Source organism: Lynx canadensis, chromosome D3 (assembly GCF_007474595.2).
Source record: "Lynx canadensis isolate LIC74 chromosome D3, mLynCan4.pri.v2, whole genome shotgun sequence".
Lineage (NCBI taxonomy): Eukaryota > Metazoa > Chordata > Mammalia > Carnivora > Felidae > Lynx > Lynx canadensis.
The window spans coordinates 81,886,718-81,958,215 of record NC_044314.2 but is presented as its reverse complement, the minus strand read 5'-3'; the positions used below and the strand labels follow the sequence as shown (position 1 = coordinate 81,958,215).

General features: G+C 49.6%; 1 pseudogene; it reads left to right on the top strand.

Moving 5' to 3' along the window:
• Positions 1-44,032: 44,032 nt before the first annotated feature.
• Positions 44,033-44,289, top strand: LOC115498884 (annotated as a pseudogene).
• Positions 44,290-71,498: the final 27,209 nt, after the last annotated feature.

Genomic DNA, 71,498 nt, shown 5'->3' with positions numbered 1-71,498 from the left:
AAAAACCAATTGCCCCTTAGCCAGAACGAAGGCTTACTGTTATTTCTTTTAGAGGGAAACTTATTGGAATATAATTCATATACAAGAAAATTTACCCTTCTTAGGATAAAGTTTGATGAATTTGATACGTATCCATCGCCACAACCAAGAGACAGAACATTTTCATCACCCAGAAGTGTTTCCTTGTGTCCCTTTCTTTAAAGTTTTTATTTATTTATTTTTGAGGGGGAGAGAGAGAGAGAGAGAGCGCGCACAAGCAGGGGAGGGGCAGAGAGGGGGGTGACAGAGGATCTGAAGTGGGCTCTGTGTATACTTTTATTTTTAAAAATAAATAAATAAATAATAAATAAATAAATAAATACTTTTATTTTTAAAAATATTTTTTAATCTTTATTTATTTTTGAGAGAGAGAGAGAGAGACAGAGTGCAAGTGGGGGAGGGGCAGAGAGAGAAGGAGACACAGGATCCTGAACAGGCTCCAGGCTCTGAGCTGTCAGCATGGAGCCCGACGTGGGGCCTGAACCCACGAACCGTGAGATCGTGACCCGAGCCGAAGTCGGGTGCTTAACTGACTGAGCCACCCAGGTGCCCCTGTCGAACTGTTTTTAAAGCGGTTTGTAGCGTTTTGCCTCCCCCCCCTTGGATTATTGGCTGGGGCTGCCGTAACAAAGTACCACGGGCGGGGGCCTTCGACAACGAAAGTGTGTTGTCTCACAGCTCTGGAGGCTACAAGTCCAAGTCCGAGATCAAGGTGTTGGCAGGGTTGATTTCTCCTGGGGCCTCCCTCCCTGGTTTGTAGATGACTGTCTTCTCCTTGGGGTTTTACATGGTCTTCCCTCTGCGGGTGTCTGTGTCCAAACCTCCTCCTCTTATGAGGACACCAGTCATTACAGCCCACCTCCCATGACCTCATTTCAACTCAACCACCTCTTCAGAATATATATATTATAAGTTTATTTATTTATTTTGAGAGAGAGAACAAGAGAGCGAGAGCGGGGAGGGGCAGAGGGAGAGGGAGAGCGAGAATTGCCGACGTGGGGCTTGAACTCAGGAAGCAACTGCGAGATCAGGACCTGAACCAAACCAAGAGTCAGACGCTTCAACTGACTGAGCCACCCAGGCGCCCTTCATCCACCTCCTTAAAGAACCTGTCACCAAATTCAGTCACATTCAGATTGCTGGGAGTTAGAACTTCAACCTTTGGGTGGCGGGTGCGGGGGGGGGGGGGGGGGGACGACGACACAACTCAGCCTGTGACGTCCATCATCAAGATGTGGGTCTTCTGGTCATCCGACACCTTCACCAACACCGGGTATCGTCAGTCCTTTTACCTTTTGTCATTCTGGGAGTGTGTCGGCCTCATTGCTTTTTTACTGTGCCCATTTTTATTTTCTTTGCAAGCCAAGAACAGCACCGGTGTCTGTAAGTTAGCTCAGTGCTGTTAGGGAGAAGGCCAGGGTCACTGTTGTATCCCCATAATGACCAGCCAGTGTGCCAGGCCGGGTCATTGTGTAGAGTCCAAGGACGTGTGGATGGTTCAGTGCAAACCTGGTGCCACTCCTTGAAAAGTGAGATTTGTCTGGCAGACGTTGGGAGGCTCTCACACATTCTTGGACTCAAGGAAAAATTGTGAAAGCATTAGAAGTCAGACGCGGTCAACGCTTGGCGGGGGCTGGTGGTTTCGGCTTTCTCAAGATAACACTCCAGAGGGCAGACTGGCAAGTGGGAGGTTCTAGAAAAATAGAATCCGATAAAATGAGGGAGAGATTTATTACCTGGGAGGGAGCTGCTTTGGCTGAGGGAGGGGGCGGGGCAGGGCAAGTCATAGCTTACTGGATTGATTGTGATCAAGGTTGCTTAACCGGACACAGTGTCATCCAAGGTGACGTTAGACATTATCCTTGGACACTGGGCTTCAACCGAGCAGAATGAACTGATAAGTGACATACTTCTTAATAATAACCCTTCCAAGTGGTAGGGGATATTTAGATACAGATATAATCTATCTATCTATCTATCTATCTATCTATCTATCGTCTAAGATGTCTATCTATTTATCTATTTATCTATCATCTAAGATATCTGTCAATCATCTAAGATATCTATCTATCTATCTATCTATCATCTATCTATCGTCTAAGATGTCTATCTATCTATCATCTAAGATATCTGTCAATCATCTAAGATATCTATCTATCTATCAATCATCTATCTATCATCTAAGATATCTGTCAATCATCTAAGATATCTATCTATCATCTATCTATCATCTAAGATATCTATCTATCTATCTATCTGTCTATCTATCATCTAAGATGTCTATCTGTCAATCATCTAAGATATCTATCTATCTATCTATCTATCTATCTATCATCTAAGATGTCTATCTATCTACCTATCATCTAAGATATCTATCTATCTATCTATCTATCATCTAAGATGTCTATTTATCTATCTATCTATCTATCTATCTATCTATCTATCTATCTATCATCTAAGATGTCTATCTATCTATCTATCTATCTATCATCTAAGGTATCTATCTATCATCTAAGATATCTATCTATCATCTATCTATCTATCTATCTACCTATCATCTAAGATATCTATCTATCTATCTATCATCTAAGATGTCTATCTATCTATCTATCTATCATCTAAGGTATCTATCTATCATCTAAGATATCTATCTATCATCTATCTATCTATCTATCTATCTATCATCTAAGATGTCTATCTATCTATCTATCTATCTATCTATCATCTAAGATGTCTATCTATCTATCTATCTATCTATCATCTACCTAATTATAGAGATAGATAGATAGATAGATAGATAGATAGATGAATTGATTATCTATGTGATGTGGGACAAGTGGCTTTACCTTGCTAAGTCTTAGTTTTCCCATATGTAAAAAGGGGGGAAATTTTGTATTTCTTTTTGGGTTATAGTTTTAACAGGTAGGTAGTTAGGTAGATAGATCGATGATAGATAGCTTAGATAGATCGATGATAGCTCGATGATAGCTCGATCGATAGATCGATAGATAGATATCTTTTGTAATACAATCTGTTCTTTTCTGTGTGTGTGGATGCTTCCATTTCAGAATCAATGCACAAAAATTCTCTTCCGCTCCTTCATCCCCCCATTGCTTCCCCCTGCCCCCGCCACGCCCAGACCCAAGCCCACAAAAGCGACTCGGAAAGATGTAGAGGGATATTACAATTGACTGGCCTCCCACGGATGGTGCGTACGTGTCTTGTCGTTAGTGGGGAGGCTGAAAGGGGGCCGAGTGATAGAATGATTCGGCCTACAAGACAGCTCCTCCTTGATGAACAATCAGACACAAATGTCAATAACAATTAGATTGTCTGCAAGCTACAGTCACTTAGGGCTCCCCGAGCCTGTCCACAGGGCCTGGATTGAAACCCTCAGCCTTGTGAACTCCAAATCAGGTTTGGCATCGGGAATGAAAAGCCATCAGCGGTAATAGTATTAGGAGGCTGTTGGTCGAAGACGTGCAAAGGGCTTCGAATCAGGCTCTGGTCCTCGTGGGTCGCAAGGGCAGAGAGCGACTGCCTGGAAGGAGGAGATGGGAGGGGAAGCCGGCGAGGGGTGGGGCAGGGGGCACCCAGGAGCACATGGGGGCTGGCGAGGAGCGATGCCGCTTACAAGCGAGGCGTCCAGAGGAGCCGAGTCCTGACTCCGCCATTTGTAAGTCGCGTGACCTCGGGCAAATGCGGTTTAGTGTCTGAGTTTCTTCATCTGGAATTAGGGATGTCACAGGACCTAAAAAGAGGCGGTGTCGTGTTACAGGGTTGTGTGCTAAGGAATCACCACAATGAATTATTATTATTGGCAGAACAGCAGGTGGTCGATAAAGTTAGCTTCTGCGTGTCTGGTGTGGCCCTGGTTTATGCGCCAGAGCTCAGAGTCCCCATGATGCCCCACAGCTCGTGTGTATCAGGCACTTAACTCCGGCCTGGCATTTAATAAATCATGATTATCTTCACAAAACCTCCCCCTAGGGTGGTGCAGGGGACGGCAGAAAAAAGAGAAAACCAGAGAGCGACATGGCCCGGCAGATTAAAAAACTCGATTTTCTCAGTCCCTAACCTGTCAAAGGGCCCCGTCGTTCGGGCAAGAGGGAGACGGACATGGAATGTCATGGGCAGCAAAGGGTTCTGCCCTCGTGTCTGCTTCCTCGGCGACTCACCTGTGTGATTCAGGCTCTGTGTGTTTGGAGGAGAAAATCTGGGAGCAGAGGAGAGGAGAGGAGGGGGGATCAGGGTTTCAAAGACAGGACCCCTTCCGGGTTGGAGGAAGAGGTGGGAAGGAAGAGATGAGATACTTCGCAGCCACCCAGACCTGGCTCTGGAGTGCTGAGCAGTGGGTTCCCTTCTGGTAATTGTAGGGCGGGGAGCACCCCTAGCTGACCCAGGTAGAGAGTTTGACCTTGAAGGATCTTAATTTCCATGGCGAATCTGCTTGTTTCTTTTGGCACGCCTGAAGCTCATCCCTTGGCCTATCTCTTCCACTGTGTTCCATTATTTCCCATCTCAACCTACACCCTTCGCCTTGACCTGCCGACCATCCCGTCCGCAAAGAACGTGGATTCTGAGGTTGGACAGACGTCGGTTCAAATTCCGGCTGCAGAATGGTTAGCTGTGTGATGTGGGACAAGTGGCTTAGTTTTCCCATAGGTACAAAGGGGGCAAGTTGCGTATTTCCTGGTGGGTTGTAGGACGTCCTTGGGCTCTTGTCGTCTACTGCTGCATAACAAACAGGCCTGCATTTTAGTGGGTTGAAACGGTGAGTCAGATTTGTTTTGCTCATCAGTGTGACGTCAGGTAGAGCTCACTGGGGACAACCCGTGGGCTCCACTTGGGGACCACTGCAGTAGTCACCTTGCTGAGAGGCTGGGGGCTGTCATCATTTGGGGGCTTGCCCCCCTTATGTCTGCTGATTGGTGAGGCCTCTGTTGGGTCGGATGGCCAGAACACCCACGTGGGTCTTCTCCGTGTGGCGACCTGGCTTCCTGACAAGATGAGGGCCAGGTCCCCATGATGGGCATGCACAGAGAGAAAGCCCGGTGGAAGACACATTTATTGCCTTTTATGAGCTCCCCTGGAGGTCACAGAAGGTCCCTTCTGCTGTTTTCTGTTCATCAAGGAAGTCACACAATTCTAGCCAGTTTTGAGGGGAGCAGAAAGACTTCATCGGTTGGTTGGGGCGGGGGGCGAGTGGCAAAGTTCTGGAAGGGCATATGGGCCCGGCAGTACGCTGTGGCCGTTGTTTTGAAAATCCACTGTGACAGTTAATATACGTATAGATCTCTGAGTAGTAGTTGGCACACAGGAAGTTGATTTTATCTCAAGTTCAAGTTCTTCCTGCCGCCAGAAATTGCAGGATCTTGGACGGCGGAGATTGTATAATTCCCAGTTACTCTGCACTGGGCAAGACCCAGGGGGGATACTTGGAAAGTGTTTGTTGGATGATTAATGAGTGATTTTTTTTTTTAATGAATAGCGTTTTTAAAAATTTTTTATTTTTTAGTGTTTATTATTTTGAGAGAGAGAGAGAGAGAGAGAGAGCAGGGGAGGGGCAGAGAGAGAGGGAGACACAGAATCCAAAGCAGGCTCCAGGCTCTGAGCCATCAGCACAGAGCCCGACGTGGGGCTCGAACCCATGAACCGTGAAATCATGACCTGAGCCGAAGTCGGACGCTTAACCGACTGAGCCACCCAGGTGCCCCAATGAGTGATTTTTAATACTTCGATGCAGTGATCCTCAGAACTTATGGCTGATCAAAATCACTGAAGAAGATGCTAAAAATATCTCCAGGTTCTACCCGTGACCTACTCAATCTGAATCTCTATGGCTGGGGTCTGGGGATAAGCATTTTTTGTGACCTCCTCCAGTGGTTCAGAGGTAGTGTGACGACGGGCATTTCCAAACCATTGGTTTCCCGCAGGAGAATCCAAGATTCCGAGGATGAAAGAGTCGACCCATTTTATAGATGGACAAACTGAGACTCTGTGGACAAAAGCACTTGCCCAAAGGCATACCGCGAGTCAGAGTCCCTTCTGAAAATCAGCGGTGAAAGCACTCCAAGGCGCTGTGGCTGGTTGGGGAGGGCAGTATTTTTGGATCTGGAGTTCAGTGGTGGTGGGGAGAAAACTTGGGGGTTTCTCTACGTTGGCAGTTCTCACATTTGACTTTTTCATTGGTTTCTCTCCCTTTTATTCTTTTGCCGCATTCGAGTAACATCTGGCAACTAATTCGCCTCCTGCTTTTTTTCTTTCAATGGGCTCACTTTTTTCCATAAACAAACTGAACCCCCTCCTAAGTAACAATGGCCTGAAAACCAGGGGGCTGTTGCCTTAATTCCACGCTTGTCCCTACACATATCGAAAGGGGCACGTAACTACTTACCTTAACGAAAGCTTTGCCTGTGTGGCACCTAAAAATCATCTCCCGCGCAGTGAGAGGCACGTGCCTCCGGCAGGATCGGCCACAGAATTGGTGGGCCCGGTGCAAAAGTGGAACGTGGAACGTGCAAAATGAAAACGCGGGCCCTCTCGTCCACCAATCACTTGGAATTTCAAGACCATGGGCAGGGCCTTCAAGCCAGCTCTGGGCCCTTCTGAGTGCACGGCCACTGCACGCCCACGAGGCCAGCCCCGGTCCGGGTTTGGGAAGCGCTGTTTCCAGTGGGACTGATTGTCTAGCTCAGCTCAGGTTCCTGGAGCAAAGGATGTTGGGCATCTGCCCCGCCCTCTCCCCCCGGTTAACATTTGAGGGGCACCCAGGAATCAAAAGCCTGGTGGCCAAGTGTGGGGTCTTTATGCGGCCAGGGCACCTGTTAAGCCTCTAGCCCGGCAGGAATCCTGAGCCCAGTAGGGCTGGGAGACCTGTTTCCTCGAGGGACCAGCAAAAACGGAAGAGGGATGTTCTCCAAAGTGGAGCTTGGAGGGATGTGTTTGTTCTCTGTGTGGCCAATGCTCACGTGCGGGGATAAATATTTTCCTCTCGTTGTCGTGGAAGGGGGTGGGACGGAGGAGCCAGAGGAACAGAATGAGCTGGAGGAGACGGGAGAGAAGGGATGGATAATAAACAACAAGAAAATTGAAAAAAAAAAAAAAAAAAGGAAAAAATTTTAGTGGATTTCTAGAGCCCTCAAAATAGTTTCGACATCCTTTCTGGCCCGGCTGTTGCCTTGTTACCTTTAGGTGCCTGCCAATATCTGGGAAAAACTCGGGTTCCTGGCTTCGGGGATCAAAATACTGGGCGTGTGTATCGCTTAGAGCAAAGCGTCAGGGGACCCGGAACGTTCTTGGGTTTGAGCTGTGGGACATCGGCAGCAATTTTAGAAGTGTTGCTATTTCAACAGGGTTGGTATTTCACACTCCTTTTAAGCTAGAGACAGCCAAGCCCAGAGCACCAAAATACCCCTGGCAGGGCCAGCTCTCCCTCGGAAGAGACACGAGGTCGGCCACAATCGTTTCTGCCGTTTGGAGGGAAATCAGTGAAAGCCGTTTCCAATTCACCATGGAGAGTCCGTAGGAAAATCGTGCTTTGTGGTAACGGATCCTAGCTCTTAACAAGAATCTTGGGCCTGATTCTCTTTTTTTCTTGCTCTCCAAGACTGGAGCTGAAACGGGGGAGTATGCGAAAGTGCTGTTTAATGAAGATTAAGCTTATATAGCCCGATGGGAAGGGAGTGGGACATTTTTATACAGGTGGACGGGCCAGTCATGGCACCCGACACCACCCTGGGTGCTTTGGGGAACTTAGTTCCATTCTCCACAGAAGGAGGTAGGTATGTTATTTCCCCTTCTAGAGGCTGAAACTGAGGTTCTTTTTTTTTTTTTTAAACGTTTATTCATTTTTTTTGAGAGAGAGAGAGAGAGAGAGAGAGAGAGAGAGAGAGGAAGGGGCAGAGAGAGAGGGAGACACAGAATGTGAAGCAGGCTCCAGGCTCTGAGCTGTCAGCACAGAGCCTGACGCGGGGCTCGAACCCATGAACCGTGAGATCATGACCTGAGTTGAAGTCTGATGCTTAGCTAATGAGCCCCCCCAGGTGCCTCTGAAACCGAGGTTCCGATGGACCGAGTGACTTCCCAAATTACACAACCTATCAGGTGCTCCCATCGAGATTTGAATTCGTGCTGGTCTGACTCTTGCGTCCCACAAAGAAGCAGGGACACGATGCTTTGCTCTCATTCACTAACGCCTGCCTCCAACAAGCATTTATTGAGCACCTGCTGTGTGCCAGGCCCTGTCTTGGGCACTGGTGACGCAGCGGCGAGCCAAGCCAGTCACAGCTGTGTCTGTTGCTGCTCCGTAGACCACCCTCCCTTTGCTCTCCTTCTCCCCTGCACGCAAACAGCGCTCTGCAAAGTTCCCTCAGAAACTAATTTGTTTTCCTCTTTCTCCTGTGGGAATAGCTGTGTACTGAATTGTAGCTGTGTGTTGACTCGTCCTTCTTCTCCATTGCACGAAGAACCCCAGAACAAGGCGCTGGACCCCCGCACGAGCGCAGGACCTGTGTTGTGAACCACAGGTGTTCCGCTCGGCTCAGCACCCCCTCTTCCAGAAACATTTCCAGGCAGGTCCTTTAGGGAAACCACTTCTCCCCAGCTCCAAATACGGGACTCTGGCAGGAGCAGCCAGTCCCAGCATTCTGTCGCTGGCCACGGTGATTGGTCGAGGCGCCAGCCCTGTGATTCGTGTTTGGCCAATCAGATTGCTTGCCTGGGATTTTTTTCTAAAGGGGCTGGTAAGGAAGCAGCAGCTATAATTCTGGCTTCCTGGTGGGATCTGGCTTTGAAAGAGAGAGGAGACCGAGGACTGCCAGGGCTGGATCTTTGATTCCGGGTTGATGTGTTTGAGCGAGGTGTCAGCCTTGGGCGGCTGGGTGGGTGCTCAGAGGTGCCAGGAGTGGGGGCGGCGGTCCTGCGGCCGGTGGCACTGCTAGGGCATTGGTGGGTTAAAAGTCTGGGCTTTTATTTTATTATTTTTTTATTTAAAACATTTTTTTTAAGTAGCTATTTTTGAGAGAGAGTGCGAGTTGGAGGAGAGGTGGCAGAGAGAGAGAGAGAGAGAGAGAGGGAGACACAGAATCTGAAGCAGGATCCAAGCTGTCAGCACAGAGCCCGACAGGGGGCTCGGACTCATGAACTATGAGATCGTGATCTGAGCCGAAGTCAGACGCTCAACGGACGGAGCCACCCAGGTGCCCCAAAAGTCTGGGCTTTCAGAGACTAAAGGTCTTAGATTCAAATCCCAGCTCTTGTCCCAGGCTAGCTGCGTGATCTTGGGAAAGTCGCTCAGTCTCTCTAAGCCCGTTACTACGAATACTGATAGAAATGGCGAGAGCACAGCAAGATGGGATGTGACTGAGTCCAAATCCGTGCAGTTGGTGAGTGCCTCAACCACCCCTGCCTTAGCCTTCGTGCTGGTGACTTTCCCCGGTCACCTTTCGGGTGACGTTCGCTCAGCAACACTGATGGAAAGTGCGAGGCACTGGGGATAGAGTGTCGAATGAAATGGACATCACCCCTGTTCCTTCGGAGCTTACGCCCTAGTGGCTGGACCCATAAGTGAGCAATTACAGAACGACCCAAAGACCGAAGATGCTCAGGGTGGGGTGGGGGCATTTGGGAGGGAACTGTGATCTAGAACCGATAGTTCAAGGAAGGCTTCCAAGGGAAAGGGAGGCACATAGGTGCAGGCATGAACCAGGCGCACACACCGGCCAGGTAAAAAGGGAACTGAGGTGAAGGGGTGCTCCTGGTAGAGAACTGAAGCAGATGAGAGAGCACCCCTTTGGGGAAAGGGGCAGTGACTTAGCATGGCTATGTACGCGCGGCACGAGTGATCACTAACGACAGAAAGAAACAGAGAGGGAAGATGAAGCTGAGTCTGGGGTGTCCTGCTGAGACGGTGGATCTTCACCTTTAGGACCAACCCATTTTCCAGATGGAAAAACCGAGTTCCCGAGGACAAACGTGACCTGCCCGGATACCACGAAGCGGGTGAGAGGAGGGCCTGAAACCAGAGCCCGGTTCTCCAGATCGGAAACCGGTGGGTTTTTTTTGGTTTTTTGTTTTTGTTTTTTTTTTTTTTTTCTGTCCCTGGAGTTCTCTACTCCAAAACCCCCACCTGGACCAAATCCTGCCCTCGCAGCTCTTCTGAATTCGGGAAAGCTCCGATTCCTCACGTCTGCACAGCCACGCTGTCTCAGGAAGGTCGCAATAAATTTTTTTTTTTTCTCAGCCAACGCCTTGCTCCCATCCCTGCAAAACAATGTATTTATTATTGCTAAGCCTTTTCCATCTCGGAGGAGAAAATGCATACCACATGACTCCCCAAAGCCGAGCGGTCCCGGTTTACAAATACAGTACGTTAATAGCTTTGTAAACATTTATTCAGGATGACAGCTGAGGGAAACATGTGGCATTAATTAGAAAGCTCAGCAATGCGGCCTATTAAGAGGGAGGTTAAATCTGAATTAGTTGGCTTTGCCCGAACAAGAGGCTCTGGGGTGCAAAAACTTCGCTCTAATACGTTCTGACTCTGTTGACGTGGGGTGCGTTGGGGCACACGGGGGTCTCGGTTCCCGGGGAGGAAGTCTGTGTCTTGGCAAGGTGGTCGCTGAGTCATGGGGCTGCGGCACTGTCTGGGTTGGCCTCCCCAAGGGCCTGTCCCCTGGGTGCTGTGACTTGTCATGGCGTCAGATGGTGGGCACGTCAAGCTGTGGGAAGCCAAGAGCTCGCAGCCCATCAGGGGAACGGAGTGAGCTTCCCCGAGACCCCTGGCTTGTTGGGGGGGGGGCAGGGGGGACCTTTCTGGGCCAGGAGTCGCCTCCTCCTTGCTTCGCCATTCTCCGTCCTCTGCGCTTGCCCGGTATGGTTCTTCGATGGTAATGCCCTGGGTTGTCTCTGCTGCGTGGTACCCAGGAGGCTCTCCAGTAGACTAGATGCTCTGGGAGCCCAGAAGCTCTCTACCCGCCCGGTCAGGCTTGACTTAGAGTAGATGCCCGAGGGGCTATTTCATCGAAGCGTCCCGTCCGTGAAAGCCTGCAGGTGGGGCTGCTCGAGGTGACCCCCGAAACCTATCCACACCCGGAAACGTTCCCCACCGCACTGAAAGGAGGTGACACCTGTCACGTGACTCTAAACTTCTGTCCTGTGCTTAAAAGGCATCCCTCGTCTACAGCTAGGCAGGAACGTCCTTTTACTTCTCAGAAGTCCTGTAATGACCTCGTGAATACCACGCTGGCATTGCCTTGTGGCTCTCCAGCTGTCTTCCGTGTGTGAACTTGTGACACGTGAACGTTAAACGGCACCCTGATTTGCTGGCAATCCTGTTTGGATCTCTCTGCATCTGAGAATATTCTCAAGAGCCTCTGAATGCAGAAGGGAACCCCCCCCCCCCTTCCCGGTCTCCCGCACGCTCCGAGAACCTGGCTGGTGCCCTGCGAACCTAGCTTGAGTAGAGGCAGGGAAGGATGAGGGTGAAAAGCCGTGTGTCTCCTCTGGGGCTCAGTTTTATCATCTGTGAAATGGGACGGTGGGCAGGGAAGGGGGGCTGGCTGGGTGAGGGCCCGAGGACGAGGTGAGCTGACCCGCAGCACCAGGCAGAGGTCTGGTTTGCAGTCTGTTGGCTCTGCCCGCAGGACCCTCTGGTCCCTCTGTCGTGATGCCACCACGTGCCTCCCTCCTCACCACCCCCTGGGTGAGCCGCATGCCCATCTTTCTGCTGCTCCGCACCAAGTCTCTGTTGGTGTCTCACATTGACCCAGGAACGGATCCGACCCTCCTGGATGGAGTGGAGGCCTCCCCCTCCCTCTCTAGATTCTGGGGGGTGGAGAAGCTGGTTGCAAAGCCCTGATGTCATTGTGACGTCCATTTAATGGCAGGAGGGCCTGTGGTCCCGGAGGGTCAGTGCTTAGCCTGGTGGGGCGGGGCGGGGCTAGAACCTGGCTCTTTCCGCCACATCTCATCTATGAGAGCGAGAGTTTAGAAAAGCCTTAGCAGTGACTCTGGTAGGGGGTGATCGGGGGTTGGTAGCACAGAGGTTCGAGGGTGGCCAGGAGCCAGACTGCCTAGATCCCCGTCCTGCCCTCACCACTTAGGTATGACGTGCCTGGGCAAGTTGCCTTGTCGCTCTGTGCCTCAGTTTCCCCATTCCCCCAACGGGGGTAAGACTAGCTGGGTTGTCGGGAGGTTCAAACGAGATGGGATACATGTATTGGAGCCCGGCCCATAGGAGGCGCTCAATAAATGTCGGCTGTCATTATGAATGGGACACGGTTTGGGGGACTGCCTCCAAGGAGGGACAGTGTGGTAGAGATCAGACCAATGGGGATGTGAGCTTTGCAGCTAAACATTTGGGTTCCAGTCCGGGTCTCCGTGATCAGCTGTGTGACCTGGGGTGGGTGTCTTCACCTCTTGGAGCCTCCTGCACCTCCCCGGGGACAATGAGAATCAGCTTCTCTGGGTTCTCACGAGGACCGATAGAAATGAAGCGGGAAAAGCCCTTAGTTCAGTGCCTGGCATTCAATTTGTCCCCAGATGAGGGTGGCTATTTTTCTCAAGGCTGTGTTTTTATTCTTTCATCTTGGTGGAGGATATAGGGCAGAAAGGTGCCCTCTTTCCAGTCCGTCTACGTCTTTCTCAGTGACAACAATGACCGCTGTCATTGTTACGACTATTACCAACTTACACACGGCTTGGGCTGAACCATCACTCTGAAACTTCAAAGCTTGCTCTCGTTGAACATCATTTTTCCCCGTCTGTAAAATGGGTTGATACTGTACCTTCTTGGGGTGGTGAGGATTAAATGGACGGTATGTGAAAAGTGCTGAGGCGTGAAACTTTCAGCGAGTACGAATTATGACAGTATTCTTATTATTGCTTACGGTTGAAAGCAATCCACGCCACCGCTGTGTTTCCTCTTTAGTGCGGCCTTGTGGAGGCGTCCGATGATGGTAATGGTTTGTACCTTTTAGCGACACAGGAAACCGAGTCTTAGATCGAGACACTTGTCTCAGCTCATCAGGCCTGTAGGAAGCTGTACTGGGGTTTCAGCTCAGTGGCGTGGCCCGTAGAGTATGGAGTCGGAGAGCCTGCGTTTCTCAAACGCTCCCAGATGATGCCAGTGCCCCAGCGCTGTTGGTCCGCGGACCGCTGTTTGAGTAACAACAGTTCAAGCTAGCGCTGTGCGCTAGAAATACGTGAGCCATATGTGCAGCTGTAACTTCTACCAACCACCTTGAAAACGTAAGAAGGAACTGGGGACTTTCATTTCAACATATCTTGTTTCACCCACGATAACGAAAATACCATTCTAACCCAGTATAAAAACACAAAACCAGTATGAAAAAGAAAATACGTAGAGAAGGTAGTTTACGTACTTTTTCAACGTACTAAGGCTTGAAAATCCAACGTGCGTTCTCCACTTACGGAAATCTCACTGCAGACTGGCCGCATTCCAAGCATTCCATCGCCACCCGTGGCTGGTGGCCACCATATTGGATCACATGGGTCTAGAAGACAGGATGTTGTTTAGGACTGCCTGGCTTACAATTCTGGCTCTGGCCGGGACGTTTGGGTAAGCTGCTCAGTTGCTCCAAACCTGAGTTCCCTCATCTCTAAAACAAGACTAAATCTGAGGTCACGGCACCTGGCTAGATCATATACTCTCTGGAACCATCCGGGTCTCCTAATCTGAAACTCAGCCGCAGTGGAAGATGGGGAACACTCCCAAGACTCTAAAGGCGTTTCCTGACCGTTCCATGAGCTACTCGCCCCTCCTTGGGTCTGGGTAAGAGGGGATCACCTGGACTCTTGTCTCTTGGTTCTCCGTTGGGTGGCCCACGAGTGGCATTTCGCAGCTTCTGGTCGGCTGGCTGGCTGCACGGAGGGCCAGGCGAGGGCTCCGGGGCTGGAGAGGGAGGAGCTGGGTGAAAAGGCAGCTCGGTCTCTTCCGTGCCAACAGTTGGTTGCAGGTGCGTTGAGTAACAAAGGCCCGAGTACTGGGCTGCTCCTGGCTTTTCGAGAAGATTCCAATAAACATTAGGTAAATGCATGGTGGATGAGCCAATTAATGGGAGACGAGGCCAACCCACTGTGGGAAAATAGCTAAGACTCATGGGCCATAGGGCCTGAAGGGCTGCCTTTATAAACCCGCCCGAGGAAGCACCATTTCTTTTCTTTTTTTTCTAATGCAGGAAGGAGGAGGTTGCTTTTGTTTAGTCTGAGTGTTTAGGCACTTCTGTGGGTCCCGATGGGTTCCAGTTCACAGTCCCGGGGCTGTGTCTCCCAGCCCCACCCTGATTCCCCACCGGTACCCCGTGGAATCCTGCAGATAAGGCTTAAAATCGACAAGCCCTCATCCTTTCCCCAGAGAAACAGGGATGCTTAGATCCCTGACGTCCGCCAGGCTCTTGATGTAGCCGGGGCATCAGAGGAGACGGAGCGGGGTGTGGGCAGCGTGGAGGCATCTCCTGGAGCCGGAACCGACCGTGACCCACTGCCGCACGCTCCCGTCTGCTGGGTCTGCGGCAGATGTGGGGAAGTCACCTTACATTTTCTTTCTCTTCCTCCCAAAAGTCAGAGGAAGAGCGTAGCCTCTCCACAGCGCATGGGGTTGGTAAAATGGCGGAAGGGATTTTCCTTCCGTTTACTCTGCCCGGGTCCCTAAGCAAGGATGTCACTAGCGTGTCGCTAGAAAATCCAGGTGTTGGCACTCTGCTTCCCCAGCTCCCTGATGCTAAAGAGAAGGGGTCACGTTGATGGGAACATTGTCGAGCAGGAGCGCAAGGGGAGTAAACGCGTTCATAGGATCCAGACTGGACGTTGGAAGCCTTGACTCCAGTTACAATTCCGCTGCTGACCACTGTGTGACCCGGGCCAAAGTCGCTCCTCTCCGGGCCGTTTCCTCATCTTGGAGCCGGGAAGGAGAATTTCTTCTGCCTGGAAAGATTGGAAAGAACACCCACAACCAAGCCCACATCTTTATGAGTATCGTCAACCCCCAATGTGCTTGTAGATGGGGCGTGCTTTGCCTTCAGTGTTTCTTTCCTCTGTAATTTGGGGGACCTTGAGGTTTTCCTCTTAGGAGGTTGGAGAGATAGAAGTTAATGACCGTGGGAAGGGGTCTTGGTTAACAGAAGGGAGGGATGTGTGAAGTGTTGTTAACCAGAGCTCAGGCCGGGTTCGTAACCGGATTCGTGGGTTCATGGCCAGGTTCATGACCAAGTTCACGGCCACGTTCTGAGAGCAGTCTCTAAGTCCTGTGCTTAAAAAGAAAAAAAGAAATCATTATTGGGGCTGCCAAACCAATATTAAAACCAGTGGCTTATGAAAGGGCCTGGCAGTCGGGGCTGAGAATCTTTTTGCAGAGAGCAGGAAGCGTCTCCTCTGGGGCAGGTCTTTCAGTAACACCAAAACCAGAAATGGAACCAAACCCAGTCACCTGGTCTCATTTCTTCAAGCCTGAGATGGTTCTCTTTGGAAAGGAGTAGGGAGGATCAGTTTCCCAGCTTGCGGGTGGGAGACGCTCACGGGACTGAGTCAAGGAAGATGACCTTTTCGAAACCCAACGGTGATCGATAAACAGCCTGGAAGCCTCTGTCTTACGCTTGTTTTTTTTTTGAGGATATCTTTCTTTTTTTTTTTTTAAATCATTGTCAGTGAAGGAAACCCAACACTCCTGAACACTGCCAGTGAGAGGGAAAATTGATAAATCTTTCTGGAGAGGAAGCTCCTTAAAAACACACAAACCGTCTCGGAAATTCCACTCCTGGGGGTTTATCCCAAGGACGTGATCAGAGAAACACACCCAGGACAAAGGTGGTCAGCACAGCATTGTTGATGGCAGTAAAATGCGGGAAACAGCTCGAACATTAGCAGTAGGAGTTTGGTTATGACGTTTAGCTGTATTCACACACTGGAAGATTCAGCAGCTGCTAAAATTATTTCCTCCTTCCTTCCTTTCTTCCTTCCTTCCTTCCTTCCCTCCCTCCTTCCCTTCCTTCCTTCCTTCCTTCCTTCCTTCCCTCCCTCATTCCCTCCTTCCCTCCCTTCCTCCCTCCCTCCCTCCCTTCCTTCCTTCCCTCCCTCATTCCCTCCTTCCCTCCCTTCCTCCCTTCCTCCCTGCTTTCCTTCCTTCCTTCCTTCCTTCCTTCCTTCCTTCCTTCCTTCCCTTCCTTCCTTCCTTCCCTCCCTCCTTCCCTCCCTCCCTCCTTCCCTCCCTTCCTTCCTCCCTTCCTTCCTTCCCTCCCTTTTTCCTTCCTTCCTTCCTTCCTTCCCTCCCTTTTCCCCTCCTTCCCTTCCTTCCCTCCTTCCTCCCTTCCTTCCTTCCCTCCCTTTTTCCCTTCCTTCCTTCCTTCCTTCCTTCCTTCCTTCCTTCCTTCGTTCCTTCCCTCCCTTTTCCCCTCCTTCCCTTCCTTCCTTCCTTCCTCCCTTCCTTCCTTCCCTCCCTTTTCCCCTCCTTTCCTTCCTTCCTTCCTTCCTTCCTTCCTTCCTTCCTTCCCTCCCTCCTTTCCTCCCTTCCTTCCTTCCCTCCCTTTTTCCCTCCTTCCCTCCCTTCCTTCCTCCCTTCCTTCCTTCCCTCCCTTTTTCCCTCCTTCCCTCCCTACCTCCCTTCCTCCCTTCCTTCCTTCCCTCCCTCCTTCCCTCCCTTCCTTCCTCCCTTCCTTCCCTCCTTCCTTCCTTCCTTCCTTCCTTCCTTCCTTCCTTCCTTCCACAAATGTTTTTTGAGTGCCTATGTCCCAGACACTGTATAGCTAAATGGGTTGAAATAGAACGATGTTTACGACACATCAAATAATAAATACATAATTAAACAAAATGAAGGGGTGCCTGGGTGGCTCAGTCGGCTAAGCATCAGACTTCAACTCAGGTCATGATCTCACCACTTGTGAGTTTGAGCCCCGCGTCGGGCCCTGTGCTGACAGCTCAGGGCCTAGAGCCTGCTTCGGATTCTGTGTCTCCGTGTCTCGCTGCCCCTCCCCTGCGCATGCCCTGTGTCTCTCTGTCTCTCAAAAATGAATAAAAACGTTAAAAAAATTTAAAAAATGAGTTAAATTAAAAAGCCAGTTTCATGGATGTATTATCTGATCTTATGCTTATAAATATATATATATGATAGGATATGAAATAAACTGTTTGGAAGGCCAAGCACCAAAATATCATGGGTCAGTTTTCTCTAGATGTTGGGATTATGGACGAGTTCTGTCTCTTTAGGTCCTTTACTTTATTGGCACTGTCTACCTCATGTATGGTGAGATTATTTCATAGTGTCATTCAAGGTCAATGATTTGGCCCCAAGTCACCCCTCCCTGCCTTCATCTCCCATCAGGGTTCAGCTGGCCTGCCCCACCCTAGACACAGCATCCCTGTTCTTCAAACATGTCAGACTTATTCTCACCTCAGGGCCTTTGCACATGCTATTCGTGCTGCCTGGAACACTCTTTCCCTAGACCTCTGCTGTTTGCTCCTGGTCTTTCTGTTCTCAACTCAGGCATCCCCTCCTCAGAGAGAATCTCCTTGCCTGCTTCATCAAAATTGGCTTACCCCTGCCCATTCTATCACATTTCTCTATTTTAGTGTCTTCTTAGTGTTTATAACTCTGCAATTCTTACGGTTTTTCTCCAACTTGTTAATTTCTGCTCTTTTCCATTCGACTGTAAGCTCTATGTGCACAGGGACCTTGTGTTCTTGGCCTCTGGAATGGAACCTGGCACACAACAGGAAATCAGTAAATATTTGTTGAATGAACAAATGCTGGGATCTATATTTTCAAAAAAAAAAAAGAGATCATTTTAAAAATGAAAACAGAAATCCCTCGTTTTCTTGCGTGCCAGTGACACGTAGGCAAACCGGTGACTTTCCTCTGGGGGACTCTCTCTGCTCTGCCGGTTCACTGCCTCGGACCTGGTAAGTAACCCCATGCGGGCCCCTGTCGCTAAGCGTACCGTGCCCATAGGGTCATTCGGGAGTTGGCAACCACCCAGCTGGAGGGGGGCATCTGCGTTCTCATCCATGGAGAGAGAGCCTCTTAGGAGCCTCAGACACCCACGTTGCTGTTCTTGATCCGTGACTGATGTGCTGTGTGACAAGTGTCAAGTTACTGACCCTCTCTGGACTGTGCTTTTGACGAAGCTCTGAATGGCCAGCTTGCTCCCCCTGTCTCTGTCAGAATTCTTTTTCTGGTACAGATTTAAGGGGGAAAGGTTGCAAAAACCCGAGCGTCTTGCAGGTACCTCCGATTAAAACCCACCGAGTTGGGGTATTCGTTAGTGGGGCCCACCCCACTTAGCCCCAAGGGGAAAAATGATCGTGCGCGGGAGGCCACCTCCAGGGAAACTTCAGCTAATGGCATTGAGCCGGAGGCCAGGATCTTGAAGGCGAGGTCAAGTGCTCGTGGTCCCGGCAGGTGGAGGGCGGGAAAATGAGCTCCAGTCTGTATTTTCTTAAGAAAGTTTTATTAAAATTCACATAACATGAACTCCAGCGATTTAAAGTGTGCAGTTCAGTGGCGTTTTGTGTATTTGCAGGATCGTGCAACCCCCACTCCCATCCAGTTCCACAGCGTTTTCATCACTCGCAGGGGAGACTCTGTTCCCTGTTAGCCCCACTCCCGTCCCCACCCCTTACCCCCAGCCCCTGACAACCACTAATTTGTTCACTGTCTCTATGGATTTGCTTGTTCTGGGTATTTCGTACGCATGGAATTCTACAAATACGTGACCCTCTGTGTCTGGCTTCTTTCATTTAGAATAATACTTCTCGGGGCCGTCCGTGATGTAGCAAGTGTCTGTCCTTCCTTCGTGCCTTTTTATGGCTGAGTAGTATTCCGTGGCGTGCATAGACCACACTTTTGATGAACATTGGGTTATTTCCACCTTTTGGCTACCGTGAACTTCTTTGCTCTGAACGTTTGCGTGCAAGTATTTGTTGGGATACGCATTTTCAACTCTATGGGGTCTGTCCCTAGGCGTGGCTTTGCCGGGTCACGTGGGGCCTCTGTGTGGAACTTTTTGGGGAACTGCCGAACCGTTTTCCAGGGTGGCCCTACCGGCAACGTACGACGGTTTCCGTTTCTCCGCATCCTCGCCGAGACTTGTGATTTTTCTTCTTTTCTCGATTGTGGCCATCCTGGCCGGTGGGAAGGGGTGTCTCATTGTCACTTTGATTTGCATTTCCCTGGTGACCAATGACGTTGAGCATCTTTGCATACGCTTGCTGCCCATTTGCATATCTGCTTCGGAGAAATGTCCATTCAGATCCCTTGCCCACCTGCCCAGATCCAGATAATCCCGGGACACAGCAGTCAGGAAGTCACTTTTCAAGTTTGGCCAAACTCGCGGGGAAGTTTAGGAGTCTCCCTATAGGATGCTAGAAAGACCTCTGTACTTCTTGCTGGAAAGTACTCCAGTTTTGGGACACGAGCCGTTCGTCTCATTATGAGAACATTCCACACCCTTAAGTTTCTTTAATCACTTAAAACACTCTTTATCTCTCATATGGAAGCAATATGTCCTCTTTTCCATATGCGGTAATTATCCCCCCTTTGATAAAACCATGTGCAAAGCCATGCACGACAAGCCAAGTATTATCCACCTGGCCAATTTACATACATTTCATTTATTTTTTTTCGACCTTGGATTTCGCTTCATGTATTTTTACAGCCACGTTACACGGCATCCGTCAGAGAGACTGTAAATGGAAAATGTAGAGTGTTTCCAAATGTCCCTCCCTCTTTTCCTCTTCAGTTTCTTCCCTGTAATTCCCTTAACCCGGCACAGCAAGAAAACAAAACTTTGGAGTCAGGGATATCTCTCAACACCTCCGATGGAGGGTGTGGGGCCAGTTCTGTCTTGGCATCGGGAAGTCCTTGGAAGTTCTGGAAAAGGGCCCTTCTTAGCCCCCCTCCAGCCACCTGCATGCAGCTGGAGGGAGGCCCTCAGTACCAGCCTTCTTGGGAAGTTAATGCCAGGTCTCTGGAGTTTGACCAGTTCTGTCGGACTCTTGACTCCTTTGGGGGGAAGTAGAGGGAGTGAAGCAGAGGGTCCCTGGGCCGTGGGATCGTAAGACTCGAAGTCAAAATAACGGGTCTACTCCTCTGACGGATGTGGGACCCGGCGTGCATCTCTGAATCATTCTTGGACTCAGTTTCTTGGCCTTTAAAATGGGGACAGCAAGCATGCTCCTTCCTCAGAGTTTGCTTACGATTATGAGGGCGAGTCTTGACCAAGTACTTACCATGTGCCAAGGACTGGATACGAGGTTTCACAACCATTTTCCAATTTTAGCCATTGCCACAATGCTACCGTTGAGCTCTCCCGTGTAGCTCCATTTTACAGATGGGGAAACTGAGGCCTGGGGACATTAGCTTGGCCACCTTCACAAAACCGGTCCTTGGGGGAGCTAGGATTAGCACCCCATCTCCTGGACGTGACTGTCTTCCGTACCCTCCCACCTCTTGGATGATATGAAGTGAGTGCCCCTCCTGGAAGGGCTCCCGCGGAATGGTACCTGTGACGTGCAAAGGTCCCAGCACGTAGTAAATGTACTGTGTTTATCCCTATGCTTCCCTTTATCGCTCAGAATGAATCGGGCAGCGGGGGCCCCTCTGGGAGACTGAAGTTCAGGAGGGCAAAGCGGAGTTCTGGACGGGACGCGCCTAACCTTGCCAACGGCTTTCAAAGGTTTCGGGGGTCTACAAAGCCCCTGAAGAATTTGGCTTTGAGAAGTTTCCCCTTCGTTTCTAAATCCGTGGGCAGATTAGGCAAAATGGAATCCGTATGTTTCTGATTCATTTACACTTAACTCATCAAAATGTTCCTTTTTATGAGCTATTTGATGTCCAGAAAGCCTTTTGAGTAGATTTTATAAGCCTTTTAAAGACTTTTCTCTTAGAAACAGGCGGTTGCATTTTGCCAAGAATAAACAAACTTGAACCTCAAAAGTGCGGAGCTTGCCAAGGATCTCGATGCCAGAGGGCAAGTCACCCCTTCCTCACTCCTGACACCTTCTTCCATTTCTTCTCCCCCCCTCCCACCCCCCCCACCCCTTGCCCCCAATTTCGGCCCCTCTGGTTTCTTTGCAGGAACTTGTTAACCCCAGTTCCAAACATTTGCACCTCTTCCCAAATGTTGTTTTGTAGCCGCTCATCTTAGCGGGGGCAGAGCCCCAACCGTCCTGTCTCTTGCTGCCCTAGTACATGCGTGGGGGCAACCAAGAACACATGAAAAGGTAGAGTTCCAGTCGCTCCGAAATCAATACCAATGTGTGCATTCCTCACCTGGCCATTTACAAAGAAGTCTCATTATTCCTTGTGAGGGCAGGGGGGATAGCTTTTCTGATTTCCATGTTAGAGTCAAGGAAACAGAGGTTCAGCGGTCCTAAGTGATTGGCTAAGACCATCTAGCTCAAAAGATGCTGAGTTCTTTTCTTGTTCCTAATTTTTTAAAAAAGTTTACTTATTCATTTCGAGAGAGAGAGAGAGTGGGGCAAGGGCAGAGAGTGAGGGAGAATCCCAAGCAGGCTCCGCACTGTCAGCGTGGAGCCCGATGCGGGGCTTGAAGCCACAAAACGCGAGATGGTGACCTGAGCTGAAATCAGGAGCGGGAAGCTTAACCGACCGAGCCACCCAAAGGTGCTGCATTCTTGTCTTAGTCCATTCAGGGTGGCTTATAAGCAAGAGAAATTTATTTCTTACCGTTCTGGAGGCTGGGAAGTCCAAGATCAAGGTGCTGGCAGACCGGGTGCCCGGTGAGGTTTCCAGGTACGTAGATGGCCATCTTCTCGCTGCGTTCTCACCTGGTGCAAAGGTCAAGGCAGCTCTGCAGGGTCTCTTCTGCGAGGCTCTAATTCCATTCGTGAAGGTTCCACTCTCCTGATCCCTTATCCCTGCCTCCCCGATGCCATCAACGTATGGATTTTGGGGGGACACATTCAGTCTGTAGCAACTCCAAAGGCTTTTCGTTTGGCTTTGTTTGGTGGTTGTACCACCGCGGAGAATGGCTTGAAAGGTCATCTCCAGAGACTCTCGAAGGTCTTGTTTCCTCCAGGGAGCCCAGTCTAAAGAAGGATGTTGGGGGAAAAAAAAAAGGACCTTGGAAATCAAAGCAAGGTTAAATATGTTTGCTATTAATTCCTCGTAGCAGTTTTGTGTGTGTGTGTGTGAGAAAGGGTACAAGCGAGCGAGGGGCAGAGAGAGAGAGAGAGAGAGAGAGGGAGAGGGAGAGAGAAAAAGAACGGGGCTCACCCAGGGCTCGTGTTTTACGCGAAGCGGGGCTCGAGATCACCCGGTGTCGGACTCAAACTCAAGAACTGTGCAGTCGTGACCGGAGTCAATGTCAGATGCTTAATGACCGAGCCACTCAGGTGCCCTGTTTCCTCATAACCACCTTAAGGGTTGGTTGTGTTCTTTCCATTCCACAGATGAGGCAACTGAGGTTCCTTCTCTAGATGAGAAGATGATATCAAATATTTCTGCGAACCTCAGTTTAGAAGTCATGTGAGTCATTTCTATGATGTCACGCGCTAGTCCCGTGGAAGAAGGCACTGGGGAGTTAGGTGCCCTGGTCTGGTTTGCAAAGGATGGAGTGGATACCACTGATGGGTGCGACTCACCCAAGGTCACCCCGAAGCATGAAAATAAATGACGCTGAGCCTCACCGTAAGAGTGTTTCCCTTGCAGGGGCGGCCCCGTGGGTTAAGCGTGTGACTTGCGCGACTCGGCTCAGGTCACGCTCTCGAGGTCCGTGGGTTCGAGCCCCGTGTCTGGCTCTGTGCTGACAGCCGGGAGCCTGGAGCCCGCTTCGGATCCTGCGTCTCCCTCTCTTTCTCTGCCCCTCCCCTGCTCACGCTCTGTCTCTCTCTCTGTCACTCAAGAGTGAATAAACATTACAAAAAATTTTTTTTCAAGGAAAGGAAAACATACAGGGAGTACATGAGTGTACAGGCGATGAGTAGGGCAGAAATGTTGGAGGTATTGCTGAAACGACCGATGTTTAGGAAAAGCACATCAAGTCCATTTTTATTTATTATTATTATTATTTTAAGTGTTTTTTGAATGTTTATTTATTTTTCAGAGAGAGAGAGACTCACGGAGTGCGAGCGGGGGAGGGGCAGAGAGAGAGGGAGACACAGAATCCGAAGCAGGCTCCTGGCTCTGAGCCATCAGCACAGAGCCTGACGCGGGGCTCGAACCCACGAACTTTGAGATCATGACCTGAGCCGAAGTCGTAAGCTTCACTGACTGAGCCACTCAGGTGCCCCTCGAGTTCATTTTTAGTTGACGAGGCCGAGTCCTAGGGAACACGTGGCTGGCTCCGGAGCCAGCGGGAGGGTCACTGAATGAACTCAAGAGTTCTGGTCAACGTTGGGAGGGCAGAGTGTGTCCTAGCCGGTATCTGCTTGGGCGTCTTTCGTTTTTCAATTTTTATTAAAACCATTTTTTAAGTTTATTTACTTATTTCGAGAGAGAGAGGGAGAGAGAGAAAGAGACAGAGAGACAGAGAGAATCCCAAACAGATTTCATGCGGGACCGGGCCAGGCCTGGGTGGATCCCAAGTTATCTTCAGTACCTCCCAAATATGAAAGTGCTTCTTTAGCCTAAGACCGGTGGTTCTTAACTGAGCGTGATTTCGGTCTCCTCCTCCCCTGGGGACATTTGGCAATGTCTGGAGACATTATCGACTGTCGTGATGGCGGGAGGGGTCTATGTTTTTGGCGTCTAGTAGATACTGGTCGCGGATGCTTCTAAACATTCTGCAAGGCGCAGCACAGCCCCCACAACACAGAATCATCTGGCCCGAGAACCGCGATAGTGGCCAGCTTGAGAAACTCTGCTTTTAAGGACCTCGCGGAGTCACGGACTCTTGAAGGCAGACAGGATCTGAGGATATCTTGAAGAGTACCGTCTTGCGGAGTGCTTCAAAGTACATTTTTCTGGGGCAGCTGGGTGGCTCAGTCGATTAAGCTCCCAACTCCTGATCACGGCTCGGGCCGTGATCTCACCGTTCGTGAGATCGAACTGTGGTTTGGGCTCCGCACCCGACCGCGCGAACCCTGCTTGGGATTCTCTCTCTCTCCCGCTCTCTCTACGCTTCACCCTCTCTCTGTGTCTCTCTTTCCCTCAAAATGAATAAATACACCTTTCAAAAATACATGTTTTCCTTTCTGGCCGTCTGTCATTTAGCAAGGCTTCCCCACATCTCGCTTTTGCTGATTGGGGCATAGACTGCAGGTGCGTATTTATAATAAACAAAGGTATCGATCAACACAAGTAGTAACTGGTTGCCGTGATCATCTTCGATCACTTGCTGCGGTAGTCCAAAAGCGGGTTCGATTCCTGTATCCACCATTTATGCCTGGAACGGCCTGGCAGGAGCTCTGCGGATTTCTGCAAGTTCTTTGTTTTGCTCTGCGTCGGAGGGGAGTATTTATGGTGGGATCTTGTCTAGATCACTCTGAAATTATTTTGTCTGTTAGTCAGGTGATGGTCAGGATCTGAAGCCTACCGTACGTGACCGACGTCAAAGAACAAACCACAGTCCGTTGTACCGATCTGTTTGTGTGCCGACCCCTTGCACCAGACGGCGTGCTCCGTGAGTGCGCGCCCCGTGTCATTCTCGTGGCTGTTCCCTCAGCGCCTAGCGTCTTGCCAGCCACCTGACAAGGCATTAGTAAATATTATTTACTAATTAGTTAATGAATTGTAACGAAAATATTATTTACACGAATGAATCCTACTTCTTACGGGGTGGTACGGAACTACGATCTTCCCTTTTATAGATGAGAAAATGGATATTCAGGTGGGTTAAGTTACTTACGCAAGGTCACACGGCTCAGGAGTTATTTTCTGGGCACTGGCTTTGAGGGACCAGAGTCCTAGATCATCCTGAGCGTCTTTGTTACTCTCTAAGGATCTCAGTCCCTTGATCCCACCGATGGGCACAGAATACCGGCTTTGTCAACCTGCCATGAAGGGAAGTTGCACTGCTCTGTGCCAAACCCGGGTCCTGGTTAAGAACTCGGGAAAAATGTGAGCTATTAGTAACGTGTGCATGTGTGTAACATTTCCCTTTAAGGAAAAAGAATAACATTTTGCCTCTGTGGGGATTAGTAGGAAAATAGCAATCGAGAGGCAGAAAGAGAGCCAACCTCTCGTCCCTTGTAACACTGTGAAAAATTAGCTCTTTTGCTTAAGAGCACACAGACCCTTGAGAAAAGTAAGACGTAAAACATAAGCAGAGAACAGATGCTGGGAAGATGCCATCTTTTATTGGCACTATTAGAGGGAAATATATGAACTGTATAATACCGTCATAAATACACTTATTTGTAACGTCAAAGTAACAATGCCAGCCACAGCGCGCGCCTCTTTCATTTTCTCCTCTCGAAATGCTTCCTATCCAAGCATAAAATCACAGGAAAATGTGAATAATATTTTCATTCATTAGGGATTCATAATGATACACTGGCGATGTTACCCTGCATTCTTCCGTATGAGGTTCTCTGCCTCTCTGCGAAAATATTTGTTCCTCTTTCTAAGTGGCAAAGCTTTTTCATTTAAAAACATTTTAAAAAGAATGAGGTCCTGGAGTGCGTATTTGACAAACCATCAGGTGGCTCTCAAACCTCCCCCCGCCTTCCCTATTCCAGTTGGCATGGGAACCTACTGTTCCCACCGAGGAAGCAGGTTGGGAGGAAATAATAACGTAGTAGAACAGAGAGTTAGCAAAGTTGCTTTGAAAAGACAAAATTGTGAACGTACTTGGCCCTTTTTAGTTCTTCTTTTTCTCTGCTACACACACACACACACACACACACACACACACACCCAACCATCTCACCAAACAACACAGTGAGGGGTGTCTGGGCTCCTGGAAGATGTTGACCATGTAATCATTTCTAGAAAAAAGGGACAGCACTCCCAAATTCTGGGATTAACGTGGCTTGTTTCCCTCTGGTTTTCTGAACGTAACATGCGTTTGCCCCCTGCGACTGAATCTGTTTTGGATTTTATTCTAACATGGAGCAGATTGTAATTTTTTCCCCCCTCGCGTTAAGATTTCTTTTATCCTAGGACAGGGAGCCTGACAAATTAATTTAGCTCGTGGAGGGGAATTGGTTTTTCTTCAAGTTTTCAGCTCAGTTGTTTAAGACCAGAAGTGAAATATTTTTATGGACAGAGGAGAGAGGGAGAAGGGGGGCAGTTGTATGTATGTGTGGATGGGGAGTAGGTTTGGATGAAATTAACTAGAAATTAACTAAATTTGAAACAAGAAAGAGGCTGGTTTTTCTGTCTGTTTGCCTTCTGTTTCTCCCAATCTTTCCCCAAGTCCCCGTTACGAAAAGCACAATGCTGACTCTATAGAATTTCGAAAATAGGCAGAACGTGAAGAAGAAAAAAATCACCTGTAATCTAACAGTAAGAGATAATCACTCTTAAACATGTTGATTTATTTCCTTCAGGTCGAGATGATGCTGCAGATAAATACAATTTCAAGTCATTTTTCATGTACCGTTATCTCATGAGCATTTTCTCCTAACGTCAGATATCCTTTAGGGTCCTAATGTAACATGTTTTTGCAGTTCTTGATTATGCCATGATTTTACCTGACCATTTTTAGTTGCCGAATATTTAGCTTTAAACGTTTTTATTATTGTGAACATCAGTGCGACGATCGTCTCGAGGCACAAATCAGTGCCCCGATCTGAATTCAAAGACCGTGGGCGTTCGGCCCGGGTGTTGCATAGAACGTCAGTGGCGAGGCGAGGTTGAATAGGTAGGTGAGAAATACATCTTGCCAGCCCCGGGATCCCACGCTAGGGACTTTGGATTTTATTCAAACAGTAACAATAGTAATCATGGTGAAAATGATAGCTAGGTAGTATTTAGTAAGTCCTTGCTTCTCACTAGACACTTTTCCAAGTAATTGTTATTTATTGCGTCATTTAATCCTTGCAGTGACACTGAGCCATAGGTAGGGGTTGCAAAACCGACGTATGAGAAGTCAGGCCATGTGGCCAAGATCCTAAGGCTACTGGGAACCCAGACTGCAGAGCTGACCTAGTTTGCCACTTTGACCCATTCCCTCGTAGCACTAGGGAACCACTGAGAGATTTGGGTGGCAGCGGGGGCCACGGTGAGTGGACTCGCATATTTAAAAGTCTGGTCTCTCTGTAGTGGGAGGAGGGTTGGAGGACGGAAGCCTAGAAGGAGGTAAGGCCAAATCCGAGAGAGGGACGGAGATCGTGAAAGCTGGTGTCAGCGGGGACAGATGGAAGTGGATGGATATGAGGAATGTTTGGGAGGTAGGGTTGCTAGGTTTGGATCTAGAAACAGAGGCAAGGAAACTTGAAGATGCCTTGCAGAGTTTGGCAGCTGGGTGGAGGGTGGGGCACGTGTTGAGCAGAAGGGACAACTGGATGGCCCGCCCAAGATCACTTAGCTTCTAAGCCAAGGGGGTGGCATTTTGACAGCTGAAGCCAGGGGTCTATGGTTCTGGAGATGGTCTGGGAGAAGCAGGTTGTGCTGAATGAGAGTCTTTTCAATAAATGGAGGAGAGGAGAACAGAGCCAGAATTTACACAACACAGACTGGAGCATTATCATGCCATGAAGGTCATCCCTTATCTAGAGGGACTGGAGGACAGAGCCTAGGGACAGCGAGGGGTGCCCTGTGCCCTCAGACTGCCGTGGGACACGCAGACACGTCTCTGTGCGCGGGGAAGGGTCAGGAGCCAGGAGGAGACGGGAGGTCAGGAGGGGGTCACTTCTTTCGTTGCCTGGCTCTAGGAAGCCACCCAGACAGAGACAACCAACTCCATTTAAGGACTCCTGTAAATTCTGTGGCTGAGAATCGGGGCCTGTTGATTTTGAGGAGAGGGGTCCTTACCACAGGTTCGGCCTTTCAATGTAAACCCAGTTGAATAAGGTTTCTTTTAGGGAGTTCTTCTGGCGAGTGAGGTGACAAAATGGGGGGAAGGTATGGGTTTTGGAGAGTGGCCATTCTAAATTCGAATCCCGGTGGTTCCATTTTTTGGTCTGGTTTGACTTCCTTGGCCACTTAATTATTGCAGCATAAAACAGGGATAATATGGTTACCCCAAAATGTAATACACAGCTGGCCCTTGAACAACGTGGGGGTGAGGGGTGCCCACCTTCCCCCCCACCTCAGAAGTTGAATGTCCGAGTATGACTTTTGATTCCCGAGAAATTTAACTGCTGGTAGCCTACTGTTGAGCAGATGTCTTACTGATAATACAGTTGATTCACACATATTTTGCATGTTACATGTATTGTGTGTTGTATTCTTACAATAAAGTAAGCTAGAGAGAATAATCTCTTTCTCTCTCTATCCGTATAAACCCCAGGGCTTGTGATAAGTAAACTATGTCAACATGAACTCCATTTTCTTTCCCCTACTGTCTTTTTCTTTTTAAGGTTTTAAAAATTAATTTACTATTATTAGTTTTTAAAGTTTCTTTGCTTTGAAAGAGAGAGAGAGAGGGGCGCCTGGGTGGCTCAGTCGGTTAAGGGTCCGACTTCAGCTCAGGTCATGATCTCGCGGTCCGTGAGTTCGAGCCCCGCGTCGGGCTCTGTGCTGACAGCTCGGAGCCTGGAGCCTGTTTCCGATTCTGTGTCTCCCTCTCTCTCTGCCCCTCCCCCGTTCATGTTCTGTCTTTCTCTGTCTCAAAAATAAACGTTAAAAAAAAATTAAAAAAAAAAAAAAGAGAGAGAGAGAGAGAGAGAGAGTTGGGGAGGGGAAGAGAGAGAGAGAATCCCAAGCAGGCTCCGAGCTGTCGGTGCAGATCCAGACACAGGGCTCGAACTCGTGAACTGTGAGATTGTGACCTGAACAGAAATCCAGAGTCCGACACTTAACTGACTGAGCCACCCAGGCGCTCCTCTTTTCCCTCCTATCTTGACCTTCTTCTCCACTGTGAAGGCCTTGACTGTCCCGCCAGTGTTCCCGGGCTTGTAGTTTTGTCGTTCCTAATGTGACGGCCGGTCCCTGCCAGGCTGGTGGATTATCTGACGCTTGGGAAGCTCTTTATAATATTCTCACGCAGCACTCTCTAGTACAGCTCTCACACGTAGGTGTTAAGAACATTTCCATTTAACTGATGAGGAAACGGAGTCTCAGAGAGGCAGAATGACCAGCCCCGGCTCCGGAAAAGGTGCAATGGAAAGTTAGACCCGGGTCGTGTAAGCTTGGATTCCTTGTTCTTTATATAACTCATCCTACTCGTCTGCAGTCCCAGGGGGGAGGGGAGGGAAGCCCTGACCTCCAATGCAAACTGTCCCTAAGTTTAAAAATAAAGGACTGCATTTTCCATTACAGCAGTCCTCTCTGGCCTGGGAACGGATTGCACTAGCCAGGATCTCGCCCTTGTTCCTTCTCGCATGCTGGCAATGGCCCTCAGAGCTCAGAGATACCAGCTGTAATCCAGCTAGCCGTTGAACTTCGACCCCTTCCTTTCCATCAGCCCTCTCTTTCAGGACTCAACAACCCCATCCCGCCATGCACACACGCGAGCCTACAGAGGTTACACACTGGTATTTGTGTTTCCATCAAACGGACGATGGCCAGACAACAGGCATCCTGAGATGGTAGTTGACATCGGAAGCAAAAGCAAAACCCAGGAAACCAGGGTAAGTCAGCGCGTCCTGAGAGGGCGAATTATGACTTTCCTGAAGGTAGGGTATACGGAGTCGGCACAACCACGGCTTGGGGTTTAAGACGGTTTCGGGGTCCGTGTCTGAGCTTCGCCACTCACAGCTGGGTGGCTTTGTGCAACAGTCTCCACTTCTCTGAGACTCAGTGTCTCCGTTCCCTAGATCGGGATGTGTGTCGGCTAGTGGAGATTTCCATCCGTTTTGCTCACGACTGCAACTCCGGTGCTGAGAGCGGTACCCGGGACGTTTGGCCAGCGGCCTGTGGCGTGGACCTGTCACACAGAGCTGATCATCCTTCCCTCCCAGGGAGGTGTCGTGGGGATGCGAGGGGAAGAGGCACGCACGGTGCCGAGTGCAGCGTCTGGCCCATTGTGAGCGCTCCAGTAAGGCAGCAAGGATTGTTGTGATTGCCGAGGCCGAGAGCGGTGTTCTCGTAAAAGAAGGGAGAGGTCTCGTTCTGTCGTCTCCAGCTCTCGGGGCGGGACCCCCTCCGCCCCACGTCCTAGCGAGCTGGAAGAAGTGTTTTTGAAGTGCACAAGGGGAGCGGCAGGACTTGAGATTTGGCGAGGAGCTCCGTGTATTTAGAGGGGAGGCTGTCGCAATGAAGGAAACCAGAGAATTCGGTAATTAAAGACCCTCCTGCATCTGCAGAAGAGCGCCAAGGATTTGGATTTGGTGTCCAGCCAGCTGTCAGCTTGGGTGATTGTGCTCTGATGACCTCGAGGTCTCTCTGGGGATTTCAGGGGACGTAGTTCTGTCTCACGTCTCCCGCCAGCCCATAGCTTCTGTGTTGGAAGGGCCGTGTGGCAACAGTGGGAGGAGAGGTTGGGTTTGTCTTTGGGAGAGTCGGCCAACACCGGAGGGTCTCACTACACGGCTGTCCCAACACAACACCACCCTCCAGTGCTACATCACAGTCCGACTCAACAACACCCCTGATCAGACCCAGCATGGTGTGTGCCATTCTGAAATGGTTCCATAGCCCAACATGGCACCCGGGGGCAAAATAACGTAAGACGACGCAGGAGGACATGCTAATACTCCACCGCGAGAGTCGCGCAAACCCAGCAATGTCTTCGACGCAGCATGCCTCGACAGAAACCAGTCTTCGACCCGGTGTGGCTGCCCGAGACAACGAGCAGAGCCCCAAGCATTGGGGCTGGATCCCAAGCCGGATCAGCGCTGATACAGCGAAGCATAATTGGCCCAAGGCGATGGAAAGAGGACACCAAGTGGAAGGAGCTAGTGCTTTGGAAAACCCGGTCTCTCTCCCAACCACGCTTTGTGGCCGTGTATGACTGGGGTTTTCCCAGCCTTGGGAAATGAAGAAAGCCAAACTCCCTGGGGTTCGCCAGTGCGCAATAATTCCTCTGACCTTGACTCTTGTCTTTCTTTCTGCTTGTCCCCTTGGCCGCCATTCGGCTTGGCTAACCGTGATGGGGACGTCGGTGCCCGTTGGGGCCTTGGAGATAGCTCGGAGAGAACGTGGAGGGAAGGCGCCAGGCCTGGGGGGCGCGGCGGATGGGAATTCGCAGCATCGCCGGCAAGGGGGCGGGGGGCTGTCCACTGGCACCTCTGTGTGGTCTCCTGGCCCATCCAAGACAAACCCCAAACCCAACACTTGATTTGGCAGACGGGGAAAAATAGAATAAAGTTTGTTCTCTTTTCCAAGACGTGGGTGCAGGGATCCCAGGCTCTAGACTTCCACTCTTGGTCATTTTCCTTTTTAAACAAACCGCCTGGCTTTTAAGATCTTCAAAATCCCATTAAAGGCTTTTACCCCTTCATATATGGGAGGCGTCTGATGAAAGGGGGTAAAGGGAAGGGGAAAGATAATGGGGCCTCAGAGAACAGAGACCAGAGGCCTTAATTTCGCCTGTCTCCCCTGCCGGTAATGGTGTTGGATGTAAACAGTGCTCTGGTGAACGCTGGAGCGTGATTACAGGATGGCTGGGGAAAGAGGAAGTGTTTGCAAACCGCAAGGAGGAATGTCGCCCTTTGAAGGAGTTTGGCATTTATTTTTTGCCCCCCTCCGCTGTCCCCCCACAACCCCAACCCTACTGCTTCCCTGCACCGCTTGCTTCTCTGGGTTCTTGGTACTGTAAACACAGTGACAGAAATTAGATGTGGGCAAATCTGTTAAACATTTCAAGTCAGAGTGGGGCTGGTGGTTGTCTCCCTCCACGGGACATGCGAGACGAAACTAATAACTTCGTAATGGGTCTTTTGTTTTTGTCTGGGGACGGGAGGGAGGGGAGCGGAGGGCAGGGGCCAGGGCCGCGGAGGGGGCTGCCGGCTGGAAATTGGGGCCAGGCTGCTGTTATGGAAGCGACCCAAGCTTCCAGGGTTGTGGGGCCGAGAGGCCACGGCCGGTCCGGAACCCTCAGTGCCGTCGGGTGGGGGCGGCCAGTGACCGCCTCCCCCACCCCCTCCCCAGTCTGAAGGCTTCTCACCCACCACGTTGTGGGGCAGGCACCCTCTCTGGTCTCCCAGGCACGAAAGCACCCCTTCTTGACAGCTTCACGCCACGATCTTCTGCGGCTGCGTCTTTATTCGTTTCAGCCGTGAAATTCCCAGTGACGTCAGTGGGGTTCCCATGTGCAAGACACGTGCAGTCCGTGGGACCGCGGGGCGACACCGCGGAGCGGAGCGTTGGCCCTGTGGATTTTATGCCTGCATGTTTGGCTGTCTGGAAACGTCTGCCTGGGATCAAGTTCATGTTCTTAATTCTGCTCAGATGGTCGGGGTGGGAGCCTGCAAACCCGCGGCTCGAAGCTCCGTCCGGCCATCCTCTAATTAATTCAACTGATACACATACGGAGGGCGCGCCCTGTGGCCGGTGGGACTAGGTGTTGGGGATACGGTGGGGAGTGAGAGGTGCTTGGCCTTCGCCTTCAGGGGAGTGTTGTGCGTGAAACCAACAAATTCACGAATGATGATGAAATATTCACAGCGTATTAGGAGCCACAAGGAAAGCGGGAGCTAGGTGGTATAGAATGAGGTGCCAAATCTAGTCTGGGGGAGGAGGTAGGTCCAGTGGCCCATTCTCTATCTTTAATGGAAGCTTGCAACAGGCACTTGTAACCCGGGGTCTAAGGACACTTGGTTTTCAGGAGTCTTACGAACTCCAGGGCACCGGGGCGCCTCGGTGGCGCAGTCGGTTAAGCCTCCGACTTCAGCCAGGTCACGATCTCGCGGTCCATGAGTTCGAGCCCCGCGTCGGGCTCTGGGCTGATGGCTCAGAGCCTGGAGCCTGTTTCCGATTCTATGTCTCCCTCTCTCTCTGCCCCTCCCCCGTTCATGCTCTGTCTCTCTCTGTCCCAAGAAAAATAAATAAACGTTGAAAAAAAAAATTAAAAAAAAAAACAACAACTAACTCCAGGGCACCAACTGTCCTCAAAGGTATCCAGAGTGGATGTTTCCCATCTTGTCCTGGACTTTTCCAAGGATCGAGGTACCGCAACCCCCCTTACCAGAGCCCGTTCTGGTGTTTTAGCCCTCCTGGCTGCGTGCCTCGCGTCATTTTGGTGCTTTATTAATTATAACTACAGTTAACAAGAGGGGAGGCATTTGATGTCTACTTAAATAAGGCACTGTGCTTAACGAGGCATGCTGCCGAACATGATTGGATGTCATTTTCACGGAAGCCTTCAATGCAGAAACCGCAGCTCAGAGAGGGGGTCCGTTCCCCGAGGTTACACAGCTATTAAAGGAACGAACCAGGGTTCCGACCCAAAACTTCAAACTCCTAGTCCGCAGTCTTCCCTAGCAATACCCTGCCCTCCGTAGCCTCTTAGGTCTTCTGTTTGTGTCTTTTCCATCAGATTTTAGATCCCTAAGGGCAAGGAACATACATTTTAGCCTCACTGCTATCAACATCCTCAAAAATACACATGGAATTGACTATCTGTTATTAACACCCTCAGAAATACACACGGATCACTGGGGATACGTGATACCTCAAGTCCAATTACTGCCTCTCCTCTGTTGCTGTCAAAGTTCCATTTATGCGGGTGATGCAGTTTTTTTTTTTTTTTAACGTTTATTTATTTGTGAGACAGAGACAGAGCGTGAACGGGGGAGGGGCAGAGAGAGAGGGAGACACAGAATCCGGAGCAGGCTCCAGGCTCCGAGCCATCAGCCCAGAGCCCGACGCGGGGCTTGAACTCACGGACCGCGAGATGGTGACCTGAGTTGAAGTCGGACGCTTAACCGACTGAGCCACCCAGGCGCCCCCGGGCGATGCAGTTTCTCTCCCTCAGATTCCATGTGCACATTCCCTTTCGTTTCTTCTCAGGACCGTCACCTCGTTGCCCATTTCTGCCACTCCCGTACTCTCCTTGGATTCTCTGGTTACTGCTTGCACGCATGGAACTTCCCAGAGGGACCCATGTCAAAAGGAGATCTTTACAAGTATTAGCACAGTTGAGGTGCAGGCTGCTTGTGGGCTCCAGGGGCTCTCGGGGTCTCCGGCTTTGTCCAGTCACCCAGAGAACATGGGGTAGATATGTGATTGCCACTCTTTCTTTGCTACTCTTACGCTGAGAAGTGGACCCTCATGGCCCTCTTCTTGAACCGGACCTGACGGTACTGACTTGCTTGGCCGATAGAATGTGCTGGAATGCTATTTTAGGACTTCTAGGCCTAGGTCAGAAGAACCTTGCAGCTCCCTCCTGAGCCTCTTGGAATACTTGTTCTGGGAACCGGCAGCCAGGCAGTGAGGGAGCACAAGCAGTCCACGAAGAGGTGTATCTGGACGAGACCCAAGGTCCCAGGCTGCCATGACAACCTTGCCATGTGAATGAGTCATCCTGGAGGGGAGTCCTCTCCCCCCAAATGAACCGTTCCATCTAACTGATGACCACGGAACAGAGATGAGCCGTGTCCGCTGAGACCTGCGTTACTGGATCGTTCGTTACACAGGAGTTGATAACTGGCGTGGAAGTTTTCTTCTCCTCCAAGACTGGTTGTCGGTCTTCCTGAAGCAGGGTAGGGTCGGAGGAGAAACAGGAAACCTTGGGCTAGTGTGAGAAATTTTCAAGATTCCCTTCGCTGGACCTTGTTTTTCAAGCATGCCTCTATCCTTAAGAGCTTTTTCTTTGGGGGAGGGGGGTGGATTGATATAGCAGATCAATTCCACAATTGGAGCTCTGAGTGTGCCCTTTCTTCCTTTACTTTAACTTTTATGTACTGAGATCATCATCAGAGCCAATAGCTGGTCATTTATAAAGCGCTTTTATATATGAAACACACCATCCCAGGCACATTCCACACATTAACTCTTTTATTTTTCACAGCAACCCTCAAGGAAGGCGCTATTATCTTTCCCATTTTACGGATGAGAAAATGGAGGCATAACGAGATTAAATAACTTTCCCCAAATTATTTCCTCCTACTAAGTGGCGGAAGCAAGAATCAAACCCCGAATCAGTGCTCTTAAAACGGCTCTCTGTATTCTTTTCCAGGGCCTGTCACAGTGCTAAACGTAGGGTTTAGAAACACACTGGTGATAATCACAGTTAGGCATCGTGCTAAATGCTTTGCTAAAATAACATTCTCTCATTTGAGCTTCACAACAATCATGCAAGTCAAGGGCTATTATTTTCCCCATTTTACCGCTGAGAAAAATCAAGGCTTAGCGACATTAAGGGACTGGTTTGAGGCCACATGGTGGGCCGACCATAGAGGCTGTGTCCTTGGCCGCACTGTGCTTGATTGTTGCCCTCTGATTTTTCAGTCGGCCGGGGGAGGACAGACCAATGAGCAGGTACAGTATGAAGCCACATAAACTCTATATGAGAGATGTATCAGACGCTGGGGCAAGAGAAAGAGAAGAGCAGGTACCCTCCTTTGCCCAGGGAAATAGGAGAAGGTTTTTTTTTGTTTTTTTGTTTTTTTTTGTTTTTAACAGGTGGCAGGAACTCAGCGACCCCCCGAGTCATGGGATTCTGCCAGTCACACGGAAGACAGAGAGTTCGTTCCAGGTGCAGGTGGAGGTGAGGCAGGGAGAGGGTACAGCAAGAAAAAAAGGTGAAGAAACTATGAAGAAATGCACAGAAGGAAACTTGCAGTGGATTCCTATTGCTGGGGAAACCACCGGACAAGGAGGCTGGATTGAGAAGGGAGTTTTGTGCCGTACCATGTACTTTGGGCACATCTCTGCCAAGGACAGTGCTTTTAAGGGGGTGGGCACTGACTCAAAACTAAGGGGATGTCGACGGGAGCCTACCTCTGATCCAGCCACCTTGGCTCCAGCCCCTCCCCAGCTGTATAAGAGCAGCATTTGCAGAAAGCAGAGTTCTCTGCGATTCGTATAAGCCTGTCTCACGCCCCAAGAACACATCATTTATTTCCTATAAGTGCCTGTCTCCCTCTTCCTCCAATATGCTCAGGGTTACAACTTTCTCCGCTTCCTGGGGGAGTTGCCCACCCCACGCAGTCATTACTCACTTCATAAAGGCTGTCTCCAACCCTCCTTCTCAGCCTTTTTTTCCTGACCCTTTGCAATGACCAGTTAAAGGGCAAGCATGCTGCCTCTTTACTTGTGAAAAACAGCCGCCATTTTGGATCTCACCTGGAAATGGACGCCCCTAGGGGAAAGCATCCTTTTCCTGCCCCTTCCTTTTCTTAGTTTGAAGTCGGCGTAATTTATTTTGTGCCTGCCCACTTCTTTTCTACACATCCAACCAGGAAAATGGAGATTTATTTCCTTATAACTTAATTATAAAATTGATCTCATGCTCATGCTCATGTGATGTCGAGATGGATTAGGGGTGGTGAATACAGGCTCCCAAGTCAGGACTATGGCTGTGAATACAACTTCATTTCATCTCTTTGGGTGTCATTCTTCTGGTGAGATGAAGACGTGATTCCTGCTCAGTTCGTCTCTATCGCGGCCGGTGAGGTGGACGGAACAGATAGGCAAATGTGGTTCATCTCACACACCTACAGGTAACAGAGTATCCGTACTCATGATGTTGGCCGTAGCCGAATCAGGGATAACGATGGCGGTTGGAAATGAAAAAGAATAGATATGAGCCCGATTGCATGAGTTTGAATGCCACCCCCTCTATTTGATAGCCGTTTGACTTTGGGCAAGGTGTTTGGCCTCTGTGTGCCTCAGTTTCCCCAACTTTAAAAAAGATAACAGTATCTGCCTCCAAAGGTTGTCGTAAGAGTTAAATCAAGGAATACGGAAGGGCTTGGAGTAGTGCCTGGTGCATATTAAGCACTATTGGATGTATGTAACTGTTATTATCATGATTTACAACTTGTTTCTACATTTGATTACGGAAACATTGACTTCCTCTTTTGATGGAAATACGTCTTCAGTTTCAGAAGCTCGCATTCTGTAATTCATTCCCGTGAACAACAAAAACCAGCAATACTAAGAACTTGGTGGTAAATGGACCCCTCCATCCTCAGAAGAGCGTATTATTTACAAAAAGGGAGTTTTGGGGCGCCTGGGTGGCTCAGTCGGTTGAGCGTCCAACTTCGGCTCAGGTCAAGATCTCGCGGTCCGTGAGTTCGAGCCCCGCGTCTGGCTCTGTGCTGACAGTTCAGAGCCAGGAGCCTGTTTCTGATTCTGTGTCTCCCTCTCTCTCTGCCCCTCCCCCCCCCTCTGTCAACAATAAATAAACATTAAAAAATAAAATTAAAAAAAAGGGAGTTTTGCCATCAAGGTCCTAACCGCACCAGGCTCTTCCTAGATTCTTTGTTGCACAACTTGAAGGGACAAAGCAGTGGAAATTGAAGGAGTTCATCCTAATACAGTTCACCGATTTGGTCTTAGTAGGGGGTTAGCTGATAGGCACTGCACACGCAGTTGTAGCGAGAAGCCCCTTTGTGGTTTTTGTGAGTGTGCCTTTTTTTTTTTCTTCATGAGAACCTCGCTGGTCACAGCTCTGATAAAACTACCTGATGCCGTCCGGGCTTCGACTCCCGAGGAACCACAACTAACGCTTTGAGAACGCCGGCGTTTTTGGAGGAGGGAGGCATGTTCTGCTTAGCCATTCAAGGGATGGTGAAACTTGAAAAAAAGAGAAAAACAAAGAAGCAAAAAATGTATGAAAGAGATTAAGGCCTGGTATGAAAACTATTTTTATAGGCAGTTTGGTCTCAGCTTTGAAGTTCAATAGGGAGTGATGTATTGCTATCAGCATGGATTTCACACCTATTCAATTCTGTAGCCAGGTAATGATGAACGCGTCCTTCGGGTATAAAATAATGGAACAAAATTAAGGCAAGCTGTGAAATGGCTCCCTTGCTTCAAGTGCATCTCCGGGAGAGAGGTGCATTTGCCCAGAGTGTGTTTAAACGTTTCCCCCTCTTTGAATTAGAAAGGTAGTGTGACAGCATTCATTTCTTTCTTCTTTTCTTTCTTTCTTTTTTTTTTTTCCAAAGAGGAAAAAAAAAAAAAAGATCGCTCAAACCCTAACACCCAAGACCAACATATTTTCGTTTCTCTTTAAAAAAAAAAAAACTTTTTTTAAATGTTTATTTCTTTTTGAGACAGAGAGAGGCAGGGCACGAACGGGGGAGGGGCAGAGAGAGGAGACACAGAACCGGAAGCAGGCTCCAGGCTCCGAGGCATCAGCACAGAGCCCGACGCGGGGTTCGAACTCACAAACCGCGAGATCGTGACCTGAGCCGAAGTCCGAGGCTCAACCGACTGAGCCCTCCCCCCCCCCCCCCCCCCCAGGCGCCCCGACATATTTTCGTTTCTGCGCGATGCTTCTTAGCCTTGGTCCACACCACGTGATTACAGCATTGCAGACGGAATTTACTCTCCAAGCGGTTTTCATTCTGAACCGGGTATTTTATCACCCCGCCTCCCTTTTCCCTGGTGAACAGGCAAACCTAGAGCCCCGACATCGCGGCCTGGCTTGCGAGGCGAGAATTGTCGCATCTTTGCTGCCAAGTGTCCTGTCTGAAATGGTACCCAGCTTACCGGGTTCCCGCTTTGCTTTTTGTTGTGAAAGGTTTTAAAAGGGAATGCGTGAGGCGCGCCCCCGGCCCCGTCTCTGCAATAAGCAAGGTTCATTTACACGGTTTGCCCACACGGAAAGCCACTGCGTCCAAGTTTGGACGCATAATCACTGGCCTTCAGGGTTTATCGCTAGGCCACCCCCCCCCCCCCCCCCCCCCCCCCCGCAGATCTGCCTCTTGGACCTGAGTCCCGGCAGAGGACCCAGCCTGCTTCTCAGGGGGCCATGGGTAGCTACCACCAGCACCTGACTCTGGAATTACTCGGGGGTCCCCTCCCCTCAGCCTGCCAAGCTTGTCTGGTCTTAGGGTTTCCGTCTCTGTCACCCCCACTGCCTGAGACCCCCCCTTTCCACACCCTTCCTGTCACTTAGGTCTCTGCTCCAATGCCACCTTTTCAGAGGCCCTCCCCGGCCACCCTAGCCACCATTCGGTCCCCCATCGCCCTATGATTTCCTCTCTTGCACTTGCCCCTCTCCAAAATGACCCTGCCGGTTTATCTGTGCATGTGGGCGAGTGTCTGGCTGTCCCCTAGCCCCGACATTTGTTTCCTTCATGTACATCCACACCTGACATCATACTTGGCACACATCGGTTTTCAATTAACAAATTGGTTTTCAATTCAGAAATGCTCAGTGAACGAACGGCAGCCTAGCTCACTTACTCAGATCCCCGCCTGTTCCATTTCAAGCCCCCACTTTAAAAAAATTATTAAAGTCATGGCGCCTGGGTGGCCCGGTCGGTTAAGCGTCCCACTTCGGTTCCGGTCACAATCTCGCGTTCTGTGTGTTCGAGCCCCGCGTCGGGCTCTGGGCTGATGGCTCGGAACCTGGAGCCTGCTTCCGATTCTGTGTCTCCGTCCCTCTCTGCCCCTCCCCCGTTCGTGCTCTGTCTGTCTCAAAAATAAATAAGTAAAGACATTAAAGACATGAAACAATTAATAAACTAAATTTTAGAGCAGTTTGAGTTTCACAGCAAAATTGAGTAGAAACTTCAGAGACTTCCCATATATCCCTCCCCCCCCCATCTACGTTCCCACCGGAGGGGCACATTGGTTGCAATCGATGAGCCTGCATTAACAGGTTGTTATCACCCAGAGTCCGTAGTTCCCATCCGGGCCCCCTCTCGGTGTTGCACATTCTGTGGGTTTGGACTGACGTACATTGACACGTATCCATTGTTGTGGTATCATTACGGGTTAGTTTCGCTGCCCTGACACTCGGACTTCCCGATGTTAACAGTGATTAGCATTTATGTGGCACCAACGGGTGGCGAGCGGGCCCTGTGTGCGAGCGGGCCGTGCTAAGGGGCTTGCGTGCACGGTCGTGTTTTGTTCTAACAACCCCGAGTTGTAGGGGTCCTCCCCATATGCTTCTCCTTCTTTCCAGTTTTCTCCCAACCGGCTCCCTCCTTCGTGGTCCCCACCGGCCCTGCCGTCCAGCTCCTCCTCCGCTACTCCCTCCAGCCTTGACTTAGCTTTTCTGCTTTCACCCTCGGGACGTCAGGGTCTGCGGACCATTTGGCCAGATCTCGCTTTGGAGATCTACCGGGCCAGCCCCTGAAGACGGAGGAAGGAAGCGTCTTTTAGAAATTCAGTGAAGCGTTTATTCAAGTCTCTGCCAGGTGTTGGTGACAGGGAGGACTCCACCGTGGTCTCTTCTGAAACCTGTACAGGGTTTCCCTCCCTCCCGCCTTCCCCCCTTCCCTCTGTGCTCCTCCGAGCCTGCGAACTCCCTTTCTGCAGGCTTCACCAGAAACAGGGTGAGGGAGGTGGGAGGCAGCTGCCGTGATGGCCAGAGAAAGGCCACTCAGATGCACAGACAGATGGCAGAGAGATGGGCCCTGGGACTGAGTGGAAAGCTCAAGGCCCTAGGTGGTCAGGGGGAGCGTGTCCCTGCCCACCACGCGCCTCCCTGATCTTGGAGCTTGTCCCCGCCCACGACGCACCTCCCTGACCATCGGGTGGGAAACATGGCACCAGGCCCTGGGTACCACCGTTTGTCCATTCTGGAGAAAGGCTCCCCATGTGCTCTTATTTTTGGATGCTCAGAAGTTGCTAGAGCACCCACAGATCCTTGCATTAGAGGTGTGTGTGTGTGTGTGTGTGTGTGAGATAGAGAGAGAGAGAGAGAATTGGTACAGAATGAAGAACTTCTTCATCTCCAAGAGCTTTCTCCTCCCAACAAGCTGCCCGTCTTGGGACACCATCATTCCCAGACTCGCCCTGTCTACCAACGGCTGGAGACTTGATCAAAACTTACCTGACGTCCTCCTTACCACCCCCCAACTCTGTTCCTCATGTTTACCGCTTTGCTCCCCACCCCGCAGATCTTGTATCAGCAACAGTGTATCTCCCTGCCCCTCAGCTGCACCCTTTAGGCTCAAGTGAGGCTCCCAGACATTGAAATCCAGCAGGAATCTCACTTCCCTCTTGTCCCCAGTTGGCTGTACTTATGCTATCCGCTAACTGCGCCCCCCCCACCCCCGCCCCGCCCCGGTGCCCCAGAAGGTTAATTTCTACTCTTTGTTTCACATCTGGGGAAACTGAGGCACACAGTCATTCTATAGCTTCCCCATGGTCACACAGTACATGAGCAGCCCAGCCTCAGACCCAAAACCCAAATCTGTGTGCCTCCAAAGCCCCTTTGTTACCCTGTGGCCTTTTATTATATATATAGTATATACAGTATATACTATATATATTATATATCATGTATATAATATATATTATATATGCTATAGTATATATTATATATATAATATATATACGTATGCATATATAGCATATAATATATGTATACATAGTATATATTAGTATAGTATATATATTATATAGTATATAATATACAGTATATTATATGTATATATAGTATATAATATATTATATATAATGTATATACTATATACTATATATGCTCTATATACTATAGTATATATTATATATAATGTATATAATATACACTATATATATACTATAGCATATAGTATATATAGTATATATTATATACACTATATATAGTATACTATATATAGTATATAGTATATATATATATATAGTATATATAGTATACTAGAGTATATTATAGTATAGTATATATAGTATACTATATATAGCATATATAGTATATAGTATAGTATATATTATATATAGTATATATATAATATACTATTACACTCTCCAGATGGCTAGGAAATTAGAAGCAAAAACGATTGATTACTGAGTGCACAGATGCCCCCCTCATGGGCCTCAGTTCCTCCCAGAGCCTGCCATTGAGTTGGAGATGGGGCCACCAACTCATAGCTCACCTGGCTTCACTACACGCCTGTTTCTACATCTGTTAAATGGGCTTAATAATAGCCAGGGTGTTGTGGGCCAGATGAGGTAACGTTTGGACAAGTTCTTTGAGACGCCTTGGATGAAAGGTGCCAGAAAAGTGCCAAGGGTTATTAAGGCGGAGACATATGCTGTGCCTAATTTAGGATTCCCCGTATTTTCCCACTTGGCAGAGTCGGCGGTGATCACGGACTCAGAAAATATTTGCCAGGGCGGGCAATACCCCAACGTCAGGCTTGAGCCGTGACAGCAGAGGGGATGGGTTGCGGTGGCTTTACCCGGGAACGTCGCCTCATTTCTTGCTGGTGGTCTGTCCTCCCACGTGATCCCGCAGATGCACGGCCCTTGGCTGGGGCTGAAGGCTGTACGTGGAAGGGAATACGGGATGTGTGGAGGCTCTGCGGAATGGCTTGACCCCAATACGGTTCAGCCCCTGTGGGGAAAGATGGTGACGGTTGTGTCTTTAGCCGTCCCACGAGCCTGGAAGTCAAGCAAGTGGGGAGCAGGTGAATTTAATAGCTACCTCTGAGTGGAATAGATGGGTGATGAATAGGTTTTACACAGTTGTGCCCGCCCCATCTCAGAAAGGTGCAACCTCGGTGGGAGAAGAACTAAAAAAGCCAAAAAAGAAAATAATAAAAGATCCCTGTCATCGTTCTGCTTCTCTTTTCATCATGCTGTCCAGTTACACAGATGATTATGTTTTTTTAACGTTTATTTATTTATTTATTACAAAAATTTTTTTCAGTGTTTATTTATTTTTGAGAGACAGAGACAGAGCATGAGCAGGGGAGGAGCAGAGAGAGGGAGACACAGAATCCAAAGCAAGTTCCAGGCTCTGAGCCATCAGCACAGAGCCTGATGCGGGGCTCGAACTCATGAACGGTGAGATCATGACCTGAGCCGAAGTCAGACACTTAACTGACTGAGCTGCCCAGCTGTCCTGATGATTATTTTTATTTATTTATTTTTTTTTAATTTTTTTTTCAACGTTTTTAATTTATTTTTGGGACAGAGAGAGACAGAGCATGAACGGGCGAGGGGCAGAGAGAGAGGGAGACACAGAATCGGAAACAGGCTCCAGGCTCCGAGCCATCAGCCCAGAGCCTGACGCGGGGCTCGAACTCACGGACCGCGAGATCGTGACCTGGCTGAAGTCAGACGCTTAACCGACTGCGCCACCCAGGCGCCCCCTGATGATTATTTTTAAATAGACTTTTAATTTTAGAACAGTTTTATTTATTTATTTTTTAAAGTTGTGTATCTTGAGAGAGGGAGAGAGAGCGCACGAGTGGGGGGAGGGGCAGAAAGAGAGAGAGAGAGAGAGGGGGGGAGAGTGAGAATCTCAAGCAGGCTCCGAGCTGTCAGCACAGAGCCCCATGTGGGGCTTGAACTCACAAACCATGAGATCATGATCTGAGCCGAAGTTGGACACTCAACCGACTGAGACACCCAGGCGCCCCAATTTACTTACTGTTTTTAAAGTTTATTTACTTTGAGAGAGACAGAGCATGAGTAGGGAGGGGCAGAGAGAGAGGGAAACAAACAGAGAATCCCAAGCAGGCTCCGTGCTGGTCAGTGCACAGAGCCCGATGTGGGGCTCGAACCCATGAACTGTGAGATCATGACCGGAGCCGAAATCAAGCGTCAGACGCTCAACCGACTGAGCCACCCAGGCGTCCCTAGACTAGTTTTAGATTAACAGATAATTGTGAATGGAGGGTTGCCATATATCCCATGCCCGCTTTCTCATAATATTCCATCATGTTGACATAGTACCTTTCTTGTAGTCCGTGAACCATTACGGGTGTATCATCATCACTGAGGTCCACACTTTATTCAGATTCACTGATTTTTCTTAACGCCCATTTCCTGTCCCAGGGTCAACTCCGGGGCAACACATTACGTTTAGTTGTCAAGTCTCCCTAGGCCCATTGACAGTCTTCCACACTTCTCTTCTTTTGGATGACCTTGATGGTTTTAAAGGAGGGCTAGTCCATCGTTTCTCGGCCTTTTGGCCAAGATCAAATGTAGTATCTGTTCTTATCAGTTTAAGGGATCGCTAGTCAGGGATTTTGTAGACTCTCCCTCAGTTGGGGTTTGGAGAATATCTCTCAGTTGAGAATCTCAAATGATTTTCTTATGATTAGACTGAGGTTATGGGTTTGGGGCAGAAAGGCCACATAAGAGGCTAGTTGCCGTGCTCATTACACCTCATCAAGGGTATGTATTTATTGCTGTTGATGTTAACTCTTGTCCCGTGACTTTGGTAGTGTTTTTCAGGAGCCGATTATCTCTCTGCATTTATTTTTCTATCATGACACAGTCTAGCCCCATAGAAAATGCTGCGCTTTAGTTGCTCTGTTGATGCGTGTTTTAAACTTCATGAGGATTTGTTCGGAATGTTTCTCTTCTGCCCATAGTTCTATGCTCACTGAGTACCTAGAAAAGTAGGACATGGATCTTGTTTTTTTTTTTTTTTTTTAAACTTGAATGAAGATAGATGGTCCATATTAACATAGGAAACGTGGTATCTGAGGAGGAGTGTATGTATCAGTGTTGGATGGATGGAGGAATAAATGAATGGTGTCTCCAGCATGCCTAGAGGAATGACAAGCCAACTGGCTGGGTCATTCAAGTTCACGTAGCGTATTTCTCCCTGTAGTGGAGGGAGCTGCCAAGTGCCATCGATTTTCACCCAACCTGCACCTCCTTGCTTTATCTCCTGTGCACCAGGTGCCTTCCTGGTTATAATTCCTTAAGGGAAGGGAATGGGTTGATTGGTTAGCATAAGCCTGCTAGTTTTCTTGGATGCTCTACTCCTTACATTAATGAAGACACTGACACTAGACGCGTTCCTTTTTCCCCGGAGAATTTGGACTTTGCATGCATGACTCTAATTCCCCTCAACAAATATTGGTGGAGTGCCTCCACCAATGTGACAGGCACCGTACTCGAACCTGTTTGCTTAGGGGTGCCTGGGTGGCTCAGTCGGCGAAGCGTTCAATTTCGTCTCAGATCACGTTCTTGTGGTTCGTGAGTTCAAGCCCCATGTCGGCTCGGTGATGACGGCTCGGAGCCTGGAGCCTGCTTCGGATTCTGTGTCTCTTCCTCTCCATCCCCTCTCCCCCCACCCCAACTCATGCGCTGTCTCTCTTCTCTCTGTCTCTGAAAAATAAACATTGACAAAAATGAAAAAATATTGAAAAAAAGAACGTGTTTGCTAAGTAAGACCGAGATGGCCGCATCCCCAGGGAGCTCACAGTCTCCCCAGAGAAGGTTGTCATGGCCGCCTTTGGATGCACGATTTGCTGAACAGTTGAAATGTCATCAGGAGACGCCTTCCCTGCTCTTCACTGGCACGCAGTGCTGGAGTGAACAGGAAGCCCCTTGTGTCATTTACAGTCTTGGGGTCCTTTAATAGTGACAGAGGAAAAGAGGCCCACCTATGAAAGATGGTAGGCATCTTAGATAAAGGGGCCATCATCACTGACTCCTATCGGAGGAGAGACAAAATTAGAAACAAGACTAGTTTCCGATTCAGCTCGTGACTTCATCTGCCCTCCTGCCTTACTTGACAGTGTAACACACGCCTCTGTCTACCTCGGTTCTCTCCATCAGACTTGCTGTCTTTCTGGTATAACTGAAGTTTTACTTTCATGCTCCCATGAAAACCCACTCCGGTATCTTCATCCGTCCGGCTATTTCATGAGCCAGCTCAGAGGTCATTGATGGAGATGCTTTGCTGCTGGATGAGGATTTGCAAAGCCTTTCACCCGATCAGGACGCTGGAGGGATTTTCCCTGGAGCTCGGAAGACCGGCTCAGGAAGGATGCTGCAAAGTGGATCCAGACCTTAGTTCTGTGATGTGGCCTGGTGCCCAAGTCTTTCTTCAGCTATCAGAGAGGAATAACCCCCCTCCATTTCATGGAATCTATAAAAGATGATGTATTTGTAAACTGCAAAGTCCTCCAGTAATGGAGAAGAAAGTGGTTTGGAGAGTCACCAGATGGGTGGCGAGGACCTTGTCTTGGTCGTGGTTTGAATCCCCAGCACTTTGCGCAGTGCCTGTGCCTGGCAGGATGTCAATTAATGCATGCTAAATGAATAAATAAATGAACGGAGATGGATGGATGGAGGAGTGAATGGATGGATAGAAGGATGGATGGATGGATGGATGAATGAATGAATGGAGATGGATGGATGAATGGATGAGTGAATGGATGGATAGAAGGATGGATGGATGGATGAATGAATGAATGGAGATGGATGGATGGATGAGTGAATGGATGGATAGAAGGATGGATGGATGGATGAATGAATGAATGAATGGAGATGGATGGATGGATGGATGGATGAATGAATGGATGGATAGAAGGATGGATGGATGGATGGATGAATGAATGAATGAATGGAGATGGATGGATGGATGAGTGGATGGATAGAAGGATGGATGGATGGATGGATGAATGAATGGAGATGGATGGATGAATGGATGAGTGAATGGATGGATAGAAGGATGGATGGATGAATGAATGAATGAATGAATGGAGATGGATGGATTGATGACTGGATGGATAGAAGGATGGATGGATGAATGAATGAATGGAGATGGATGGATGGATGAATGAATGAATGAGTGGAGATGGGTGGATGGATGAGTGAATGGATGGATAGAAAGATGGATGGATGAATGAATGAATGAATGGAGATGGATGGATGGGTGGATGGATGGACGGACAGATGAATAATGAATGAATGAATAAATGAATGAATGAGTAAGAGTAATCATCAGAGCCCTCCTACAAATGAATCTTTTCTCTCCAGCTCCTTGTGATTAGAGGAGGGCAATCATCCCAAATTTGGCTTCTGCCTTACAACTGTTTTGTGGCTTTGAACCAGCCAACTAACCTGTCAGTTGCCTTGCTCATAAAGGAATGATAATGACATCTGCTTTGGGGGCTGGTGGTGTAGTGGGTGTTGAGAGAATTAATTGGGTGGTGGTAAACGGCTTTGAGATCTCCAGATGAAAGGTGCCGTTGCGGTGAGCTGTTATTAACCTTGTTACGTTGGGTTTCCTCTCCCTGCTTCTGCCTCCTCAAGAGTGACTCCTCTCAGCCTCCAGGGGACTCATGGTGCCCCAGAAGCAAGTTTTACTTGGAGAAGGAACCTGTCTTTCATTGGACTGACTCTTCCCTGGGGTCATTTGGCAGAAGGCTCCCAGGTGCGAGGGATATAATCCTAGGAACTTGGCTGTCCTGCCTCATTTCCCTCCAGAAGGATTGATCTTCCCAAATGCCAGCCAGGTGCTGCAGTACACAGCAGCCTGAACACAGCGTCTCTTTTTCCTCTTCCTGGCGTGATAAAAGGGGGGACCCCTCTAGATCCTATTTTCAGGGATCTCACCTGTTGGTAAGGCCAGGCCTTAGAACTAGGGACTAGGTGTTTACCATCTGGTGGCCCAAGAGATGTGGGATTCATTTACAGCCGGGACCAGATCACAGCCTCCCTCCTTTCCATATGTGGTACCCCAGGAGGAAGGCATGAGATACGTGTGTCTTTCCATTTATGCCTTTCTGAAAGAGGACAAATGTCACAGGCAGTGCTGACCGTGCAGGATTTGGGGGAAGATTTCATTCATTGGTGCTTTTCCCCTCCCCCCTCCTCCTCCTCCTCCTTTTAATTTGAGAGAGAGAAAGGGAGACAGAGAGGGAGAGTCTTAAGCAGGTTCCATGCTTAGTGCAGAGCCTGATGTGGGACCTGATCCTGCAACCCTGGGATCATGACCTGAGCTGAAATCGAGAGTCGGACGCTCAACCGACTGGGCCACCCAGGCGCCTCGTGAATTGGCGCATCTTAAAGTGTCTTCCTCTACTTCCGAGGCTGCTCCTGGGATTCCTTTTGCTTCTAAAGAGTCCGGCTTTGTTCCTTGCACTTCCCATCCCAGCAGACATCAAGTTCCCAGATCTAGAAGCACGGACACAAGCCTGACCTCATTTTTGACCCCCGTGGCCCGTCACTGTCCAAGGATAGACTTTCTCGTGCTTCCTGGATTCTGTCCACTCTCTTCTATCTCCATCTGCCTTGCCCTGGATGAACCCACCGTCTCTCTCTCAGGACGATGGCAACAGCTCCCTGGGTGTTCTCGCTTGGCCATGTTCTGCCTCCTTCTCTGGAGAAGACAGAGAGGTCTTATGAGACAAGTCAGATCAACCTGCTGTCCCACTTAATGCTCTCCAGGGCCTTCCCAAAGGGAGTAGATGACTTCCCAAAGCAGCAGCATTCTGCACAGCGCTTCCTCTCTCTCCACTCGGGGTTCCCCTCTGATCTCCCTCTCCCCCTTCCTCTTTTCCTGTCCCCTCCTCTTTGTCTATTCTTCTTCTTCCCCTTTGGTTCTGCCAATCTGCTTATCTCCCTCTCTTTACCCCTCACTCATCTTTCTCATGGAGGCCTCTTGGACTGACATGGCAGAGAATCCCATGTCTGTCACCACCGCCTCTTGGTGTGGGGCGTCGGGACACCAGGAGAAGAGGCTCTATAATGCATCCTTCACCATTGCCATGGCCATGCTTTAGGGGGAGCCACTGAAGTTACCAACATCTGGTTTGCCCGTGTAGTTCCGATCGGAGAGTGACCTTGGATTGCCCCCACTTTCCTCTGTCTGTCTCCATTCTTTTTTGCCAGGAACGTGGCACCTTCAAAGGGTGTCTTGTCTCTTCAGAAAGTTTCATAACTAGGCTTTCTCTATGGTTGTAGAACCTTATTCTCTGAGAATGAAAACTGGTCCTGTTGTTCCTTGACTGTAAATTTCTTATGGGGAGAGACCATATTTCGTACATGTTTGCATCTTCCACAGGGACAGTCCAGTGGCTGGGACATCATTGGAGCTCAACACCTGTTTGTTGAATTGGATGGAGTGGGGAAATGATCTCCTCCCAACTGGGGTATTTTAGGCTAAATTCCCTCTGGTTTTTACCCATCTCTCAATGGGTCTGATTAGTCCAGAGCCAAAAGGGAGCTTGAGACCTCCTTTGCTCGGGGTAGGACAATTCTAGGCTGCTTGATCAATTGCTTGATCGTCCTGCTCAAGATGTCTTGAGAGGGAGTGTTCACAGATTTGCTCAGCTGCCCTTTGATGTGTTTTCTCTTTTTTTTTAAATTTTTTTTTTTCAAAGTTTATTTATTTTTGGGACAGAGAGAGACAGAGCATGAACGGGGGAGGGGCAGAGAGAGAGGGAGACACAGAATCGGAAACAGGCTCCAGGCTCTGAGCCAGCAGCCCAGAGCCTGACGCGGGGCTCGAACTCACGGACCGCGAGATCGTGACCTGGCTGAAGTCGGACGCTTAACCAACTGCGCCACCCAGGCGCCCCTGATGTGTTTTCTCTTTGGCCCTGAGTATGTTTTTTCTAAATGTCCGTTCATACCTGTCTTGTCTTCAACTTTAAATCTGCTTCTTGTTTGCATGTGGGGAGTGACTTCTTAGAATCTTTCCCTTAAAATGATTCCTGGGATTGAAGACAGCAGCTGAGATTTTCCTCTCCTTTTATTTCTTCTGACTACCAGCCTCTCAACATAAAAGGGAGAGCTGGCTTCTGTTTTTGGCCCAGCCCCCAGTTCACCTTGAGCACATCACTCCTCCTCTAGGGTTTATTTTCTCGTGTTAACTTAAAGGCTGGGTGAGAGTAGGGTCCCATGAGCTATGGCCCACAGCTTGTGTGTGCAAATAAAGTTTTATTAGCACATAGCCGCAGCCATTGGCTTCCTGATCGTCTGTGGTTGCTTTGGTATTGCAAGGGCAGAGTTGAGAACTGCTTCATTTGCTATCTGGTCCTTTGTAGAAAAAGTCTGTTGACCCCTGGAATAGAAGGTTGGTTAAGGCCCTTTTAGTCGGAACGTTCATACCATGATGTTTATTTAGCTAGTGCTACTAAGCTTGTCCCATAGGCAGGCATGGCCCCATCTTGTGCCGTAAGTGCTGCTGACGTTCCTGGACGTGACTGAGACGGTCCCTCCCCGGCATCAAACAGCATCGAAATCCATCCTGAGCAAGTTCCTGCCTTTCTGTTTCTGTCTCACCGCTTCCGGGTACGTCTGGAAGACAGGCACTGGTTGGTTCTAGAATGTTCTAACATGCTCATCCCTGGCTCATTTCTTTAGACGTGGCCAGCTGGACCGCAGTCCTACTGCTTTGCCCCCACTTTACAGGTTTATAATCCCTTATGTGAAATTCCAAAATCCATAATTCTCTGAGACTAGATTGTTTTTTCATACATCATGTGATGGCCATAATGAACCCAAGCAGCCATGAGATTATTGATAGCCTTTTTTAAACCCAAATTAATGTGAGTGTTAAGCTGCAGAAGTATGAATGCGTTTAATCCTGGGTGCAGTCCTGGGGGGGGGGGTGTGTACCGCGTTCCGTTTCCAAAGTCTGGAAGTTTCTGAATTCTGAAACACGTCTGGCCCTGGGCTGTTGGATTACGGATTGTGGACCCGTAGAGATTTTTATGGTTGCCCCTTATTTACGGCAAGCGTTTAAAAGTGTTCCCAGTGAGTTAATTTCAACAAGCAAATGAACAAAAGGGGCACCAAGTAAATAAGAATGAGGAGCACTGAGATCTGGCTTAAGCGTAGCGTGGTACCAAAGGGATAAAAGTTTAGGAAACCCTGTCCTGCAGGGTATTTTCCATCCCTTTAATTTTCCATCTTCTCGTTCTTTTTCTACTCTGCTCTGCCGTCACCAAGCCGTTCTTTTAGTGTCTCCAAACCCAGAGCATCTCTGCGTGATGGTTAGTTAATGAGCAATCCTGTCTTACCCATAAAACAATATGTGGCACCAAGAGCTCGTTTGACATTCCCGACACTTGCGGAGACCAATCTCGGGGTCACCCAGGACCCTGGCGGGACCGAGTTTCGCTGCAGAACCGGACTGGGGGCAGGAATCGGGCATCTCAGAGGTCAGGGTCCTGGGGGTGGGTTGTGGGGAGGGACGGTGGCTTTGGGGCCAGACTCACCCGAGGGCTGTGTTCTGAAAGGGGCTGGTTCGACCCTTTCCAAGGGCAGTATCCCTGGCCTTAAGTAGTTCTTAAAACACCAAACAACATTAGCTCCCACAAATGAGGGAGGTTTAAATGTAAACCCGGTTATAACCAAGAGTGACTAGGCGGCCAAGGTGCTATAAAGAAATGATGTTATTATGTCCAAGGGATGCCATTAAAACTCTGTTTACAAACCGAATGTGCCAGAGAATGGGTCAGGGAAAGAATTATTAGCAAGAAGCTATTTGATCTCTTTTATGATCCAGTGAGTCATAACGTTAGCTCCATGCTCTAGAAGGGGAATAGTGAAAACCTCAAGCCTGTTGATTTATAAACAGGCCCAGAATTCCCTGTTCTTTAACCTCAGATGCCCTCTTAAGTGTGACTTACCCTAAATCAAACGTGACATCAGATGCCACTGGGCCTCTCCCTCCTCCCGAGAGGTAATTGAGGAGTTGATTGGCGTATAGGGTGCATAAAATCCCCGTTCAAGATGACGGATAGCTGTGGGAAGGGTCAATGGCCAAGACTCGGAGACACAGCCTTGTTTCTACATGCCCCTCATCTGCAAGGCTGGAGGCTCCAAGGCTCTCTTTGTTTCAGGGCCTCGGATTCTCAGCAGACCAAGGAGAGGGAGTCTCAGAGGTGGATGTACCGCTTTGCCCTAAGGGCCGTGGTTTGGGCCCTTCTCTTTCCCCCTATAAAGAGGTCATGAGGGGCAGGACCAATCCGGGTTTTTCATTCGAACTCCACCCATTACTGGATACAACCCCAGGGCAAGTGATTTCAGCCTTCCGAGCCTCAGTTTCCACATCTGATAGATGACACAGCCGTGGCTTATTCTGTGCCCTCGACACCGTGCTGAGCTGCCTTATACGTGCCGTGTGCCAGCCCATGTCAGGCCTCGTGACAGTCAAACCGATCTTATCACGACCTGACTGTGCGGAAGATGCCGTCCTGAGAACTTTATATCGATTCATTCATTTGATCCTTATATTAACTCTCCGGGGTGCGCAGTGGCCGTGATGGATCCCACAGGAGCGAACGCTGGATGAAGTCGGGGTGTAAGTGGTTCATCTGTGAGGCATCTGGAAGGATCACCAGGAAGTGAGAAAGCAACACTGGAAAGGAAGCAAACTGGTCGAGCCACAGCCCTGGCCCCATAATATCCGGATCCCAACCGTGGGCAACTGGAGGGAAGTCCCCAGAGGAATCTTCAGGAAGAATGCATAGAACGTGCCCCAGCGTTGTCTCACCAGAGGGGGAGGAAGTTGGGGCCCTTATGTGTCAGCCATAGTCCATCATGAGGGGGCTCCTCCAGGAGCCTTACCCTAACCTAGCATTCCCAGCCTGCCCCGTGAACCGGCCAAGTGGATCCTGAGGGCCAAAGACATCCCTCAGGCGAAGAACCATAGGTGTTCCGTTGGAAGCCATTGGGTTAGCCTGCATGGGAATGGTGCCCAAAGGCATGGACTTGACCCCACAGCGTCCCCTACGGTCTATGCTAGGGATGAGAAGACCGAGCCACAGACAGGTTGGGGTCTTCCCAAAGGCTCCCCACCTGGCAAGTGAGCTACCCAGAGTCTGTATCTACTCGTCATCTGACTTCGGGATGCACAGTAAAGCTTTTGGTCTACACGTCCCAACGCCTCCCAGAAGGTATCGCTCACCCATTTCGCAGACAAAGAATCGGGCGTTCAGAGGGGTGAACCGACTCTGTCCCCCGGCCAATTAGCGACTGAGCCAGGATGGAAAGTTGGCTCCCCTTGGCTTCAAAGTCAAGGCCGGCCTCAGCGTGCTGTATTCCTTTGGCCTGCCGGGGCTCCCCCGAGTTGGCCCGGATTGGAGCAGTGTCCCGATGCCTCGAACCAGGCGACAGGGGCAGGCCCGAGGTTCATGCTGTCTCCTTAGGTCGGCATCGTGGCTGGAGGCGAGGGGAGCCGTTGTGGGCACTTCGCCGGTGAGCCCACGCCCCAGCAAGGCTCTCTCCGAGGGGCTGACTCGTGGCTCTTGTCCCGTCCACGCCGGTTCCGGTCCCTAGCTGCTGCCTGACTCAGCTCTGATTGCTTCTGCCTCCTGTTGTCACCCAGGTTGTCCAGATGCTCTTTGGGCACCATCGAAAAGGATGCACCTTTGAAGCACAGCTGGCCTGAAAGGCCGTAATTATGTGTCCTAAAATGGAATCTTTGAGGCCGTTAAGCAGAAACCCTACCTCCCCTTCAAGGAATGGTACGGATGCTTAGAAAGTCCCCCCGGACCCACAAGCACCCCGGCGGAGAGGGCGGATCGCTGCATTAGGAAACCACACGGCGCTTACAGGCGCCCCCGACACGCTGTGGTTTTCTGGTCCGCTTGGCTAGACCGTGCCCAGGCCATTCCCGGAGCAGTTTGTCACTGTACTTACGACTCACATCACACCCCCCAGTCTGCCTTGTGAGCCCCGCAGAGCCAACAGCCTGGCCCTTTTCATGCAAAGCCAGCAAACACAGACCGCCGGCCGAGCTGGAAACCGCGCAGGCTCCCGAGCCTCTCCCTTCCTGCAGAAATAATAAATGATAATGGCACTGAGATGGACGGGGGCCTGGTGACGACAAGAAAAAGCCAGCATCTTCCAAGCCCCGGGCTGGGAGATGAGGCCAGGCGTGGGCACGCGTAGCCTTGGTGACCTTGGGCGCGTGCCTTCCTTGCTCTGGGCCTCCTCTGTGTTCTCCTCCACAGAACGGCAATGCTGGGCTAGAAATGAACCTGAAGGTCCTTTTCAAAGTTCGGGGCTCGTGTTAGTTTTCTGGGGCTGCCGTGACACAGAACCACAACCTAGGGGGGTTCAAACAACTGAAATGTATTCTCCCGGTTCTGGAGGCCGCAGGCTGACATCACGGCGTCTGCAGGACCATCCTTCCTTGCCTCTTCCAGCCTCTGCCGGGCCGGCGATGCTCGGCACTTGGCTGCATGGCTCCAGCCTCTTGCCTCCGGCTTGGCACGGTCTTCTCCCCTGAGTCTGTCTGTCTGTCTTTCAGTCATATTGCATCAGAGCTGATCCCACCCCCGCACGGCCTCGTGTTAACTAGACCACGTCGGCGAAGACCGTGCCTCCAAATGAGGTCGTCCTGACAGCGACTAGACCCTTCCATATCCTTTTCTTGGGAGGCCATCACTCAACCCCTAGCAGGTCTCAGCGAGTGCCTTCCTAGTAAATGGATTTAGGGAGGTGCCTCTTTGGAGATGTCAGTCCTGGCGGCTGTGGTCATAATCAATGCCGCCAGGCCACGAGCTACTGGCTTCGGCGCCTGCTCTGGGGAACTCTCAACTTGGTAAGTGGGGAGACAGGCAAGCAGACATTTACACTATAGCCTGAAGCAGCGTATCGGCCTGTGCAGGTTGTATGGGAGGCAAAGGCCTGCGCGGTCACAGAGTGCTGAGGACCGTCTACCGCTGGCTTTGTCGGCCTCGGTTCTGGCTTTAGCTACTCTGCCGGGCTGATGCCTGTCCCTTCTTCTGACCTCAGGACCCCCTTCCCTGTGGGGCTCCTCCCTCCTCCGGGCTTTCCTGGAGTGTCCTCCCACCCATCTCCTCCACCAGGATCTCGCCTTCTCTCTTCTTTCTGTTCTGGATGGCAGTCCCCTTGGGAAATGTTTCCCTAAGTTAATTCAGATATTCACCCTTAGAGATTGTTTTAAATGTCTAGCTTTGGGGAACACCTTGGCTTCCCAGAGCAGGTGGCTGGAGGGCGGGCCCTGAGAACATGGCACCAGAGCGGTCTGGACTGGGAGAACGGGGCTCTCTGGGGAGTTGGGCGGTGGAGGGGGTACTTGGCTTGGCTCGCAGCGGCTAATCCGTGCTGAGGGTTAGAGTGGCCTGCGTGACCAGCTTGGGAATATTCGACTAACTTCTTATGGGACCCTGGATAAGTCCCTCCCTCCCTCAGCCTCTTCCTGTCTGGACTCCGGCACGTTGGTCCCTACTAGTCTCCCCTGTACTGACTTCAACAACGGTGGGAAAGGGCTCCAGGACCCCATCCTCACGTCAAGCAGAGGACCCTCCGGTTAGGGAGGTGATTTGAAATCCTCTAGAGGATTTCAAACTTGCATGCTGGATCACATCTTTTCGCTTTCATGTACGACGAGAGAGCGCACGGCGTCTAAGAAAAGAGAGAAGCGGGCCAAAGTCGGCGGTGGACCAACGCGGCACATTGAGGAGAAGCTTGGTTCCTAGTGGGTGGTCTTCCGGCCAGCACCTCCCTCGGGGCAAAGTCCCGTGCCTGTGTGTGCCAGCTTTGCAGGCAGGTGGCCCCGGGGGACCTTGCGCCCAGCTGGGAAGAATGTGTGTGTGTGTGTGTGTGTGTGTGTAATCTTTTTTACCCCACGCACTGGGCATAGGTATGAAACGTCCTACCAGTTACAGCAGCCGTCGCTTACAGAGCACCTGTCATGTGCTAAGTGCTGTGCTTCGTGCTTCCCCAGGGCTACCTCAGTCGCGTCCCCCTGCAGTCCCGGGAGTGAGTAGCCTTACTCTTCCCCTGCTGGGGACGTGAAAACTGGATTTGGTGAAGTTGGTGACTTGGCCGAGGTCAGCCTGCTTCTCAGCGGCTGCACCCAGATTTGAACCCACGTCTGTCTGGTTCCTAAGCTTGTTCTTCTAACCACGATGCACCCTGTGTGGAACCAAAAGAAACCCCGAAAGACCGAGTCAGGGAGCTTCCAAGTTGTCATGTTGTTGTCCTGCTGTTTATTTGTTTCTTGGAGGAAATTTTTGTTCTCTAATAATATGATTTGCATGGATTTGAATGCATTAGTCAGAGGGAAAGGGGGAAGCTCTGGTTAAAGCAATGGTCGGGGGGCCGGGACTGGGTGGCCTGACCCTTTCTTGAATGTTTCAGGGTCAACACAGTTTGTAGATCAACCTTTCCTTCCTCCCTCCTTGGCCCCTCCCTCCCTCTCTCCCTCCCTCCCCTACCCCCTCCCTTTTCCTTATCTCCCTCCTCATCCCTGCCTCTCTCCCTTCCCTTCCCCTCCCTCCCTCCTTTGGTTTCTCTCCCTTATTTTCTTCTACCCTTCCTCCCATCTCTTTTCCTCCTTCTTCTTCCTCCTCTCCCCTTCTTCCTTTCTCCTCTTACTTCTTTTAACAGTCTCTCAGTTAAGGAAACTTGCAGAGGAAAGAAAACTTACCCAAGGTCTTTGACTCTCCATCCAGTGCCCCTTCTTGGGCACCATCAGCCCAGAAATGGCTTTTCTATGGTTGTTAGGAGGGGGAAGGAGGAAGCCCAGGGTCCGAGGGAAGCGGCTAGGGGACTGTGATGCTCCATTTCCTTGCAGATTTTCACTCTGTGTCTGTTTTGAAGCAGCCCCCAAAGCCTCCAGGGGGTGGGTTGCTCCTTTCCTCTCCTGGCTTCTTTTCATCTTTTTATTCCATGTGGTTTCCTTTTGTCTCCTTTTCTCCCCATTCACAGAAAATCTTCACCTATGGACAAGTTAGTTTCATGGGGGGAACGGGGGGTAAATAACAGCAACGTGTTCTTATAGGGGGCTCCTCGGGCAGACATGCCCATTTCGTCTTCAGAGCCACCCTGGGGGGGGGGGTGTGTTCTGCTTTGTCCCCATTTTACAGATCAGTAAGCTGAGGCTCAGAGGTAAGTAACTTGCCCAAGGCATACTGGGGCTATTGGGAGAGCTGGGATGGGAACCTCGATCATGTGATCTCTTAAGGGCTCTCTTCAGCAGCCCCTCCGGATATTCGGAATTGAGTGAGATGAATTTAGGATGTGGAGACCGCTAGGCTCTGGGGAGAACAGGGTCAGACTCTCACCCAAGAAGAGCTTTGCTGGAATGTTAATCTGGAGAAAACTCCCAGGTGGAGGCATTTCTTGGATTTGGCATCACCATCGGAGTCACTGGAGCGCCCTCCCCTCCCTCTGCCCCCGCAGCCCCTGCCCCACATCATCTTGGTGGCTGGCAAGTTCTTTCAAAATTTTTGTCTTGTGCAACGAACATGTTTGGGAGAGCAGGACGGCACCCACGAATTCATGTAGCGCATAGTTGGTATTCAGGGAGGATGTGTTGCTGCATCGACGACACACAGAGAATGCTTCTGGCTCTTTCGGTGCTGTTTCCGGGAGCTCCTGCGCCATATTGCAGGTCCTGTCCTTCGCTGCTACACCTGCAGAGCCTGGCCTTTGGGCTCATAACTGCCCCTTACTGTCCAGGGTAAAGACAACTCTTGGACAACCCAGTCTTTCCCCCGTGGTTGTCAAAGAACCCTGCTCTCGCCCCACTTACAACTGAGACGTCGGTCCCGAACCAACTAAAACCTAACTCCATCGCGCCGCTGCGTCGTGACTTTGGGCAAGTCGCTTACCCTCCCTTCGCCCCAGTCTCCCCATCTGTAAAAGGGGAGCCATTACGGTTCCTACCTTGTAGCCCCAAGGACAGGACAGGGTTGGTGCCGCGTTCGACATCGGGAAGCGCTTTATAAATATCGCGTGGGTTACCATTGCTATTGTTTTTATTATGTAGGTGCTAAATCATACCTCCTCTGCCCCAAAGATTCAGTTCTCGTGGGAAAGATGGCTCCGTGAAGGATGACTCTCGGTCTTTCTTCCCACACATACCGTACATGGTGCTCACTTGAACTTCAAAGAGAAGTCGCCGCCAGGAAGTCCTACTGTGCGAAGCGGGTGCAGCAGGCCGAGGGTTGGCCTGCAGAAGGGGGCTCTGGGCAGCTGTTTGATATCACACGGGGGTGGCCGAGACTTCAGGGATGGGCCTGTTTACTCCTTGCAGATAATGTCTCCAGCGGACTTGGGGAGGGATGGGAAGGACGCTCAGGGTCAACCTTCACTTTTGCAGTTGTTTAAATATCTATTATCAGGCCACCGAGGCAGACTGGGGCGAGGGCGGGGAGCTAGAGATGTCTCTGAAGATATGCCGCATAGCCACTTGTGAACTTCATTTAGAAAAGCTTAAATCTCTTCCCAAAGCGGGTAATTCGCCACCCCCCGTTTTTCCGGTTAAGAAGGCGTTAAGGAGCTCTTCGTTAAGCATTCCCATTGTTGAAAACTCTTTCTGAGATGGTGGAGGCTTTCTCTGTCTTAATCACATCTCCCAGGGAATATTAATAGGAGACCGAGCTTTCTCGGCGATCAGAATGGGGCCAGGATGCTAATCGGATCTCAGGAAATAAGGATTCCGTGGACAGAGATGTTTGGGAGACACCCTGTTTAAAAAAATGCAGTGGTTTTTGTAACTGCAGGACTTCCCAGGGTCTATCATGCCCTTATGTGCATTTTGATTTTTTCTTCTCCCTGAGAAGGATCCAGAAGTCCACATTTCTGCAAATTCTTTGGGATCATAGACTTTGTAACTCATGGAGGGTATCGTGGGGTTAACATTCTGGGCAACACTGTGGACAAGGCCACCATATGAAATAAAAAAGGGTAAAGTCCTCAGAACAGTGCACGTGATACCTAGTAAGTGCTTGGTACACAGCAAACGTTATTGTTACAGAGGCGGTTGAAACTGAAATTCACCTCCAAGGCTAACAATCTCTGATTCGAGTTATAATGTCCTCACGAAAAGTGATATGGGCTTCTTGGCTTGGAAGAAATGAAAAAAAAAAAAAAAAAAAGAAATCAAGCAATTAATAAGGCAAGTCAAACAGCCTCCAGTGTAGATTTCAGGGCACACATCTCAGTATTTGGAGAAAATGTGTTGTCTTGAGAAGGTGGCATACTTCAGTGGAACATGGGTTGGACCCATGTCCTACCTTGGACGTGTGTTAGTTATGACCATATGGAAACCCCCTTACTGCCTGGGCCTTGGGCTTCTTCTTCTTCTTTTTTTAATTTTTAAAATGTTATTTGAGAGAGAGTGGTGGGGGAGGGACAGAGAGAGAGAGAGAGAGAGGGAGAGAGTGATTCCCAAGCAGGGTCTACACTCAGCGCTGAGCTCAATGTGGGGCTCGATCCCACGACCCTGGGATCATGACCTGAGCTGAAGTCGAGAGTACGATGCTTAACCGACTGAGCCACCCAGGTGCCCCTTGGGTCCTGGGTTTCTGAGCTGTCAAACACAACCTAGATGAAAACATCGCCTCACCGCTCAAATTGTGGTCCGCAGAGGTCGGTAGCCTTGACATTGCCGGGGAATCCTTCTTTTTCTTGGAGAGCGTCGGGTCCCTTCCCACCTACTTACCACTTCCTGGTTTTGTTTGGCGACCTGCTAAAGCGGCCACTTGCTTAGCCCAATGTGCCTAAAGAATTTGGAACCCCAGGTCAAAACGGCAGTTCCTGTTCTAGGCAGAAAGCTGCTGCTAACTTTAATTTTCCTTTCTAGTTCTGGTTCAATGACAAAACCCCCCTCAACCTGGAAGACTAACTTTCCTGCTTTCCATCCCGAGTCCCCTGTCACCTTTCTAAACCCCTTGCTCACTCTTTCTCTCTTCTTTTCCATAAGAAAACAGCAATGTGATCAGACCCTGGAATGTGCCTTGGCACGAGGAATAAATTCAGGCAGCTTGGCTTATTAGCTGTTTCCATGGGAGAGAACTCTTGGACCAAACAGATATTTACAAACATTGAAAGCACCGTGCTGATCCCTAGCAGCACCCCGGCTGTCCCGAGATAGCTGGCTGCTTAGAGGAGTTGCGTTTTTGTCTATGCCCTCTGTTCTTCTGTCCTCCTCATCTGTCCTGCTCTCAGCTGGATCGTCTATAACAGGAAGGTCTCTAGAAGAAATTCTTCATTGCCTTTGGGGAGTTCAGGATCTGAGGGCTTGGGGTTCACTACTTTGGGGGACCAGACTAAAGATGGGGTTTTGAAAGATGAACGTGTTGGTATATCTGGTGGTTCAGCCAGCTGCGAGCCTTTGTGAGCAGAGGCAAGTACCCCATAAGAAGCAGGTTCAGCCTTACGGGTCTTCAGAGCGGGCAGAGGACAGAGCTCAGAGGAATTACGTTAGCGTCTTGCCCATCGAAGCATCCGTTCATTCTACAAACGTGCATTGAGTACCCCGCACATACAAGGTGGTGTAAAAGTTGCCATGTCAAATCTGTCAAGGTCTGGACTGAAAGCAGACATCATTAAAGGTCTTTCAAGCAGAGAGAATTTCATGCAGGGCGATGAATCCATAGGTGACGGAGGAGGCGAGGAGGCAAACGGGAGCCGAGGAGGCAAACAGCTCAGAGATTACCAACAGCAAGAGATCAGTACTATCCTTAGCAGAAAGGGACAAAAAGAGGAGCTTAGATTTCCAGAGCCCAGGTGCCAGGAGCTCCAAGTGGAACCAACGTCATGGAGGGGCTGCCAAAGTCGGGGTGGGGGGTGTGTGGAGCGTGAAATCCCCCAGCAGCTTCCACTTCCCTCCTTCTGGTCTTCCACCAGTGCCTCCCATTGGTTGAGCTTACCAGGGAGCCATAAGGCAAAGGAGCTTGGGAAATGTACTTCCCTGCGATTTGAAGCAGGTGCCTGCTGGCCCAAGTGGACCCCTGCACAGTCCCTTGCTCTCTTGGAAAGATGTGGATGCTGACTATGGCCTGGCACTACACGTGCCCTCCACACCCATCTCCCAAACCCAAAATGAATAAGAGATCATGGTCTTCCAATGGTTTTTTTTCTTTTCCATATTAGAACTTGCCAAAGGGAAAGCAAGTCCACATTTCAGAAGGAAATCCACATAGTGGATGAGAAAAACTTTGGATGAGTGAATTCCCAGTGGCATTGCTTTAGCTTTAGATCCCGAAACCGAACTTAGCACTGGGGCCTCTTCCAGCCCTGAAAGCCCTTTTCCCTGTAATAATAAAAATAATAGCATTTACTGAACGCTTGGTTGTTACCGTGGTGACAGTGCTACTCTCACGCGTTCTGCCATGAAAGCCCGATATCAGGAAACCTTGCATCGGTCCCCTGGGGTGGCTACTCTTCGTATACTCAGTTTATGCATTAACAATCCAAGGCTTAGATACACTGGATTATATTCACTTATCACATCCGTCAGAAGGCGTTAGAGCTGGATTCGATGCAAGTTAATCCGACTTCAGCATCCCTAGGTTTAGCCTCTCCTCGATATGGCCTCCAGTTTATGTCTCCTGCCCGTGGGGGTTGCGTAAGGAGAGCATGTTCAGTTGCGTGGCAGGTAAGAGAAGAATGACACTATTGTAGATACGATACAGTTGGGCGCTGGAGAAGCAACTCTGAATAACGGCAGCTTCGACGAGGTCCACGTTTACTCCTCTTGCCCATAAGACGCCGTGCTGGCTGCTTGTTTTGTTTTGTTTTGTTTTCTTTTGTTTTGTTATGTTTCCCCATCATGCTTAGGGTGTTTCCATTGTTTGACACTTTTGTAGGCATTTCGCCACACGGTCTCCGTCACTGGCAAGTCTGTAGTCCCGCCGGTGGAAAAAAGAAAAAGAAAACGAAGGAAGGAAATGCCCCTTCACTCTAAGGGCGTGGCCTGGGAATTGCGCGTAGGTTTCCCGGCCCCCAGGGGCCAGGACACAATCACCATGCCAACCTAGCTGCAAGGGAAGCTGTTCTCGGTGGCCCTGCCGAAATGTGATTCGATTGCCCTATCGATGCGGCAGAAGAGAACTGCTACTGGGGGGCAGCCGTCTGCTTCTGCTCGCAGGTGCCTTTCTTCCTACCTCCGTTGTCGTCGCGACCCATGTGCAAATCTTGCATTTGCCCCGATTTTGTCTTCAGTTTACGTGGGAGGCAACTGAGGAGAGGAGACGTGATACGATTTGCTCCAGCCCACCGAACGGGTCCATTGTGTGCGGAAGGGGGGCTTGACTGGGGATTGAAGTTAACTTATAAGTGGCCATCCACTTACAAATTCTTTTATATTATAAGTGGCATTTTGCTTCCAGATACAACCTCATGACCGCGTTGGCGTTGGGTAACAAATTTTTATGTAATGAGGACGCTGTGTGCCTGTAAATGCCCTTTGTTTCATGGTCTGTGCTGTATTAGAAGTTGTTACTGAGAACATTACCAAACCTGCTTTTTTTGACATTTACGCAATTCCAGCAAGTCTGAACTAAATGATTCATGTGAAACAATACAAAATTAGTGGGAGAGCTTAAGTGTCTGGAGGATTTCGCCAAGAAAGATTTGGGTTTGTGGACGGAAACTCACCCCATGCAGCTCGGGCCGTGCACACTGGATAGGATCTTGTGCGTTCCAGGGCTAGGAACAGAATTTGGGGGATCCTAATAATTGGGAAGTCATGGCCTGAGCCTATGTGTTGTACAGAGCTGTGTAGACGAGCAATGGTTGCCATGATATAAAAATAATGACCCACGGGGGTGCCTGGGTGGCTCAGTCAGTTAGGTGTCTGCCTCTTGATTTCAGCTCAGGTCATGATCTTACGATTCGTGGGATCGAACCCCCTGTCAGTCTCTGGGCTAACAGTGCGGAGCCTGCTTTGGGATTCTCTCCCTCCCTCTCTCTCTCTGCCTCTAAATAAATAAATAAACAAACGTTAAAAACCGAAACAATGACCGATCCACTCATCGTGTATTCACATGTTCCCTCCCCAGACATCCTGCCCCACTTCCCACAAGCACCACGATCCACCCGCTTGTTGGACGCTCCCTGCGTCGGTCACCAGATGCTGTGGGCTGTCGACAGAATGATGCAAATACGATGCCAATGGATTGCAAAGTGGAACTGCAGATCTTGCAAAAGATGCAGGAGTTCATAAAGTGGCTGAACGTTTTGCTGGAGAGCGGCTCTAATTACAGGCAAAGCGTTTGATGGATGGGAAGGCGGTAGTCAGGCCAGTCGACAAGACAGGTGCCTCAAGCAAGAATGATTTGTGTATCAAAGGATTAAGAGAGGCCCTTAGGAAAACTGATGAAGGCCTCCAGTATTTCTGAAAAATTACCCTCTTTATGATCCTGGTGCAAAAAGTCAAATGTGAAGGGAATGTGGCGTGCTGTGGGATCATCCTTTCCATCTACGTGTCTACACCGTGGTGGGATCGTCTTATCTATGTGTCTCTGCGTCTCTATAGATCGGTTCAGAAAACCTGCAAAAACTTGATTCAAGCTTTGTTCTTTCCAAGAACGAGGACATCACCGCTGGACTGTTGCTAGATAGGAGAGAATAGCTTGTTTTTATGATTTTCAGTTTGAAGAGTATTCCAACCCCTAGGGTCCCTTGAATGTTTTATTAGATCGTGAAGTTTATTGACTGTTCCTTCTTCCAAAGCGGGTCACGTCGGCCGTTTGGCGTGAGCTGGCTGGAGGGGGCTGCGGGGCCGGGGGAGGAAGGGATACTTGGCAGCCTATCTGGGCACCGGAGTCAAAGCACGATACCACTGACAATCAAAACAAAAACAGCCAATGCAGTTGGTATGTGTTAGTAGTCGTATTTGTATTTGTTATTGTTGCCAATTGTATTGTATTTGTATTGTTACTAATACAATTAGTACTTGTTAGTACTACGTTCTACGTTAGTACTACGTTAGTACCGCCGTTCGTACGTTCCAGGCACTATGCCAAATACTTTGGGTTCCGTCATTCAATTCTCAGATAACACTATAAGGTAACTACTCTTTTATACCCACGTAGCAGTTGAAGGTAGTAAGATTTGGCAAAGTTAAATGTTTTGTCAGGAAGCTTCAACCTTTAGTCTTTTGGGAGCCTGAATTCTCCCTTTGTTTTAAGTTCTGGGAAGAACATTTAGCATGACATTTCACAAATTTTGTTTTGGGACATTTAACAAAATTTTAAGTGTATGATATGATATGGCTATGACTCTAGGCACGATGTTGTACCCTGGGTCTCTAGAACGTATTCATCTCGTATAACTGAAGCTTTATGCCCATTGAACAGCAACCCCAACTTTCTCCCTCCCATCCCCCAACCCCAGGCAACCATCGTTCTACTTCTGGCTTCTATGAGTTTGGCTATTGTATGTATGTATGTATGTATGTATGAATGTATGTATGTATAGACAGTCAAATGGGGGAGAGGGGTGGAGGGAGAGAGAAAGAATCCCACGCAGGCTCCAAACCTGGTGTGGAACCCAATGTGGAGCCCGATGTGGGGCTGAATCCCATGACCCATGACCTGAGCCGAAATCAAGAGCTGGACGCTAAACTGACTGAGCCACCCAGGTGCCCCAGAGTTCGGCTATTGTAAATACCTCATGTAAATACTCATTCAGGATTTGTCCTTCTGTGACTTGTTCATTTCACTTAACCTAGTGTTCTCCAGGTTCATCCAGGTGGTCACGTGTGGCAGGATATCTTTTTTTATTTTTAAGGCTGAATAAGTAATATTCCATTGTGTGTATAGACCACATTTTTAAAGGCTGAATTCCCTTCTGACTCTGGCAAGTTGATCAAACGCAGGAAAGGAAATGAGAGAGGCTGTAATGTAGATTTGAAATCCTAGATTTGGAATCCAGCTCAGGTCATGATCTTGCGGTTCGTGAGTTCAAGCCCCACGTCGGGCTCTGTGCTGACAGCTCGGAGCCTGGAGCCTGCTTTGGATTCTGTGTCTCTCTCTTTCTCCGTCCCACTCATGCTCTGTCTCTCTCTATCAAAAATAAATAAACATTAAAAAATTTAGAAAACAGGGGCGCCTGGGTGGCGCAGTCGGTTAAGCGTCCGACTTCAGCCAGGTCACGATCTCGCGGTCCGTGAGTTCGAGCCCCGCGTCGGGCTCTGGGCTGATGGCTCGGAGCCTGGAGCCTGTTTCCGATTCTGTGTCTCCCTCTCTCTCTGCCCCTCCCCCGTTCATGCTCTGTCTCTCTCTGTCCCAAAAATAAATAAACGTTGAAAAAAAAAAAATTAAAAAAAAAAAAATTTAGAAAACAAAACAAAAAACCTTGGGAGAGTGACTTAACCTACATCACATAACTGCCATGACTTTTCTTGTGTTGAGAACATTTAAGACCCGCGGTACGGTATTATTAACTATAATCACCAGGCTGTGCATTAGATCCCCAGAACTTAGTCATCTTATAACTGGAAGTTTGTGTTCTTGGTCAGAATAATTTTGACATGGTTTTTCTTCGTATGGTCTCATGACCGGATCTGGCCAAATCTCTCCGCTCTTCCCACCTCTCCCAAGTTTTGCTCAACGTAATAACTCACGTATGCGCTTGCGCTTGGAAAAGTACGAAAGGTTTTACATTCATTCTCCTACTGCAGACCCACACTGGCTCTGTGACGTAGGAACGAATAACCCCACTGGCAGATAGAGAAAGCAGGGTTCAGAGAGGTGAAGTCACTGGTGTAGGCGGCACAGCTAGAAAACGTTTTTCCAAACGGCACTAACTTCTGTTCCACTTGCTCATCTCGGTCGCCGTAAGTCTCCCGGCGCCTGTCTCCTAGCCTCGCCGATGGAGGCAATCCCTTCTTTATTCTTGCGTGTCTTCCTACCAATGTGAGATGGAGGCATGTGAATACAGTGAGCGGTAAGCTGGTTTTCTTAGTGAGGGCGCCCTTAGGTCACTTGGACCCGAGGCTGTCGGGAAAGGCTAGCCATGTCTCTGTAAACCCAACAATCATCCTGCTGATGGCTTCCTTATGTGTCACCCAAGCATAGCAAATGCAGTTACCCAATGACATCCATGCCCAACGTTGAATTTATTTACAGCAACTACACCTGCTTCTCCAGTAAGGAGCTCCTGTGTAATTGAGTGGACCAGGCAGGAATTAGATCTGGGCCGGTGATCTATACACCCAGCCCATAGCTTAATCTGTGTCAATTATTTCCACGGATGGCTGTTCTGTAGCAAAATGTAACCACGTGGCTTTCAGAAGGCCAACAGACGGGAGACGGGCCGGCGGCAGATACATTCACGAGAGGGTCACTCGGGTGGCATGACCTGTCAGTCTGAAACTAGAAGAGCTTTGGGTGGGCTTGGGTCTTTTTTCTCATAAACTCCAAGCGCCCGGTGTCCTGGGCATCTTCTCCAAGGGGTTTCCCTTCCCCTCGCGACAGTATCCACCCTGTATTGGGATATCTTTCTTTGGCCCTCTCTCCGGCCAGAGTTTCCCGGACACAAGGGTTGTGTCTTGTTGATTTCTGTGTCACTGGCCTGTCATTCGGGGCTCGGCACCCGGGAGACACGCAGGCATCGCCGACTAGTTGACCTGGAAGTAACAGGAGGGAAAGAGGCGGGAGAATATCTCCGCATGCACTCCCTGGCCATTAGCTTGCCTCTTGTCTCCCGCTGATGTCAGCACGGGCTGCAGCGAGATTTGTCGCCAGGAATGAACTTGGTGCTGGAAGTGAGATGGGATGTGGAAGGGAATCTCGCCTGGCCCCCAGACGAGACCTGGATCAGTTTGTCCAACGCTTCGTCTCCCTTCCTCCCTCCCCGCTCCCTTCCATCCTCCCTCCCTGCCTCTCTCTCTGTCTCTTTCACTCTCTCTCCTCTTCCTTCCTTCCTTCCTCCCTCCCTCCCTCCCTCCCCCCTCCCTCCTTCCCTTTCCTTCTTTTATCTTTTCTTTTTTTCTCTCTCCCTTTCTCTCCCTCTTTCTTCCTTCCTTCCTTTCTCTTCTCTTTTCTTTCTTTTCTTTTCTTTTCTCCTCTTTTCTTTCTCCTTCCTTCTTTCCTTCTTTTCTCTTCTTTTTGTTTTCTCCTTCTTTTCTTTTTTCTTTTCTTTTCTTTTCTTTTCTTTTCTTTCTCCTTCCTCCCTGCTTCCTTCCTTCCCTCTTCCTTCCTTTCTTTTCTTTCTTTCATCCTTCCTTCTCTCCCTCCCTCGCTATTTCCTTTCCTTTCCTTTCCTTCCCCTCTTCTTTCTTTCTTTCTCTCTTTTTAAAAAAATTTTTTTTTTAACGTTTATTTATTTTTGGGACAGAGAGAGACAGAGCATGAACGGGGGAGGGCAGAGAGAGAGGGAGACACAGAATCGGAAACAGGCTCCAGGCTCTGAGCCATCAGCCCAGAGCCTGACGCGGGGCTCGAACTCACGGACCGCGAGATCGTGACCTGAGCCGAAGTCGGACGCTTAACCGACTGAGCCACCCAGGCGCCCCATCTTTCTCTCTTTCTTAACTAGGACCCTGGATATTATATTTTTCTTGGGAGATTCCAGTTATATACTTAACAAAATGAAGGCTCTGAGGAGTCCCGACATACTTAGAGAAACTAGAATCCTTTTATTTAACTCACTATTTTACAAATTATACCATTTTCCTTATCCCCTTTAACAAAACCTAGCTGAAAGTGTTTCGCTCTGCTCTGGCCCGTGGCAAGGTTGAGGAGCGGTGGGATTGGTCTCCTTTGGAGATTTTTATTGTTCTTTTAGAGAGTGCAATTTCTAGTTCATCTCTGGGTTTTTTTGTTTGTTTGTTTGTTTCTCTTTTTAATTCAAGGACTCTCAGACTCACTTTTATCGGCCATGACTGTTTTCGTTGCAATTGGCAGAAACCCAGTTAAAGGGAAAAAGACTAATAAACAAAAGTAATTGATTAGCTCATTTGACTGTGACGTTCAGACATAGATCTGGCTTCAGGACCATAAAGAATCTGATAGTTGCTTTCTGTCTGTCTGTCTGTCTGTCTCTCTCTCTCTCTCTCTCTCAATCTTTAGCTGTTTTTTTCTATATCGGTATCCTTTTCTGTCACAACAAATGAGTTTCCTCCATCAGGGAAGGAGGGGGAAGCACAGGGTCATGGTCACAGGACGTTTCAAGCTTACATTATCCCAGCTTAGTAACTCCAGAGTAAAAAGCTCCCTTTTCTCTCATGTCTTTGTAGAAATTCCTAGGCCAGGGATAGGATTGGCTGGTTTGTGTTAACCACCTCCCCCTGCCTCCCTAGGTCACTGGATCCATCGGTCGTGGGGATGGGATTCTGGAACAACCAGTTTGGGTGACATACCTACGCCAATGGACGGGAGGCTGGGATAGCTTCCGATTTTCAGCCCTTTCAGGGAAAGCTCATGGAATGAGTTTCCCTCCAAAGGAGGGAATACGGCTTCTGGAAAACAGGTTAGGCCATGGCATACGAGGCAGGCAGAAACAACAGATTCCATTATACCTTCTTGTGCTGTCATCTTGTCCCTTTTGACTTCCGTGTGGTGACCATTCAGGGATTTACATTATAGAAGGTGACAGAAATCGTCATTTGGTCTCTAGCTGGGCCACGTGAAGTGAGTGAGTCCCACACAGTTTCTTTCGGGACATGAAGTGAGTCAACATTCTTTGCCTCCGAAGCTTAACCGTCTCATGGAATTGAGCTCTGCTTGGGGAGAACATAGGCGTCACAGCCTAAAGGTATCGTATCCCAGAAACTCATTTTACCTGCTTTCTAAGATTCTATGAAATGGAGTAGATCTTTTTTTTTTTTTTTTTTTTTTATTGGGCTTGGTGAGGGCACTTCACAGAAACCCCTCGATGAGCTCAGTTCCTGGTCCTTGTTACTTTGGGGCCCCAGCTGAAACGAGGACAAGGAGACAGGGCCAGGTTGGCACCTCTGTCCCCTCAACGATGCTTCCCCAGTGCAGATAAACCCCTTTGGGTATTAAGGAGAAATATCTGAAATTCATGTTCATGTTGGAAGGTGCTGGTGATTGAGCCACTGATGACAGATGCAGTTTATTGACGATCCCTGTTTCGCCAAATTTCAGGCAAGGCATTGGCCCCAATCGTGCGATCCTACTTGACAATTATCCCAAGCAGAGGAGGTAGAAACTATTATGCCTACTTCGTAGATATGGAGCTGAGACTCAAGAGAGTAAGGCACCTGCCGAGGACCACACGGGGAGTCAGTGGTCGAGGTGGAGTTTGAACGTAGGCTCTCATCTTGGGGCCTTTGTTGGGATGACCGGGTGAGGCCCACGCTCAGAGCAGGCCTGGGGCTGCTGGGTTGTTATCAGGAAGTGTCTGCATTTATTTCTCTGGTGATTTATTCCCTCAAAGACCTGGCTGTCAGAAATGAGGCCCGGGCTTTCCTCCTCTTCCTTCTTTGTGGAGGGAATTCAGTCTCTGTCCGCGTCTGTGCCTGCCTATGTCCGTGCTCGTATCCATAACCACGCCTGCCCCTGTGCCCGGACCTATACATACACCCACACCTGCACCTGGCACGTCTGTCTACACCTCCGTCCCTATATCTATGTGTGCGTCCGTATCGATATTTGAACTTACCCTAGACCACCGGGCTTTCTCAACTTTGCTACTGTGGATATTTGGGGCGGGGTGATTCTTTGTGGTTAGGGACTGTATTGGGCATTATAGGATGTTTAGCCACAGCCCCTGACAGTTGGGACAACCAAATATGTCTGTAGACATTTTTAGCCAAGCATCCCCTGGAGAGTAAAGTTGTCTCCCTACCTGGCCCCTCCCCCCCCCCCCCCCCCACTCCCACGACTCTCGGTGAGGAGTGAAATGAGATGAGAAACCAGGCACTGGCTCAGTTTTGGCGAAGGCCCTGAGACCACAGATTTCAAAGGACCTTATGTCTCAGGGCTAAGTGCTCCGGAGCAAGCCCAAGCAAGACTTTCAAAGGAAGTGGCTGGAAACCAGATGGTCGTCCCCCATGACCTCTACCAAAGAGGCAACTCAGAGAAGTCACCTGCCAAGCAAAGCCGCAGGGCAAGCCCCCTTCGCCCCCCCTCCCCCACCCCCCACCCCCCCACCTTTTAGTCCGAAGCATCACCTTCTTCCTTGATTTCTTCTGTCCATTTATTCGTGGCCTGGCCAGGAAGGAGATGGTCAGCAGCATCCACGGTCCACCCATTTGTCATTTGAGTCATTTTGTTTTTACTCCATAAGCAGCCCCGTCTCTATCTAATCAGGGGGCTGCTTCCTGTGTTTGTTCGCTGCTATTTGTCCCGCTGGAGCGATTTTTATCATCAAACAGTATGAAAATAGAATGTTAGGAATTGGCACCCCTCTCGTCTTGAGAGGCCATGGGGCCGGCCAGTTGGCTTGGGCAGAAGATACGGAAGCAGGGTAAGACCCGGGCATGTATTGTCTGCAGGACAAACCCTAAGCATGCCCCTCACTGCCTTCACATGGACTCCCCTCACAAAATAGAAACCATGATGCAAATTGTTTAAACCTCACGACGTGTATTTACAAGCACTTTGTGGTCACTCTTCCTGGCGAGCGGGGGGAGTTTTCATGGTTTGATGAATGGGTTCCTTCTGCCATGCGGAATGAGCACAGAGGTGGGCATTCCCATTAGGAGTGGCTCTTGACTTCCTCCCTCGTCATCGTCTACAGCCCGGAAGGAGCCATGGTTCTTGGAGTTGCGGCCGAATGGCGGTGTGTGGCTGACGAGGCACCGATTCCAGATCTCCGGGCAAGCAGGAAGGCTCAATGATGGGAGTGCCCCTAAAGGGCTTTCTCTGTAGGCCCCCCAGTTTAGCCAGCGCATGACCACAGGTTGTGTAGCACCTGCCCGGCGGGGAGGAAGGGTGGCGATCCAAATCTGTTCTATTGCTGTGACTTCTAGTTCAAAGTGTTGGGTTAGTGCTCACGTGCGAAAGCACCTACTGGGTGCCCTGTCATCAGGAGAGCTGCTCTGGGGAAAGAGGAAGACACAGAAGACCAAGAAAGAGAAAGCACAGTCTCTGTGTAGTGAACAGTTGCCTTCTTTTCAAGACTCAGCCACATTTCCATTTCTTCTACTGCTTCATTGACAACCCCCCTTTTCCCATCCCTTCTTTCTCATTAAGGAAAAAAAAAAAGGCAAATGGCCAGAGTTCAACACCCCAATTACACATCATTCTGAATGTGACCTGTGGTTGTAAATAAATACCTTCCTGGCGTAACTTCCTTCTCCGTCCTGGACCCACGGCAGACATTACTAGTCAATCATGACATCCTTTCCCGTAGTTACTGCTGGGGCTTTAGAATCCTACCTCCTAATCTCCATCGGAAGCTCCCATTCCTTCAGAAACTATCGTCAGCTACACGCCAAACAAAGAGCGAGTGAGTAGAATTTATTCACACCGATGACGTACAAGCGGCTCTTAACCGCTTCCGTACTTTGGAGTTGCCAGAAAAAATACAGGATGCCCAGTTAAATTTGAATTTCAGCTACATAACCAAGAATTTTAAGTATCCGCATGCCCCCTAACTATGGCGTGGGACATACTTTTACTAAAAAATGATCTCTTATTTGTCTGAAATCCGGATTTTACTAGGAATCTGATATGTTGACGTGTGTAATCTAATGCCAAGATCTAACGTCCCCTTTTAAAAACAGAGTTGGGAGGCTCTGGCCTATCTTCATCTGCAACGTGGATGTTTCAGGCCTGGGCCACAAAAGCGTGAGGCTTTTCCTAGCAAGCAGGTCGTGGGAGCGGGGTGTGTTTTGGGGCCTTGGCTGTGGTGCAGGTTGAGAGCCTTTCTTTGTCTCGAAGTTACACCGCATCTTGCAGTCATCTTAGCCTAGAAGACGGGTTGTGGGAACGGAGACACATCGGGCTCACCAAACTCAATGGCTTTTGGATGACCAGCC